This window comes from Seriola aureovittata, chromosome 16 (genome assembly GCF_021018895.1).
Source record: "Seriola aureovittata isolate HTS-2021-v1 ecotype China chromosome 16, ASM2101889v1, whole genome shotgun sequence".
Taxonomy (NCBI): Eukaryota; Metazoa; Chordata; class Actinopteri; order Carangiformes; family Carangidae; genus Seriola; species Seriola aureovittata.
Genome location: NC_079379.1, coordinates 23,658,329 through 23,729,321, shown reverse-complemented (window position 1 = coordinate 23,729,321; position 70,993 = coordinate 23,658,329). Strand labels below are relative to the sequence as shown.

Here is a 70,993-nt window from a genome sequence, read left to right as displayed (position 1 = left end):
GCGCTGTCATCTAAATTAGCAGATACAAATTTGTGCCATTCAGTGTTGACTCATCAGGGAGAGAGGGAGAGGAATGGCAGCTATGACAAACTCTATAATTCATAGGTATCATATTACTTTTCATGGTGGCATTTTCATAAAGCATGTGAGCCAGAGGAAACTCAGCCTGACCAGTACTGACATGTTCACTTTACATTAACGCGTAGCAGTAAAAAGAAAACAAAAAAAAACATTATTGATTTCTTAATGGGTCGTCACGACAGCTGTAACAACGTAATATGAAAAACTGGCAGTCACGCCGTATAAATCAGTAACCTGTGGTTTGTGTTTAAACATCTCTGTGGCGTGTTAAAAAGAAATAACAAACTGAAAAGCAAGGAGTGGATAAGTGCAGGGCTGCTGTGCTGGATATCAGCAGAGTGTACAGGTGTATCGAATAAACCGTCACAGGACAGTTCAGGTGACCCCTGGACCCTCAATTCATTCATTCCAGTGGATCCGTCACAATCACAGGATTAGCTCGCGGTGTGCTCGAAGCAAAAGGTGGTGAACTTTGACATGCAACCAGCTGTTGACTGATTTCTGACGTTTGAGGCAAGAGAGACCAGAGTCCAGTCTAACGGGGAGAAAGCTGTGTCACTGTGACAGAGCACACAGTGACACACATGCACGCTCACATGTACTGAACACTGTTTTTATGAGTTGAAATAAAGACCTTATCCACACATGCATGTTGAGATCCTGAGGCTCGCTGTCGTGCCATCCATCTGCCGCCATCGTTTAATCATGACGACAGGCATGTTCCACTTCCTGCCAATATCCCAATATATAACTTCACACAGCCGTGGAAGAGGAGCGGCGCAACAATCAACAACCCGATCAACTCAGTAGGAAGGATGTGGGTCCCACTGCATGAGTCACCCCAGATACAGACTCTTTTTCTGCACATCTGTGGCCACACAGTCCAGTAACGTATTACTTATACAACTTATTGTGACCAGCCCGAGTTTCCCCTGTGAAATGATCATTCTGTGTAATCGTCAGGACGATGAAACGCTCACTGACACAGATTTAAACACATCTGTGCAGAACTTCTGAGAGAAAAACGCTTTTTTTTGTGTTTCTAGAAAAAGTCTTAGATCTTTAATTTAAACTCAAAAGTGTCGCATTGACATTTTTGTTCGACGTAGACGCACGTCAACTCACACTTCTCATTTCACTCACTTTACATTTTTTTCTGCATCAGCACACAGGAAACGTCTGACTGTTGTCGGTCCGCCTGGTAAATCATCAGGGGTGAACACTAATCCTACAACACGTCACTTACTGTTGGTTCACTGACTTCCGCCGTATCCCTCACTCTCTCTCTCTCTTCCTTTCTTTTTGTGCTCCTGTCTTGTGTTTGCTTTAATGCAGGCGTGGAGGCAGGTACGTGGGAGGTCAGGCCACCAGCTGCTCATCATCATCATCATCATCATCATCATCCTGCTCTGCCATATGTCAATTAGATGGTAATCTGCGTGAGAAATAAAGAAAAAGGAAAAAAACGTTAATTATAATAATCATTGCGCTTCTAGTGATCAAATGGACCGAAGCGGCAGATTGACCATCAACAGAGTGACACACAGCCACGCCACTAGCATTGTTAAAAATAATAATAACTGTGTGTCTGTACCTGTCATCACCTGTGGCTTTGATATGGTGGAAATCTATGGGAAAAGCTTGTGTGTGGAACATGATTTTGCATTATTTTGTCAAACTAAATCAGGATTATTCCCAAATTCATTTTATTTAACCTTTGCTGCATTATTTACATCCATGTAAAGAACATCAAACCACTGGTGGCAATGATCCGAACAAAAAAACAAAAAAAACACCCCTCCTTGGTGGGCTTCCTTTGTGTGCCACAATGTGCCATTATGTGTAAGATAATGCTCTCAAAGAGAGTGTGTGTGTGTGTGTGTGTGTGTGTGTGTGTGTGTGGCAGCAAACAGCAGTGCGTTGCAGTAATGGCAGGGGGCAAGGATCGAGCATAGCTGCAAGCTGTCACACTCCTGACTTAAAGAGGCAGTGCATTAACTCTGCATACACACATAACACACCAGCTATTATACCCACGTCTGGAGGAAATGAAGCATCATTGTCACAGGCACACACACACACACACACACACATCACAGCCCTCAAGTGTTCTCCTTTGTCGAGGAGGGCAACAAAAGACAGTGGGACAACAAGAGGAGGAGATGGCTGCCTCCGAGGGAGGCGGTGAATGAAAGGAGAAGAGATGGAGGGAGGAGAAAGAGAACAGAGGTGGTGGTGGTGGTGTGATGGACAGGTGAAAGCAGGCAGGGAAATGGGGGAGTGTATGAGCAAATGCTGATTTGTATGGCATTTAACCACTGGGCCCATGTCAGTGTTATTGTGTAGGTGGTGGTGTAGGGAATATTAGTGTGCTGCACAAGAGCAGGATATGCATTAGGTCACTTGCATGAAAGCAGCTGACGGCTCTCCAGTAACCTTGTCTTTTTCTTTTTATCTTTTTATCTAGGAATGGCCACTTTACATAAACAGCATTTGTAAAAAAAAAAAAAAGCCAGGGACGCCGTCTGCGCCAGGATTGCCTTCTTTCTTGGATTTATGGCAGCTCAAGGTCATTAACGCGTCCTCGCTCTGACCGAACCCTGTCATTTGTCCTTCACTTTAAAAAAAAAAAAAAAAAAAAAACCTCTCCGCTCAGATCGCCTCTGCATTCACATCACAAATACACCTTCTAACCGCCCGTGCACACACAGCTGTGCGTGTCCATAGACAGGCACGCATCCAAGATACAGCTCGCCACCCACACACCCACCAGAGCTGAGCAGAAGAGGGGCTGCGGATGCCTGATACCTCACCGTGCTCCGGCAGATACCCAGTGGCAGGAAAGTGGCCGAATGCATGTGCAAGGATGGGGGTGGGATTAGAGCTATTTAAAGCTGCATGTGTCTGTCTCTCGAGGCTCGAGCACCAGATACGTTCTCCCCCTCCTTCTCTCTTTTTCCTTTTTTTTTTTTTTTTTTCCACAGAAAGCATCCCATGAACCACTGTGGCTTGGTAAAGCAGGCATGCAGGCCTCTGCTCCTGGGCTCAATCCACTTACGTAACATCGTCATTGGTGGAGAAGGAGCACCATCTGGGCCTAGGGCTACAGTGCTCACTGTCCTCTGAGTGTGTGTGTGTGTGTGTGTGTGTGTGTGTGTGTGTGTATTGTCATGCCTTTGTGAGTTTGTGAAGCTCAGAGGGGAAATAGTATTACTGCTTATCATCTGTTGTCTCAGTCATTAAAGGGTGTTACAAGTTTAAATATGAATCTATCACTGTGTGATATTTTAGTTTTATTTACATGATAGGATTCAACCGTGGAGATGAACAGCGTTTCAAATTAAAGTCCAAATTTGCTGTAAAACGATGGTTTCCAAAGTTGTTTTTGCACAAACTTGTGAATGATAAACATGTCAGAATGATTTGTCCATCTGCCTTTTTTTTTATCAGCCTTTGGGTTTCTCATTTCTATTTCCAATACAGGACTTTTAATGATGTTGCTGTTGCTGCTGGGGGAGCCAGGTCATCAGGCGGGAGATAAGTGATCGGGAGTGGGGTGCCTCAGGGCTCCATCCTTGGCCCATATTTATTTTTCTATTGATGTGTTCCTCCTGGGACATGCCACTGGTAAACACAGTTTCAGGTTTCATATTAAGGCCAGTGATACACAGCTGTGTGCTTCTACTGATCCTGACAGGGCTGATACAGCACAATCATTTCTGACATTTGAAACTGGTAGTATGTGTTTACTTTCAGTATTAGCTGACGTAAAATTTTTACTCTCTCAACACTTAAAAGGGAAATTAATTTTAATGCATCATTTATGACCGCCATTACCACATTTTACAATACAATATTAGTTTTAATTCTATTTATTTTTACATTACACTTGAGGCCTAGGCCAAGAGAGAGGATTTAGACGGTCACCTCAGCATTGACAAAATGCCAAACTAACAGCAGCACTGTAGAGGTGTGTTCACTTTCATTTATCGAATATCACTTAAACAGATGCAAAACAACTAGAATCACCTCGTGGTTGTCTGCCTCCGCCACTCAGACTAGTTTCATTACATCCCTGTTTATCCAGAGTCATATGAAATATTGTGGTTCATCAGCTCAACAGTCCTAGTGAGTGTTTTTGCCAAATTTGAAAACGTTCAGTGAGATATCGTGTCCACGAGAATGGGTAGGACGGACATAGTTTGTCCAATGTATGTATTGTATGTTATGTATGTATGTATGTTATCACTTTGTCTTGTCCTATTACACTTAAATAAAAAATTTTAAAAAAAGGAAGGACGGACATACGACCTTAAAACACTATCCCTCCGGCCCTGACTGTCGCCGGCGAGGAGGAATGAAATGATGGCATGATAACAAGTTCTCTACACTGACCTCTGACCTCTCAATATCCAAACTTGACTGTAGCTGATGTAAGTTCTTCTTGGGGAGAAGAAACTATTTCCACATCCTTCAATATTGCTGAGCTTGAACTGATGTGAGCCATTTCTTTTTCTTCTTTTTTTTTCTGACCATGTCCCTGCTGGGTTTCTACTGGGCTGCAGCTGAAGCCGCAGCAACAAGAGGAAAATATCTTGTCAAAGCCAATACCAAGCAAAATAGGTTTAAGAGAAGAATTCTCCAGGTTGTTTTTCTAGTTTTCCTCAGTTAGCTAAGTCAGTGCTAGCTCGTATTGATTTCAACTACAACGGCTGTGATACATCTCAATTATATTATCAAATTACTGTAATATATGGTGCACTTTACTTTGACAGTGGTTCTCAAACGTTTTCACATCAAGGATCCTGAACTGACACAAATAAGACCACGGAACCTCATCTGATAAGTGTTTCGTTTTTATTTTATTTTATTAAAGAAAGTGTTTGAAACCAATCACCACAAAAGTGATACATTCTGTCTTTACTTGCTTAAGAAACTGTCTTTAGTTAAAGCCTAAGTATATTAATATTCCAGACTGTGGTTCAATGTGATCAGATGCTGAGAGAATTGTATGAATGGGTGATAATGGGTTTTCCATTGGATTGGTGTTCAACGAAAACCTTAAAGATTCATAACCTTTTGTGTGTCACAGATTCTTATTTTGTGCAATGATCCTAAAATTCAATGGAAAAATCCCATCGTCTTTTCTTCGATGCTATCGTCTGGGTTGGCGGTGAAAAATACGCCATCTCTGCAGCTCTCTATTGTGGCTATGAAGGAATGAACAATACTCAGGCAGGCTGTGGCATTCGAACAATGATTGATTGGTATTAAGCAACTGAAAGTGAGCCAAGAAAACATTCCCCACATCATTACAGCAGCAGCAGCAGCAGCAGCAGCAGCAGCCTGGACTGTTGACACGAGGCAGGTTGGGTTCACGCTGTTGACACCTAATTCTGAACCTGCCATCTGCCGCCTCAGCACAAACCCGGATCCATCAGACTCTCTGAAGCTTTTCTGCTCGCCACAGTTTTACAGAGTGGTTATCCGAGTTACCACAGCCTTTCTGTCAGCTCCAACCACTTCTGTCCATTCTCCACTGACCTCTCTCATCAACACAGAGCCGCTGCTCACTGGATGTTTTCTGTTTTTCACACCATCCTGAGCGAAACCTCCCGAGACCGTCGTGCGAGTAAAATCCCAGGAGATCAGCAGCTTCCCCTCCGTCTGGCACCAACAATCACGCCACTGAGATCACGTTTATTTTCCTAATTCTGCTGTAGACGTGAACATTAACTGAAGGTTTTATTCGTTGCGCTGCTGCCACATGATTGGCTGATAATGGCATGAATACACAGGTGTACAGGTGTTCCTAACAAAGTGCTAAACGCATGTGAATTCAAACTGCCAAACAACTGAAACCAAACCAACCAAGAGAGACTTTACAGATGCTAACATTAGCTATGTAGCTAGATATGAACATTTAGCTACAATTAAAGACACATCTCTGAACAAAACAACTGACATGACGATTAGTTGCTACATTTTACGTTTACATTACATTTAATTAAGTTATAATTTACATGAATTATCATTTTTTTCTCTGCAATAAAATCTCTAAACTTACTATTTATTTTGGATTCGGTGGATTTGGTCAGTGAATAAAAATGTTGTTTTCATTAACAGCTTTTCCCAGAATGCTGTGTTTTTGTATATCTACATTCATGACAAATAGCAAAAGAACCCGTCTCCCCGTCTTTTGACTTGTCTGCCTGGTTTTTACCCTCTGAATCAGCCTCTTTTGATGACTGTTGCCGCCTTTTGACCCAGTTTTACAATGTTTTTTTCCTGTTTTTTTAAACCACAGCTGTTCTGCCTCCTGCCTGTGCTTCGGGGGTTACAGCTCCAGTGTTACACACCTGCAAGTTTTCAAGACAAGCGTCATGATTCTTGTCTCATATGCAAATCCACGTAGATCATCAAACAGCGGGGGCCTGTATTTATGAGTTCATCTTCTCATCTGAGACAGCTTAGCCTTTTTTTGGATAACAAACCTCGTCACTGTGTAATGAGAGTAATTGTTCTGAGTGTGAGACTGTGTTGTTTAAAGCTGAGTGTGCTATTGTTGTAGTAACTGAGCTATTCAGGTGGCTGATTGATTATTTTGGCCGCAAGGTTACAGAAGTTTAAGCCTGTGCTTTTTCTACTTGAACAGTCTTATAGGTAACTTGCAGTTGGAGCAAGTCCAACGGTGGGTGGATATGAATCTCTGCTGGTGGAATCAGCAGAACAAAAGATGAGTAACCCTGTTATATATCTAAATATTTGGTTCTTTGAGCACAGAGGTTTAATTTTTTTTTTTTTGCTCCAATTGCTGCAGATGTTTTTTCTTCTGGCATTTATAAATTAAAATATCTGACAGGCTTCTTTACCATAGGAACAGATGTCATGCTCAAACCAACAGTATCACTAAACTTTCCAGAAGATATCTATGTTGAGTAAAACTGCAACTGGTTAAAAAAATCTGTAAATCTCCTCTCTTCACCTTTTTTTTTTGTTTTGGTTTTTTTAAATTTCAATACACTGATAATCAATAAGGTCTATGCAGTGTGGGCCTGTACTCGATCTGCATGAGCTGGTTCCATCTGTCGTTTACTGAGCAGGTCAAGCTGTTCATCTTCCCTTTGCAACTCAGCTGATCTGCTGCTGCAGGTTACAAACAAAAGTGTTTTCACACAAAAGTGTTTTCAGTTCGAATGTGACCTGCTGTATTTTATCAGAGAAGAGTGTGTGTTGTGTTGTGTTGAGCCATGCAGCCCCCCCCCCCCCCCCCCCTCATGTTTCCTCCTGTGCAGAAGGGCCAACAGTAATGACCTCCCTCCGCTCTGCAGAACACCTTCAGCCTGGCCGTGGGCTTAGGCAATCTGTCGCTTGTTTTTGCTGGTGACATCTGATCCCACCGGGACCCGGGATTATTTCTCCTCTCTTTTCCAAGCTCCTCAATTGAACCTCTGTGTTTGTGGATTTCATCGTACGTGGGGGTGTGATGAGCTGAGAGGGACGGGGAGAGGAACACATGTCGTTGTTAAGTGAAAATTACAGTCTGATAAAGATAACGACACTGTGTGTGTGTGTGTGTGTGTGTGTGTGTTTTGTGATGTTGCTGCATACAGTAGCCCAACACCGTTGTTGACTAATGATTTTTTTTTTTATAACAATAAAAGCCTCCTGATTCCTCCACCAACTTCCACCTCCTGATTATGAAACATCTCCCCCGTGGTACTGTAAATAGTGAATTGTGGGTAATGTATTCATTGTACGGCAGTGCTCTAGACCCAAACGCTGCTTCCTCTCAGTCAGCAATCCAGCAACCTGCTTCCTGCAGCAGATTCAAGCCACTGACCTTCTGTGGATCAAGAGCAATTATATCTGATCAGCAACACAAGTGGATACAAGGAGAGAGGGACAGAAGAGCATATTACATCACAATCTATAGATTATGGCTTTAATATAGTATGAAAACAAAAGTGGGTAAAACATCGCCCAACAAGTACGTCATTACAGTATTTTTCGGGTTCACATGGTGGAACGTGATCACTGCATGAAAAATGAAGTCACAAAAAGGTGAAGGTGCAAATCAGGAGGTGAGTTTCCATTAACCTGCTTAATGTGCAATTTGAAATTGCAAACTTAAAAACGAGTAATGGAGTTATTTCAGATTATTCAACAAAGCAATTTTTTCACAAAATTGAAATGGAAACACATTTTATATTTTTTATTTTTGCTCCAGGGAGACAGTTCCTACTGAAAGGCAGACTGCTGGAAATCTATCATCACGTTTAATCGGAATGAAATAGCGAGAGGAGAAATCTCACACACCATTCGTAATTGTGTTTTGTCGACTTTAAAAATAAATAAATAAATAAATAAATCTACAAAACAAGGAAATCTACAAAAAGTGAAGGGTTGTGGAAACTTTCTGAAGCCACTGTATCTGTCTCTAAAATTATGTTTCCCATGTTGCTCTACACACTGCTTTACATCTAAAGACAGCCAAAGGACTCCTGGAGGAGGCGGAAGATGGGGCTTGGATTAAGAAGTGACTGCTAATGGCCCACGGAGAGCCGTCCTGGAGATTACACAGGTTACTCTGCAGCTTCGACTGTTGCCTGACTTCTAGAAATCTCTCTCCACCTGCAGAAGAATATCGAGATGAGATTAAAAAGGAAAGAGAATCCGGTGTTACTTCTGTATCGACGGGAAAAAGACATGGACGTCTCTGATTCCACAACACTGGCACCCTCTCCAAAATCACACACGGGGGGGTGGGGGGGGGGGGGGGGGGGCATTATGTCGGCTTGTTTGGTTCATTGTAAATAAGCATAATAAGGGAGTTTCTTAACTGCAATAAAGCGTGATCTCTTTGCTCAAAAGAAACATCTCTGCTCCTAAATACAGCGCCACTGATCTATTACTTTTCCTATTGTTTGAATGCGTTAGCTTTAACATCACACTAAACACTATTTATAAGTAGAGAGACCAAAAAAAAAAACAAAATTACAAAATTTAAAAACAGAAAGAAAGCAAACGATGAACGGTTATTTAATTATGAATATAATAGGAGTCTAAGAAATGAGACTTTGCTCATGCGAGGCCATGTGAGTGTGTTTCTGCTCTGCTGAGTTCGTGCTGTGTACTTTCCATTTGTTGTTCTGTTCTGATGACACAAGATCTGCAGTAACGTGTCGGAGCTAGAGGAGTAATAGACCAGAGTAATGAGCGTTTTTTACACACAGGCCCAAAGCCTTATCAGCAAGCTGTGTGTGTTCCCAGTTAGTGTGAGACATTTTGTTCTCCAGGGTCACGCTGGGAGAAACAGTTTGTTACTGTCTTGGTAAACAAACAAGGTGGACTCAGAACAGAGATATAAACGCCTGCCAGTGCCGCAGATTAATATTGGCCTTTAATTAAAAATTAAAGATATTTTGCCATCACAGTCAGTGATTTTACTGCTCAGGTGGAGGGGTGGGTTTGGAAATTTTAAGGAAGGAGGGAGAGAGGCCTGTATTAAGTTTGGAAGGAGGGGATATTTATAGAACAAGACTATGTCAAAAACCTGTAGTATACGGCCGGACCGTCAATGTTTGACCTTCAGGACGTAGTTGAAAACGGTTGTGGAACCGCTGTAAACATCATCACGCCCGGTTCTCTCCTCTCTGTGCTCACATATACAGTATTTCAATACAGCTGAATTCACAACAAAGCTGCTCTCATTTACATGTTTGTCTCTCTGTTATCAGACAACAGAGCGAGTTTGAATTACTGACTGAGACGTGGCCCATTAAGACTCACTGTGACTGAGGAGGCAACAGTCTTTTATTAGAAGCCAGCCTTTATTTTTAACTCTAATTGGTCATAGTGGTATTTCAATACAAAACCTCATCAATCAGTCATGTTAAAGTTACTGCATTAGGTGTTAATATAAACTCAGCACTTCCTGTAATCTTTTCAAATTAAAGGCCTTCTAGCGTTTCAGTGGAGAGAAACGCTTTATTTCTTAATGGGGCTTTTATTACTGCACCGAAGTGAGCGGAGTTCCTGGTGTTTCTGTAGTTTACATTGTGGTCAGATCTGCTGGTTTCTCTAGAAGTTAGCGATGACTTCTCTTGCCGTAATGGAGGCGAGGCTCAGTGTATTGGAAGTGCTCCTCCGCTTCCCTGCAGCTTCAGACCACCCAGGAAATCAAGGCAGCTGGGTGACTGCCTGTGACATGAGTAAAGCGCTGAGCCCATGGTTGGCACCCACACACGGTACAGTCATGTAGCATTTGGCTGACCAATGGTGGAAATATGATCACTCAGTCAGTCAGTCGCCATTAAAGGGCTGGCCCTGCTGTTGTGGTGCAGCCAGTGAGTTAGAAGGTGTTAAGTATTGATGGTCTGTATGTTAGACTACATTAGTTTTAGCTAATTTTATCTAATAAGCTGAGTGTATCTTGCACACAGAAATTCCAGTGTGAATGTTTCAGTATGACGATTTTGTTCCAGGACTTGCAAACACAAAAGAGTGAACACTAGAATAGATTACAGCAGCAGCTTAAAGTCAGAAACAGAGAAATCAATGTGGGCAAGAGTTTTTCCCTCACACCTTCCCTTCCTCAAGGCAGCTGTTTGTCATTCATGATTCTCGACTCCATTGAGGTCACTGCTTGGGCCCCTGGGCTCCTTCACAATAACTCCCAGTAACTGCATCATCATCATCATCATCACCATCATCATTATTTCCCCAACCAGGCAGCCAGAAGTAGCACAGATGAGTCAGACGAGCACTCATACTTCTGTTGATACATCGGAGCTGCGTTGTACATCTACACCGGCCTTAATTGCGCTGCGAGGAGTTTTCGGAGCGACCGGCAGATTTCGGTAGGTTGAAACAATTCCTTTATTCATTAGGCTGTATCTCTCTACTGAGTCGAGTTGTATGACAAAAACTCAGGATTGTTCCTGATTAGACTGTGGAGAGCACTCACTGATTTTCCCCTATGGCCTCGCAATCAGTGTAGGATCAGGGTGAAACAGTCCAATTCGGCCCCTAACAACTCCCACATCAGTAAATTGCAACGAAAATCCTCACATCACTGTATCGCTCCTGACACGAGCTATTTTTATGTCTCACTTCTTATGAAAAAAAACCAAAACAAAACAAAAAACCATCAGACATGAGGTGCTCCTCAGTGGGACGCAGTAATAATCTTTTACCCTTCATAGAAATAAATATTTGGTTTGCTTCTCTCACCACAGTATTGCACTGTGTCTAGTATCACACATACAGCATTAAAAACAACAAATCACCAACAAACCCTTCTAAAATTAAACAACAAAATACGTTGACGGTCCAACACATATACTGCAGGTATTTTCTGAATTGACGCCACTATTGAAACGACAAAGTCACCGTTTCAGAAATTAAACTTTTTACCTATTTTGGAGGTGTGGTTAGGTTTAGGTCCAGAAATACAGGGAGAGATCACGGTTTGAGTTAAAATAAATACTTGGTTGAGGTTAGGGGGACCTTTGTCGCCATGGTTACAATAACGACCACTGAGTTGTGGTTATGGAACGACAGCGTCTCCTGTGTTAAAGTCTGATGCTGAAATGACTGATGTCCTTCATTCAAAGACGAGTAATCCCTGTAACATTCTCAGCGTTGTATTAGACTGTCTTATTTTTAGCAAGGTGTTCCTAATAAATTGACAATTGTGTGTAAATACTGTGTACATACACTGTATTTAGGTATTTACTATTTGTATTAGTTGTGTAAACTATGCTGCTCTGGAATTATTGTTAGCTTTGTTTAACGATGATAAAGTCTATAAAGATTTTTTAAAATGAAAAACTATCAAGTGTAACTGGAGACAAAACTTGTTTTTTGTCCACGTGGATCATAAATCATTGAAAGTAGTGAAATGTAAACATTACGGTGCTTTTCATCCAGAGAAACTACAGCTCCCCTGTTTATTCACATGTGTTTACAGGTCAGTCTTGTAGACCATGACGTTCACACACAATCCAGCGTGAAAGTGAAAGTGAAAGAGCCCCGTGCTCATGCGACCGCAGCTGCCTCGTGAGGATGCTGTCACGCTCGTGGCGACTGTTCTGTGTGCGCTCACAGAGCAGAAATGCTCCCTCGCAAGGATGGTTTCCCGCTGGCGGATCTGTCACGAGTTTAAAGTCTAATTAAATGCTATATATATTTATATATATTTATATATATATACCCCCAGTCCCACTAATTCAGTCTCTACACAAAGCTCATGACCATAGATGAAAGTTAGGATGTGAGTCAACCTATAAATTAAGAGCGTCGTCGTCATACTCAGCTCCCTGTTTACCATTACAGTGCAGTACAACCTCCCCATCACACCTTCACCTGTGGACGACATCCAAGGTACCTGAACTCCACCGCTTGGGATCACAGCTCGTTCCAACCTACAGGAGTACCACGGCCTCAGACTCAGAGGTTGATTAGCGACCTCTAAAGCTAAGCAAAGTAGCGAGGATCAACTTCTCTCTAGCTATTGACTCCATTTTACTCTATTTACTGGTGGATTCCAGGTCAGATGAGATACATAATCCCTCCAGCGTATTCCTGCTCTGCCCACTGTGTCTCCTAATCATCCTAAGCAGATGCCTGAACAACCTCCGCAGCTTCTTTCAGAATAAAAGTAACAGCAGTTTCTGCAGCAAGCTCCTTCTGAATGTCCCTAAGAGTGAGTTCAGAACACTGTAAGGAGGAAATGTATTTTTGGTTGACTGCATCTGCAAACTTTTCTGTCACTTGCAAAAGTTCATGACCAGTAAATCGAGAGCTTAATTTTCACCCCCTATAGCTTCCTCTCCACCATGACAGCGTGGTGCTGCGCCCACATTACTGCAGAGTGTGCTACAGGGTGCAAATTGAATGATCGAACAGCATCCGAACCCCCCCCCCACACACACACACACACACACACACACACACACGTTTCTCTCTGACTATTTTTGTAACTTTCTGAAACTGACAGTCCGACAAGCACCTTCACTTCATGCAGTGACCGACCAAGTGTGCAGAGGTGAGAAAAGTAAGAAGGTTTTTGAACTTCTCTTGAGCTTTTCATTCTTTGTCCATTCTTCATCACTTCTTGTGTGTGCAGCCAGGTGTGACACTGAATGCACCGTTACTGTATGAGTCATCTTGTCTCGCCCCTCCGCAGGGCGGGAGGCTTTCTGCTCGGCTTCCAGTGTGTGGTCATCGTTCGGACAGGACTTTATATGAAGGAGTTTTTGTGACAGCATTCAGAACACTCAGTAAGATATGTCCTTTAAAACTGGGAGAGAGAAATAGGTCTTACTACAATACAAATACTACTATTACTTACAAATATATTTTTAAAATGGGGGAAAAATATAAATAAAAGGATCTTATAATTAAAGCTCCATATTTTCTTCTTCTTCTGTGTTTTATTTGAAGCGTTGATCCATTAGAAGATATATTTGTGGTTTTAAGAACCCAAAACCATCTCAGTGTAGTTTTACATCTCCTCTCTCAGGCTTCTCTCTGGAGCTCTAGTAACAACAGGTCGCTGAGCCAATCAGAAGAGAGGAGGCTCTGAGCCTCTCTTCTGATTGGCTCACTGTTTTCTGAGTCATCCAATAAAAATAAAGAAGATTTCAGGTAAAAACACTCAGAGAAACCAAATCCTGCAAGGTTTGGATGGTGGGTCCAGGTGGGCGGGGCTTGGTGACTGCTTTGTTGTGACATCACAAAGTTCCAGAAGTCCTGACGGCTGGTTTTAAGGCTCAGTTTCTGAATACAGGCTGTGTGCATTTCTCTGTGGACTGAGGCTTTGATACTTTCACAGTATTAATATAGAAGCTAGAGCTGATCTATAATCACACTACACATGGACAGAGACCTTTACACTGTATGGGACTTTTAATATTTTTATCTCTGTACCTGAGGTATGTATATATTGTATGATGTATTTTCTGCCATTACTAATTGATATCTTACATAAGCGTGACTCACTATTCTCTAGATATGTACAAGATTTGACATCTCACATAATAAAACTGTTCCATATAATCTAAATATTTTATATAAGACGGGGTTTTTTTCAGGCAAGTAAAAAAAACAGCCGTGACAGTAGATGCTGTGTAAATTTCACCATCCCAAATGTTGTGCTCATGCTGTGTTGCCATAGAAGCCTGATTCAATGTGTAATTGCTAATGGGCTCATTAGTGAGGGGGAGAGATGTGTGGAGGGGACAGGGAAACATCCAATGTTGAGATGAAGCTTCGTTTCATGCAAACTGTGCTCGATGTAGTTAGACGCTCTTTAATGTTTCAAAACAGTCTTTTGTAGATGTAGACAGAAATGAAACAGCTGGTATTTGCATGATGAAGGTGGTGCTGGTTCTTAATGCTCACCAACCAGATTCGAGAATTACTCATGACTACTTTAATACACACACACGTATTATATACTGTATATATATATATATATATATATATGGTTTGGATCTCTCTCAATAAAAATAAACAGCTGGATAGCAACGGATTAACTTTTTAAGCAGCACGTTTATTTCTCTCCACCCCGTATACAGTACAGACAGCAGATCATACATATCAGACACTTCTTAGATGCTAAATTGCTAATGCTAATAATGTGCTGGATATTCAAATAAACAAAGAAACACCAGAGCATCTGCATCACATATGAAATAAAAAAAAAATAAAAATAAAAAAAAAATGAAATACATGCTATCTTACAAGTGCAATTTTTACACATCTTTCATGTATTGTATACATTTGAATTTATGTCTACACATCATTCTTTACTCTGTTTTTGTCAGTTCTTACTGTTTCATCCGTTTGTGTTGTTTTCAAAATATGATCCTGACAGACATTTTAATTATTTTTGAAAGGACATGAGCCACTGCTATTCAGTTATAAAAGCACATTAGCTAGCGGCTAACATTAGCCGCTAGCATGTTAGCGAGATGAATTCTCCTGCATCACTTTCACAAGGCAGGCCGCAATGCATGTCTAGCTTGATTTATGTAGGCATACATTTACTTTTGTGTACTACATATTTTGTGTGCCTCACAACAATTTTGTAGTGCTAATATTTACAGTTGAAAATTCGAACCACAATTACAAAATGGCCGATTCACTATATAGTGGACTGTATACTGAGAGAGTGGATATTCCAAACACGGCCTATGTTTTCTACACACAACAACACTTCCTGTCTCCTAGTCACATGTCGCTAAAGTAACCAATCAGGGGCTAGAAGGACTTAGACTGAGGTGAATATGATAGTGATGGATTCATGTTTTCAAAGATGCAAATGTAAATATATAAACCTGTGAATATGTAAATAATAATTGTGTAAATATACATACGTAAATAGTTAACTGTGTGAACATAAATGTGTAAATAATGAATTGTATAAACACTGTAAAAATGTGAAATGTACAGAATTAATTAACATCTATATAACCTATATAAGCAGTATACCATATATATAGCCTCAGTATCAGTTATTCTCTCCTCAGCTGAGAAAAAAAAAACAACTACCCAGGCGCTCATGGAGCAAACAAAGAGCAGCGTCTGAAGTGCTGCGGATAAACGTGTGGACCCTGTACACATGAGTGTGTTTGCTGTGGATCAGAGGAAAAAGAGAAGAAAAGGTGTGTATGAAAACACATTTCAAGAAGGATTCCTGTTCGTCGAGGACCGTTTCATAGAACCTATAGCTTTCATAACGAGAGGCTACTGCTGGGAAGAAGAGGGAAAGGGAGACAGAGTGAAACACGCTGAAAAACTCCCTGCAGCAAATTAATTTTGACAGAGCATGTTTTTCTTGTTTTATTTACACCATACAGATTCTGTTTGTATTGGGGAAAATATATTATTGTTTATCCTTTCAATCCTATAGTGTTTCAGAATTAAAAACACTGATTTAGTTGTGCTGAGATTTAGTCCAAACAGTTTCATGGCATGACATTTAATTTCCTTTGTAATCAACATTAGCTGTTATATTACTGTAGATGCAGAAAACAAAATAGAGTTAGAGTGCACACAGTTGGCAGCCATGATTGAAATGGGTCATTGGTTAATTACTTGCCATTTTAGATAAACAGAACAAATGCAGTGTAGATTTAGCTACTCAACAGTTTAGCAGGACTAGATGAAAACATCAAATTAAAGGTCACTTACCCAAGAGTCTGATTCTCTGCGTTTATCACGTTTCTAATTGGTTTGATTTCAACACGTTAGCATTTAGTGCAGCAGGTTGTTTCTGCTCCAAGGAATTAAGAACTTTCTCAAGAACTCGGGGTGAAAAAATAAAAATGAGATGTAGAAATAAAACATTTTTATTTGTTTTAGGTCAAGTAAAGAATAAAAACATAAAGAAATTGATAAATGGCTTCGCTGTCGAGGACAGCTTTTCAGTGTTACAAACACAGCTACACTCTTTTCTCTGCTTGTTTTCTTTGTTTTGTCTTTGTTTTTTTGGACACTTTGGGGCAGAACTCCATAACAAGTTAAAAGACACATGAAAACAGATTCCTGTTGTGTAAATGTTATGGAGTATTTTCAGGACTCAAATGCAGACCAGCTCAAATAAAAGACGGTTGGTGCAAAAGTAGTAATTCATTAACAAATTCACCTACAAACAGATGAGTCAGACTCAGTAATTACACACAGGTGAAACCCATCAGGGCGGGGCAGACAATCACAAAGGATGGAAAATGAGACAAAGACAGGAAGTAAAACAACAATGGGCACACGCCTAAAACTTATTTCAAAATAAAACAGGAAATACACCAAAAGTGCAAGCAAAGACTCACCAGAGATCTTCGAGATTTTTACTCTACTTTAATACACATGATGGCTGACAGGTGGAAAACCTTAGAGTCCCGGCAGGCAGGAAACAAAACTCAGGCAGCAAAACCACAGAGAAAAACTTGGACGTAACCTCAGTGGGTTTTGTGACAAACAGTTTTGAAGCTCAGAGTGAGCTTCTTCGCTGTCGCCATCTTGGTAGTGCCTGACTCCGCCCCTAATTCCCAGCGAAACTAAAAATGGGCAACAATAAAAATTTAAAGGAGTTCTATAAAAACAGGAACGACAGCGACTAAATACAAAGGAATGCGAGGGGTAACTGGGAACAGGTGAAACTAATTGGGGCAGGGGCACAGGAGGGCAGAAAGTAAAACACCCAACAGACACATAAGGTTAGTTCTTTCAAAATAAAACAGGAAATAACTAAAAGTGGGAAGTCACAGGCACAGATCATGACATGTTGCTGCTGGAAATCAGGTTGATGAGAGTCAGGGGAGAATTCCCTGTAGGCTCGTTACCAGCAGCAACCGCTTCGACTTTACATGCAGACATTTCATCAGTGCAGCTTAAATTATAAAGACATAGTTTTTAGTTAAATTTTGTACTTTACTGAACATTAGCAAAAAGGATCTGACCCAGCTTCAAATACATATTTTGTCAATTACAAAAACTAATTTGTAGCACATTGCCCACCCCTGTGAAATTAGAAATACTTTTACTTCTACGATATAATTCTTCACTTATATTTTGCAACACATTTTATTTTTTTTACAAATATGACGCACAACAAATTCTATTCCCTATATATTAATCTATATTTCTGAGCTGTCTGAATCTTAATATTTACTGTGGTATCAAACTTCTTGTGGAAACTCTCAGGAAGAAAATGGAAAATATTATTTTGAAAATGTCAATCTGTTATTTGCAACACTTCATCTTGTCCTTTCTGTTCAAAACTCCTTCTGCATTCAGGAAGTCTTTCATTTTATTTCATTTACAGAGTGTTTGGATTAGAGAGTTAATAGCCAGCATGGCTGAGAGTCGCAGCTAAAAGCTGTAATCACAGAAATGGCTTCACAGTGCAGCAGCCTACACATTGATTCACAGGTAATCTCTTGGTACTGCAGTGCAACAAACAACAGCAGCAAGCATTAACACAAAAGATGGAAACTAAATAAAAAACAGTTTTTTTCCAGGTTTCCAGAAGGGGGGGGGGGGGGGGGGGCGCCAGCCGCCAGGATTCAGGCCACATGTCCATCAGCTAAGTTGTGATGATTCATGCTGTTACACCATGCCTATGCATCTATCCCTCTGCTGCTGCACTCCAGCTTTATCTGTCTGTCTTTCCTTTTCCATCCCTCACTGCTATTGTCACACACACACACACACACACACACACACACACTTTTGGATAAACTCTCCTCCCCCTTTATTCTGCGAGGCAAAAAGCTAGAACACAGTATTCTTCACTGCCACCAATCCGTGCCCTCATTTTAAACATATCTCCTGCCTAATTCACACAGTTACGTAACAGACAATTATACAACCAATTCAGCGCGCCCCTCAAAGACTAGCCTCACAAGGGCGCTCCAAGCAGAGGTAAGCAGTGCGCCAGTGATACGGGGAAGAGGAGGAAATGTGTATGTAATTTTAATAAAGAGATGGAATGCTGTTAAGAGCCATCATGGACTAATGATTGGAAATGAATAACAGGGGAAGGAAGGAGCCGGTGTGAAATTGTCAATTAGGATTTTCTTCCTGTGGTGACTAGAAGGAATTCAATAAGCCAGAGGCGATAGCAGACCGCTCCTATATGGAGATCACAGAGGCCTGCGTCTCCCTCCCCGTGTGAGCTGCAGCTCGACAAGCTAAAGGAAAAGCACAGATTATAAGATCAGCTCCAACGACTGCGCCGAGGTGGGTATTAAAGAGGGTATATTTACTACACAGTTAGTGTCACCCACCTCTGCAGCTTTGACTGATGATTTATTTATTTGTAAATCGTATCAAAACTGATTCTTACGGCACTTTCTGATTTTATTTATGACCCGGCGCCGGCGACAGACAGAGCTGGAGACATATCGTTTTCAGCTTGTCCGTCCGTCCGTCCGTCACATTCTCGTGGACGAGATATCTCCGTGACACCATGAGGGGGAATTTCTTCAAATTTACAAACGTTCACATGGACTCAGAGCTGAACCGTGAAATATGATTAGATTTTTAGGGGTCAAAGGTCAAAGTTCATGGTCACAGTGACCTCATGTCCTTGTGATAAGCCTTGTATCAGGAGCACCCAGAGGAATTTCATTACCTCTGAGGTAACGAACACCCACACAAACATTCATTTGGACTCGAGGATGAACCGATTAGAATTTGGTGGTCAAAGGTCAAAGGTCAAGGTCACTGCGACTTCTCAAAACACATTTTTTTTGGCCATAACTCACAAATTCATACGCTAATTATGATACGGTTTAACACAAACGTCTAAAAGGATAAAATGATAAAGATACATTTCATATCCAAATGGTCAAAGGTCGACTTCACTGTGACATCATAATGTTCTGCACCAACACCTGTGGTCGTTAGTCAGCGCTGTAACTCAGGAAGGTTCCTGCAACTGTTGGCCGAGGCGTTAAACAGCATGTAGTGCAGGGATACTCAGTATGTTCCAGTTCATCACTAGGATTTTGTTTTACTAGGTTGTTGTTTTTACACGTGTTTTATGTCTTTTTGTATTTTATTGTTATTGTACCGCACTTCAACAGTGTTGTTTTTAAAAAAAAAAAAAAAAAAAGTGCTTTATAAATAAAAATTGAATTGGACTGGAAAAAATGAGCAAAGTGTGTTGTTAAAGTTTGAGGACTTGTTGCGAGATTGTTTGTCCATCGGCAGCTTCGGTCTGGCCTTTTCCTCTGACCTTTAGAAATTCAGATCCAATAAATAATCACCCATGTTTATATAATTTACAGCTGCTCAGCTGCAACATAACCAGTCCTGAATCACGGCCTGTCCCGCTCCATCTTGAGATTAACTGAGCTCCTCCACTGTTTTCATGCTGATGGCCATGAGCTTCCCACTGCTCACCCACAACACAGCCTGACATTCCTGGGAACATGTGATTTTACCCTCGACTTCCCTTCCTCACCCCCCCCCCCCCCCCCACACATCTACTACCACTACAGCTATTGCCACAGTCACTGCTGCTGTTACCATCAGACTTCTACGACTTAATAGCAGATGAGGTAATAGTGATTTAGCCGGCCTTGTGTGCTTTGTGCCACAGTTTATTGAAGCAGAAATTAAACACAATAACAGCAGGAGGCTGTTCATCCAGGTGGATGTAAGAATAGTTGGATAGGATGGGACAGCCCCCCCTCCCCTCCCCTCACTCCCTCCTCCCTCATTCCCAGTCAAAATGAAACAGCTGTGGTACACCACACCAATCAAATGCTGGCTACCAGACCACAGAAGGTCACCAGGCCAGCTGTTAAAACGAAGCTCTGCCTGTATGAGACATAAGTATATACCAGCAAGGGCGGACTGGTCGTCAGGAGCAGTGGGAGTTTTTCAAAACAGAGACATTAGAAAATGCTGTTACTTGGGCCAGACCTGGGTGGGCGGGGCCGTTTTAATACGATTGCGCTTGTAGGCGCTTAAATTTGGTCCACGTGGCTCTGTCCCACCCCCTCTCCCATCGCTGTTGTCGATGAGGATGACACGGGGGAACATGAGACAGACGGCAGAGATGAGGGTAACAGCAAAAGATCCAGCACAGCCCTCAGAGCCCAGGCAAAGCACCAGTGACATGGTGAGGTTGATGATGATGAAGCTTATTTGACTAGCTGGCTTTTCACCCACATCAGTCCCAAATGAGGAAGCTAACTGTTACGCAAGTATCGTTGAGACATTAATACGACGGCTTCCTTTTTTTTTTTTTTTTTTTTGATCAGCTTAGAGACTAACCACAAGTCAGATCTTTTTTCCAGCTTTAATGAAATAAAAACTACTAAAACGATCTTAGCCCTGTATTTCTCAACCTGACTGTCGTTACCATCAGTTCCAGGGACGGATTTAGGGATTTCAGGGCCCAAAGGCAAACGCTGTGTTGCTTTGTTTTCAACCTTTTTCTAAATGGGAATGTCTCAGTAATGTTCTCTTAAGTAAAACACTACACATTAAAACAAATACTGTGTGTACAGCCACTAGAATTGTATGTACACTATAATTTATTTGTTGAAATCAAGGGTTCAGGTGAGCTGATAGCTTCACTAGAGGACAGCAGGTGTTTCTAGTTTGGAAATGCAGGAATAAAGGTCTCAGAGGACAACAGCTGGTTTAAATGACATGTTTTTGATATCATTGGAGCTTCTCCCTGCAAGATGGTCATGGTCAGGAGCAACAGCATCTGTCACCAAGAAGGACACCAACACAGACCTTTCTCTGGGAAATAGGAATAACCCGACCAAGGACAGTCAGTGTCCCCGTCCTTTGGGTTAGCTCCCCCCCCCTCCCCTCTGTCTCAATCAATAGCACCAGGAGGAGTTTTGATTTAAGGTTCCCAGGATCTGTGCTGCAGGAACAACCCCAGCTGTTCCACTGACACCGCTGAGGCCGGGGCAGAGATGAGTAACGTAATTAACCAATGAATGAAAGGAGGAAGATGGAGAGATCAGTCTGCATAAGGGGGGCGAGGCATGGGGGTACAGTTGCCCACTGATGTTCCCAGATGACAGAGACATATCGCAGCATGTACAAAAGCCCTGCTCCGATGTCAACCTCTCAGCATAATTAAATGAGATAAAAGTCGCAGTGGAGGAGTGAGCCTTAAAGCCCGACGACTGCATCAGCGTTGCGCTGCTCTACAGCGTCGGTTCAAGTTTCTGTGATATAAACATGCTCAGTTACATCTCTGCTGGGGCCGCTCAGCAGCTCCTGCACATGCTGCAGCATTAACAGATGGGGAGTGAGTATGAAACAGAGGAGACGTAAGCGTAGACCGATACAGGCTAGAGTCAGTGCTGATAGATTCTGGCTTAAGTTGTCAAAATTAAAGGAATGTTGCACAACAGAAAATCTTAAAGTTTGCAGCTTTATCCTTCATGATGGACAAATTTACAGCAGTTATAGAGTCAAAACAAATCTTCATCTCTTTGCAATTAAATTGGTTTGTACACTATTTCCTGTTACCGAACAACTGCCATTCTCCATGAAGGAGTCCCAAAACCTTGAAACTTGCAACACGTTTTTAACCTTGTTAACACCCATATCACCTGTAAAAAAGTAAAGATCATAAAAAACGGTAAAATGACTGGCAGCAGCGGCTGCCAAACAAAAAACGTAAAATTAAAGTAAAATGGTCTAGGAGGTGTTCAGAAGGAGGCGGTTCTTGCCGCTCCATTCACTGAAGGCCATCGTCAGACCAGGCCTCTTGAGCTCCGCCCTCACCTCCTCCACTGTAAAGGACTGGAGATTTGACCCCAGTGTGGAGGGAGTTGCAGCTGCAGTGTCAGGTTGTGGAGGAGATGCCGTAGGAGAAGCTGCAGCTGAAGCAGTGGGAGACAGAACAGGTGAGGCTGTGTCACACCTGTTGTAGAACAGGTTGAACTTTGATGATAAAGGATTGTGGCCAAAAACACGACATTTGGTGATCACAGGATATATATAACTGAAACATCAACTGTAATTCTTCCTGTTATAAAATGATAATAAAATTTACTGGAACTAGTCAACATCATCAAAAATTAGAATAATTATAAGCCGGGAGATGATAAAAAATGTTGCTGAAATCACCTTCCAGTAAAAAAAAATAAAAAAAATCCATCTTTCCTTATTTTCCATCTTTAATCCTCTAATAGATCAAAGCAACCTCTTTTGCCTTGAGGCAGGAAGTATTGTAAATCCCACTTTCCTGACCCAACACTTGTTACTCATCTTGATGTACATAAGACGACGTTGTGCCTGAGCCTGAGGTGATCTGTGGCCACGACGGCTCGGCAGCAGCAGAGGCAGTGGAAGCAGATGCTGGAAATTCCTACATCTGCAGCACAACGCTGAATCCTCATTTTTTTGTTGAGAGTCTTTACAGCGCGTCTTTGCAGCGGCGTTGAGCTCTCAGGACCACCGTACTAAATACACCGTTAGCCCATTAAGTGGCTAATGATGTCATGTAATTAATGTTTCCTCACAGCGCTGCTCACAAGCTCCTCTGTCTGGTGCAGACGTCATCGGATAAAATCAATGAGTGTGCTGATGTTTGCACACAGCGCTGCACTCCGCAGTCTCTTGACAGACTCGTGTATGTGACAAAAATGGTGTAAATCCTCCAGTCAAACCCAGACAAATTCCTTTGGTGCAGGAGATGTTTGCTTTGTTGCGCCTGTAGGGCAGGACAAATTATAGCTTTATCATCCTAAAGCCTCTTTGAACCATACACCTCATTACCAAAGTGTAGTGGCAGTTTAACATTTCAGTGTCACGTCTGACTAAGCGCCCCAGTTACTTTGATGCGAGAGTCATGACTGAAATGTTACTACGTCGGACAAAATAAGATTTGAGTGTCACGTCCAACACGTGTGAATTAAATGCTGTCAGAACAACATAAATAAACCACAGCAGCAAGGTTAAATATGCACAATGAGAAATTAAACACACGTCTTGTTCACCTTTTAAAGAGCAATCTATAAACATATATTCAATTATCGTCTCCTTTAATTGTGCAAAGACAATAAAAGACGCTAAAATTACCCTTATGTTTTAAGACCTGCAAAATGTTTCGCCTTGAGAAAGCATGCAAGCGTACTGAGATAGGTGACATGCAATGCTGAATTTATAGCCGGTGTAAACGAAGGAAGTAGAATGTCTTCTCTGCAGTTAATTAGTTGCGAAAAAATACTATGAATGAGGAACAGCAAAGACAGTTGTAGCATTAAAATGCAGAATTTAACTCCTCAACGGCTGCTACCAAAGACAACAAGGTCAGTAACACTTATATTCATTATCCATGATGTATTCACCACTGGTAGTCGAGGAAGATGAGACCCAATCAGGGAGCGACCGCGGGTGTCTACGTCATCGTTTCCAAAGGTCTCCGTTTTTGCCCGTCCAGACTACAACACAACCCCAGAGTCTTCAAACTAAAATGGAGCCAACAGGAATAAACAGCAAAAGACATGCATTTTAAAAGAAAAAGGTAGACGTCTTCATCACTTTCCAACTTATTGGTGTTGTCACTGTTTCCCGTCAGACACCAGTAGCCAGGCATTGAGCACCTTACAACTTAAGAATGTAATAATATCTGGCAGATTTTAAGGGGGAAAAACTAACCCTAAACTGTGCAGATAGTCCATGACAAATTGACCCAAAAATTAATCACAAATTCAAGATGGAAGTCTCCTAAATATGTGCATATTGTTTGAAATACATATCCCTTAAAGTACAATTAATTAAGGCCCTTTTGGGGGTGTGATTTAATTTTTCAAATTAAGAGCTCAAGTGGTAGGGAGATGTTTGTGATATACTAAGCATTTCAGTAAAGAGGGAAATATTTTTAAACCATTAAAACACAGTAATTTATAAAAAGAATAATACAAGAAATATATGTGTAATATGTGAATATGAAGCCATGGTAAGTGAGAAAGCTCTTTTATGATATGAGTGAACGACAGTATCTGGTATCAGCCCATTACGTGAACAAACCTGCTGTATGTACTGGTCTAAATGAAGGTTGAGAACCAGGAAGGAGACAGTGAACACGAGAGAGAGAGAGAGAGAGAGAGAGAGCCATCATCACCATGGTGTAAGACAAAGTAATCTGCCCATCCCCCTTCACAGCTCTACTCCACTCTGCTGTGGGCTCACACTTTCACATGCAAAGGCAGTCCTCAGCACTAAACTGCAAACCCCCACATCATTACTAAAGCTCCAGTAAGACAGATCTAAATTTTTCACGGTGGATGAGTGGGATTAAGCTCACCACGCATGTGAAATGTGATGTATTAGACAGCATGATCAGACTGATCTATGAGTTTGCCAATATAAACTGATACTGGTCAGACTTTTGCTACGAACTGTCATTTTTGCATGTCTGTTTTGTATGGATTAAAGAAACAAGATGCAACATGTTAATTGGTGATCTTTAGAAGTATTGGCAGATGTATTTTGGAGCTTGGGAAAGAGCCAGGCTAACTGTCTCCCCCACTTTGCATCTTTTTGCCAAGACATGGCAACACTAAACACATTCTGACTTCATCTCTGTGGCAATCTTACAGAGAGATTTACATTGATCTCAAGTGAAAAATGTTAAACTATTCCTTAAAAAAAAAAACTAAACTAAAAGATACAGCAGTAGCTCCCCCTAAAACTACAAACATTCGTTTTTACATTTTCATTTATGTTCTGGTTAAGAAAAAAGGAACATTAATTTAGTGAGCTTTGGAGTTGTAGGTATTTTTAAGTTTCCACTTTTCACCACAGCTATTTCACCCTACTTCCAGTCTTTATGCTAAGCTAAGCTAACAACGTCCTTGACTGCTGATACAAAATTTAATGGTGCGTTCCATTTTAACTGGGAAGTTTCAGAGTTCCCAGTTGGAAATTTCAACTGGAGAGCCCCCAGAAGTCCGAAGAACCTCATCAACCATGACCTCAAAATCCAAGATGGCTGCTCCACGCATCAACAGAAATGAAATCTGCACCAGAATAACGATTATTAATTCTTCTGTCATAATTGTGTCTCATTAAATCAGTCGTACACACTGTACTGTCCAACTTCTATTTGTGGACATGTTGCTGCAGGATTCTGATGCGCAAAATACCAGCTGATGCGTTGTTATGAACTGCTAATGCTAACATGCTAACAACAACAAAAACAAGCAAGAAACAACAAGAAGCTTTCAACTTACTCTACTGGAACTTGAGTGCGACATCCGACCCCCATAGTCCTCTAATCTCGCTCTCAGAACAAAAGAAAATGATCAGGTTTAATTTTTTCCTTTAAAGAGCTACTTATCCACTAAAATCCCTGCAATACCCTGGCTGTCATTGTGGCCTTTCAATTTCAGTCTCTCATTGTGGTTAAAACACTGTTGGCAGGGTGACATCATATGTTCCAAATCGCTGTTGGAAAAAAAACAACAACACTGTGGTTAAAGTTTGGTTTGGTTTAGGTTCAAAAACAACTTAGTTAGGTCAAAGGAAAGATCATGGTGTGGGTTAAAATAACTACTTTGTTATGGTTAAAAGAAATCAATGTTGACTGTTGGTAGAAAACAGTAAGAAAACAGTGGTGTCCCATGGCAAAGTCTGAAATTTTATTGACCTGTCCAACAACCCCGGCCTCCTCCCTACGTCTACTTTGTGGCTTTAAAACAACGTCACACTACTTCCCTCTCTGCTCCTGCCGCACTTTCTCATAACATAAACAAATGTCATTTTGGGCACCTGCTGAAATGGTGTTTTTCTTGGGACGACGGTCTTGGTTGTGAGTATGGTCAGTAAAAATGTGTTAGAATCTGTACCAGTGGTCAGTAACTGTATATTTGTCCTTTTGTTCCACCCATCCATCCTCTGCTTTCTCTTATTGAAAAGACAGCAACCAACTCTCCCAAGGTGACGTAACAATATGAAAATTAGAAGGGCACTCAGAGAGCACAGACCTCCGCCAAGGCCACTGTCCAACAACATACACCAGACTTCAGAGAAAAAATATTAAAATTTATAATAAACAATCTGGATCTGCCCCCAAAAATGTATGAGTTCTTAGACAAGATGACAACTGATGTAGCAGCAGCTGAATGACAAACATGGTTTACCATTTGTCCTACATATAGTCTGTTCATGCCCGAACACACCTACACTCTAAACAACCAACAAAATAAGGACCTTTACTTTCTTTGCCCATGAGGATTAATTCCAAAGAAAGACAGCAGTTAATGCATCGAACCATGTGACAATCGGTGAATTGACTAGTTAGTATATCATACTCTTTTTCCACCAACTTTAGCAGGTATAAGCAGCTTTTTTAGCACGGCAACTGCGGGGAGCGATGTGATCACATGCACTTCCAGAGCACACATACAGACGCAGTGGAAAGAGAGAGAGCTGCTAGCCGCCGTGCAAACTGGTAAAACTCAGGGGTTGGTGCTTCTGTAAAAGTGACGGAGCCTCCGTGTGAAGCGCTTCGATCGGTGATTGATTGTTTTTAAAACTTATTTCGGGGCTACAGATTCAGTCTCGGAGGAAAGTGTAGCCGCAATGTTTCTGGTTTAGCAGCTGTGCTGGACAGGTGACAGGTCTACAGTGTGTGTGCTCATTACAGATGTTACAGCAGGAAAAGGGTGGGTTTTATTTTACATTTTTGACCAGCGTAAAGGGGTTTTAGTCACAAATAGACAGCGGTGAATGTCAAGGACTACTACTTTCTGTTGGTGATAAATGACGAGTGTATGCCGTGTATATTATTGTTTCACTCTGGACAGCACGACCCTGGGCTCCTGTGTACGGTTTTATGCTAAGCTAGGCTAAATGCATCCTGACTCTACATATTTAAACAAGAGCGTTTTCTTTACTCCAGTTAAGAAAACAAAGAAGAATATTTCCCAAAATGTTGAGCTATTTCTTTAAACATGTAGAATAAAGCAGAGTCCAGCAGCGTTGAACATTAGCGGACCACAGGTTGCACCAGCAGCGAATGCAAACCGCATGTAAGAGTATATGTTTCCATAAGATGAAGGCAGCGCGGAGAGTTTCATCTCAGGCTGACCTGCCTCTCTGCCTGCTGCTTCTGTTACATCTCTAATAGGAGGAAATGGCTTGTGGTGAGGAGAGGATCCAGCCCTTCTGTGGGAGTTTAATTCAATCACAGCTCCGGTCAAAAATGAATTAAAACTCTCATTAAGCCCCCCTCCTGTGTTCCAGAGACTAAGCCGGCTGCTGAGGCTCACAAGTAGAAATTTGGGTGTTTCACGGAGGTATCAATCATCTCTGCAGTTATCCGTCTGTGAGTCAGCCATCAGTCACTAACTCCATCATTTTGTTATTTTAATTTGCAGTGCTAGCGCTCACCCACACAGTGAACCCAATGAGACCAGTTGCAGATGATCCAAACAGTGAGCTCCGCGGACGCCTTGTTGTTTAATCTGAACGAGTCACAGTTTGACAAAATTGAGAGCGCAGCGCTCCCTGCCTGGACTTCATATCTCACTGAACACAATGAGGATAATACACTGAGATCCACATCACAGGACCATTGACCTTTCCACAGTATACTATAACTAACCACTTTGGACCGTGGCCATTTATTATATGGAGCAGAGCAGCAGAATGTGTTGTTTTGTGCCAGGGAGGGAAGGAGGAACTTGTGTGTTGTAAACCCACCAAAAAAAAACAACATTTCTTTGCCTCCAGCCTCTGTTTCAGGGCCAATTCAGTCTCCCTTTGTTGCTTCTGAGCAGCAGCTTCCATTATCACTAGAGTCACACTGGTACATTGTTCCATCTATTATCAAGACACAATGGCTGTGACACTGGCATTTAACCTTATTCTATTCTTGGACTCATAATAACATATTCTAATTATTTTTTATTGTTTTCCTTAGAAAAGGAAAGGTGTGAACACATTCATTTTCTTCACAGATAAGCTTTCCAAGACTTATGACTCAAAACATTTTGATCCACTGCCACTTGGAAACAAGAAAAGAATGACGCATTGATCTTTAAGTAAAAATAATCTACCCTACAATCTGTAAAGCTAAACCAAACATGGAGTCTTCTTTATCAGCTGTCTAAAGGCCTTTATACATGAAGAAAATACTACTTTCCCCTCTTCTCTTGCTCAACACCAGCCCTCAAACGTGAAACATGAGCTCCCCCTGCTGATTTAAAAATGGAAAGTGTGCTGCCTTCAGGTGCTCATGATAATAAAACAGGGAAAAGTAATATAAGGAATTTGCTGATGACATAGATGCATGTAATAAGTGGTCGAAAGTTACTAAGTATATGTATTAAAGTACTGTAGCTTAGTAGTTTTGAAGTGCTTGTACTTAACTTACATTATCAAATACTGTACAGGCATTTAAACAGTTTATCCAATACACTAAAAAGCAAATACTGTGTCAGTTGACCAGATTTCAAAAGACATATATTTTATATATATAGCTTGTATCACTTGTGTATATATTTTGTTAGTTAAATCTTTACCATTACTAGGATACTTGAATAATATGAATTTGTAATTTTTCTTATTTCAAACTTTGTGCTGACTTAAATTATTCTGATGTTAAAGAAACACATCTTCAAATATTTAGCCACAACTTTATTTATAGTGTTATAAAGACATGTTTCGTATATACAACATCAGTGCATAATACAAGATAATGCCGTTCATTTTATCTTTTAGATGCTATATAGGTTTCTGCTTTAATGACGGCACGCTACTTCAAAATATCAATAAAAACTAACAAAAAAAAAAAAGGATCACGAGGATCATTTTATTTGTGGTTCTCACTGAGAGCAACCAAAATATGCAAAAATCTTTAAAATACCCCCTGACAACTCGAAAATGTCAATATTTCAAGTGATGAACTCGTCAATGTTCGTGGGGAAATGTCCGAGGCGTTCTGAAGGTAGCACAACGTTGTAAGTGTGTAATGAATGATGTACTGCAGCCCCGAGTCGTGGTCCATACACGTGTAGAGCAAATTTGAGGATAGATGGGCTTGTAGGAAAGCACAGTAGCAAAAACTGTTGCTGCTTGGGTCGAAATTTTGTCTCTGACTAAAGATCTTGTGAATTGTTTTTCGTCGTTTATAATTTGTTTTGAAGGGGAGCTCTGGCCGAAGAATATTTTGGTGAGTTGAAATTTGATGCTGTGAAAAGAGAGGCTGTGGACTAGTTAGCAAAAAACCGTGGAGTTACAAGCTAGACACAATAAGTAAGTTGGACTTCCGGTTTAAAATCAAAATTAAATTGAATTGAAAATACACTGAGCTAGAGCGTAGCAGTATAATGATTCATAATAACGACAATAGTTCAGACGATTATATTCCAAACGGTCGTTTTTAACTATGTCGGTACATATGATGCCATTCTCTTCATATAAAAGTTAATAAATAACTATATGCTTTTATTTTGAATTCGATGTTGGCTACTTCTGTCGTTAGCTAGTTTGCTAGCTTGATGCATTTGTTAGAAATGGAGAGCATGTTAGCTACCGTTCGCTATTTAAAGACAGCTTCAGTTAGCAGTGGCAGTTTGTAAAGCAACTTTAAAATCCGTCCGTTTACCACTGCATATCTCAAAGGATGATATGGTTTTACATTTCTGAGAGTAACTACCGCGCATTGATATCACAGCTAACAGTTAGCCTCAAGCTAAATGCGCTATGTTGTCTTTGACTTCGATGACGACGGCAATTTGGACGGGCGGTGCACTCACTTGTCGTATTCTCGCCAAACGGAAGTGGGGATTTCCCACCCGCGCGGCCTGTACCGCGTGAGTTACCGAGCGCTTCAAATGTGCCATGCTCTGTACAGTGTTGTGTTGTGGGAGGAATGAGAACCTTTGTTTCATCTTAGCAAATACTTAGTAAAATTTGGCGACCATCGAGTTTTTGTCGCGTTAATTAACCAGTGATTTTTAGACGGTAATCATTTATTGTGTAATTGGCTTAGTTACCTTGGCAACAACAACTCGTTTTCACGTCGAAGAACAACGACATGGAGGTTTAGCCGTTGTTTGGTTAGTTAAACAGCAAAATTGCCTCTATAAATGTTCTCTACCCCCTCCTAATAATTCCTGTCAAACAGCCAAAAACATATTAGTTAAAAGTCATACAAATTTAAGTATTATATTTTATTCAAAAGTACATTTTCTTTACATACATCCTAAATTCAATATGCCCCCACAGTAAAATGTAATTTAGTACAATTTACTACATTTTCTGTAGCACAAGTTTCTTGTGTTTACCTTAAATAAACTCTACCAAAGATAACATACTTGTTTATCAACACAATGTTTTCCTATAAGTGAATTTAGATCCACTAAATGTACCTTCAGTTCTTTCAGGCAGTAATGATCTACCTCCAAATATCTTGACAACATGATTTTTATTCTTTGAACATGTATAGATCACGTTTTTTTTTTTTTTTTTTTTTTAATCACAAATACATTAAAAGAAAAGTTAAATTTCCCAAAGCACAAAACACTGTGAATTCTGGCTTTTTGCATGAACTGTTTGATTTTAATCATTCAGAGCAACTCAGAGGACAATGATGAAGTACATCCTGGTAACCGGAGGAGTCATCTCAGGCATCGGCAAAGGCATCATTGCAAGCAGTGTGGGCACAATCCTGAAGTCGTGCGGCTTACATGTCACTGCCATCAAGATCGACCCTTACATCAACATAGATGCAGGCACATTTTCACCCTATGAGCATGGTAGGTGAGAGGGAAGGGTCAGTCTTATTTGACACATTCATAATTAAAGGGGCCACGTGTTAAGTATGTCGTCTGATTGTGTCATTCTGTCTCTGTCCAGGTGAAGTGTTCGTGCTGGACGATGGGGGTGAGGTAGACTTGGATCTGGGGAATTACGAACGCTTCCTTGACATCCGGCTGACCAAAGACAACAACCTGACCACGGGCAAGATCTACCAGTCTGTCATCAACAAGGAGAGGAGGGGAGACTACCTGGGCAAAACAGTGCAGGGTAAACAACTGCTGTTTAAGCTCTAATGAGCGTGATACGTTCAAGAGAAATGGTTAACTAAGAATAATGTTGTTTCTTTCATTCCAGTGGTGCCACACATCACAGATGCCATCCAGGAATGGGTTGTGAAACAGGCCGCTGTACCAGTCGATGACGATGACGTAGAGCCTCAAGTTTGTGTAATAGAAGTAAGCTGTGCGGTTCATTTTATCATATCAGAAGGGTTCAGATTTTACGTTCTGTTGTCCAGGGTTATTTCCTCTTTGAAGGTTCCGCCGAAGCTGAGGCTGCTAACATTGTCGCTGATAACATCTGTGTGTGCATGTGTGTGTGTGTGTGTTTGCAGTTAGGAGGCACTGTGGGAGATATAGAGAGTATGCCTTTCATCGAGGCCTTCAGGCAGTTCCAGTTCAAAGTGAAGAGGGAGAACTTCTGCAACATTCACGTCAGTCTGATACCACAGGTAAGAGAGAAGCACCTTCAGGCCGATCAGGTTTTACATTAGGGCAAATATGTCGGCCGCTGTTGGAGAACAACTGACTGTAAATGCAGCCAAATGTGTAATAAACGTATGTCTTCATTTATCCAGAGGATGTATATATGTGATAATATATTCCTCTATAATTAGCATATATGGCAGCATCACTATTTACTCTTTAATTTAAGTAATAATTAGTATTAGTAATCCCCTAGAGTACGGTTTGTCAGATCTAGAACAAAAGTTCTGGTAGCCTGACAACGTGACATTATCATGACAGTTGCTAAAAGGTGATTAAAACACTTCAGTGGGAGGCAGGAAGAAGACAACTTTTCTAAATAAGTTGTCAGGATGAAACAGGAAGTAGATGCTGTAAATGTTGAAACAAAATTCTCGATAAATTGTCGTGGATATCTGCAAATGCATTGTGGGTTTTGTTAGTTTCTTGTGGGTTTTGTTAGTTTCTTGTGTTTTTGTTTACTTGTGTTACACGTTATGTGTCGCAGATGCACAGACAGAAGATTAGCAAGCAGGTTCTTTACAGCCAGTTTAATGTATATGTTGTCTCCGTTGTTGTTGTTGTTGTTGTTGTTGTTGTGTCCAGCCCAGTGCAACAGGAGAGCAGAAGACCAAACCAACACAGAACAGCGTCAGAGAGCTGAGAGGACTGGGTCTGTCCCCTGACCTGGTGAGTCATGAATCACTTACGTAAGAATGTTTAAATATAAAACATGTTTCAACATCGTGGAATTTAGAGCGCTACGCTCCAGATGTGGAAAGCTCATTTTCTGTGGTCGGCCTGATGATGAACATAGTGATACCTTTTTCTTTTCTTTTTTTTTTTAAAGCCTGAATTTAATAAAGGGCTTGAAATGCTCTTTAGGCCACGTGACCTAAATCACAGTGACATCTTGAGGCAGCGAGGTCCGAGTGACATTCAGCAGTGTTGTCATGACGGCAATGTTCTGCTGAAACCTTTCACTCGGAGAGAATAGACTGTGGCCATGAAGGAACAATGCAGAGGGACACTGTGCCATTCATTTTATATTAGCAGCAGTAATGAAAACATTCTCCACACACAACATCACCAGCCTCTAACTTTTGATACACAACATAATAATACTTTTTTTAATAGCAAGCAATAACAAGTTTTCCTCCATAAAATGTTTCCCTCTCTTACCCGGGGCCTCCTCCCCCCATTGGCTGTGTTTTGCTCAGGTTTAGTCAGAGTCCTGCGGACTCATTCTCTTAGGAACCTTAAGTTGAGTAGATTTGTTTTGTGTTTTTCTGTGGGGAAGGAAGCCCGTCGAAACATCTCAAAGATGAGAGAGAAATGGGAGTTTGTCAATCATTTGATCGTTAAATTTCCTTCTCATCTTCGCCAACAGATCATGTGTCGCTGTTCCACCGCTCTGGAAAACTCTGTTAAAGAAAAGATCTCGATGTTCTGCCACGTAGAACCTGAACAGGTACATCGCCGCTGACGCTGACACACTCTGATCGTTTCGCTTCGATGAGCCGCGACTCGCTCGGCAGTTCTCAGCTCACTGACCCGTCTCGTTCCAGGTCATCTGCGTGCAGGACGTGTCGTCCATCTACAGAGTGCCGCTCCTGCTGGAGGACCAGGGTGTGGTGAGCTACCTGAGCAGGAGGCTGAATATGCCCATCGAGGCCCGACCCAGGAAGATGCTGACTAAATGGAAGGAGATGTCCGACAGGTGAGTCGAAGATGAAGATGGTTGAAAACAAACTGCTCCTGCTGTTCTCTTCTGTCCTGCGTGGTTTGATGGTTTTACAGGTCTTGTTTGAAATGGTATACTAACGCACATGTGTTCCTCGCAGGTCGGACAGACTGCTGGAGCACTGCTCTATAGCGCTGGTCGGGAAGTACACCAAGTTCTCAGACTCTTACGCTTCTGTCATCAAAGCACTGGAGCACTCAGCCCTGGCCATTAGTCACAAACTGGAGGTTAAGGTACGAACACGGTGGTCCTGTTCACACCTGGTACTAACATCAGTCTCGGGTGATCTGTTCTCAAGTGGACAGCTCTAAGTTCAGGTGTGGAAGAACCCCTACTCCTTTGCCACAGTCTGATCAGTCCCACCACAGGTTCTGAAAATATTTAACTATTTATAAAAGCTAAAACTTCATTTCATTGTAGAGCTGTGAACGACAACTCCCTCTTTCTCTCGTTGTCTCACGCTGGACACATTTTTGGACAAGGTCCCTTTAGCATCACCCTTTAGCTGCACTTCTCCAGGCTGTGAACTAAACACGGTGGCACCCATGTCCTCTACTGGACATCCGCCACCAGCCTGAGACAACCATTGACCTGAAGCCACATGAGTGTAGACCCGACCCATCTTTGAAGAAGCCCCGTAGGCAGATATGTATGTGTCCACATATGATTGGCCGTTTTGAATTTTCTTCCACCCCCTACATAAGTCATTGAGTGCATCACAGTGACTACACATCATCTGATTAAAGAGGGACAGGTAGAAGCAGGAACCTTGAGATGGAAAAAAACTTTTCTTTATCTTTGACTCTTTAGACCTGCAACCTAAAGCTTATACGTCTCCTCTCCTCAGTATATAGACTCAGCTCATCTGGAGCCAAGCACCCTGCAGGAGGAACCGGTGAAATACCACGAGGCCTGGCAGAAACTCTGCAGTGCTGAGTGAGTCCAGAGGTTTCATTTCTGGAAGTAATAACAACCTGGACTTCAGATTTTTTAAGTTTCATTAACAGCTTTTTTCTTCCTTCTCTTCTCTCCTCAGTGGAATCCTTGTTCCAGGAGGTTTCGGTGTCCGAGGAACTGAAGGAAAGATTCACGCCATCAACTGGGCGAGGAAACAGAAAAAACCTTTCCTAGGTACGGGAGAGCTGCCACTGTGACACTGCAGGATCACACCGTTTTTAACATTATCTTGACTTTCTGTGCAATGCACTTGAGAAAACCAAATCTTTGCTGCGTCGTTCCTGCAGGTGTGTGTCTTGGAATGCAGTTGGCTGTGTGCGAATTTGCCAGAAACATGCTTGGCTGGAAAGGTAAGTCCTCACGTGCATCAACACAATGGGGGAGTATTGTTAGTGTAGTAATAGTTAAAGAAAAGCTCTTTACAGAAAAGGTAAAATCTGAAGATTTGTTGGTTAGAGGGCTGAAATAAAGTCTGTGGTTAACACAAGCTCTAGAGATTTCCATGTTTTATTCTACAACATTAAATACGTCTTTCTTTAATCTTTTACGTCTCTTTAAAAAAGGCCAGTTTCTAACAAGCGGTTAAATGAGACTGCAGAGGTCATCGGGGGTTAGCATATTAAAAAAGTCTGAAAGCCCCAGTGTGATTTTGGACTGTAAGACAGAAACTCTGTGAAATCTTTGTTCATCCGTCCAACAGTGGTCACAGATTGTACTAAGAGACACATCTACTGACAGATTGAAGGCTCCCTGTGCCAGATGCAGAAAAACAGTCTCGTAACATAACCAAGCCTCCTCCATGTTTCTCAGTGGGGGTGGTGTTCTTTTATCTGAAAGCTTCTTTCTTTTTTCTTTTTTTAATTCTGTGAACACAGAGCTGATGTGACTTAGTGAAAAGCTTTCTTTTGTTTCATCTGTCCAACGCGCAGTCTCCCAGAAGCATTGTTGTCTTGTCAACATGCTTTTTTTTAGCAAACTCCAGTTGGGCTTCTTTGTTTTAATTTCTCTTTCTAAAGTTGGTTCTTTCTGCGTCGTCCTCCATAGAGCTCACTGTTATCCAGAAACACTTGTACCTTGATCTTGGATGTCAGCTTGATTTTTGTCTCTTTTTTTTTTCCACCATTTGAACTTTCCTGCTGTTCAGTCTTGTCAGTTTTCCTCTTGTGCCCACATCGTCGGCTACAATCCCACGGTCCTGAAACTCCTTAATAAGATTAGCAGCTGTTGTCACAAGCTGCGCATCACGCTGTGTGGAGACGGTCTTGTAGCTTTTTGCTCAGACGACTCTCCTCTTTTCTGTCTCTTGATCAGTGTGAAGCAGCATCAAACAAACCACTGGTCCGGCTGACCACTTCTCACGGGAACCGATGATCATGTCTTTGTAGAATAAGCAAGAGTTCAGCTGCTTTTCACAGCTTCAGCTTCTTTGTTTTATTCTGTGGAAAACCAAAGACATGCAGATATTCAGAGAGACAGACAAAGAACTTCAGTTGACCACTTCTGTAAAGTTTTGTCTGTTTGTTTTCCCCACATTTTACAAAGGCTACGATGCACTGGGCGCTGTGACTTAGATCTTACTGGAGATGTCACATGACATGTAATGAAACTGTAAAAAAAATCGTTAATAACACAGTGTATAGGGGCCTTAACATCGTGTGTACAGTCTTCTGTCTGTGTCGAGATGCGTTCAGGCACAATCGCTGTAGCGTGACAGTATGAAAGTACACTTTCAGGTCATGTTTACTCACATATTGCAAGTGAAATGTGAGCCGTGGTGCAGCCTGTATGGACAGCCGGAGTGATGATAATAGAAGCTTATTTGCTCTGTCAGACGAGCAAGATGGACGACCGAAAAAGCTCCTCTGTGAACACACAGTGAATTCACACATGTAGGTGCTCAAGAGAAAGAGTGGAAGCGGTGGCTAGTGAATAAATTCTAACATAACTAACTGCACGTCCTTTTCCCTGTTTTGCACTTAGATGCCAACTCAACAGAATTTGATCCAGAATCAAAGCATCCTGTGGTGAGTTCTTTTTTAAATTCAGAAGCCATCTAGTTGTAATTTGACCTGAATTTACTGACGAGTCAAACTCTAATCTTTGCAGGTGATCGATATGCCAGAACACAACCCCGGGCAAATGGGTGGCACAATGAGGTTAGGGAAGAGACGGACCATATTCAAGAGTAATACCAGTGTATTGCGTAAGAAAAACTTTTAATTCTCTTTAAACCAAGCCAGTCTTTGATGCGTTTGTTGCGTCAGCACGGTGCTTTAGACCTCTTCTGTTTTCCAGGCAAACTTTATGGAGACGCAGAGTATGTGGATGAAAGGCACAGACATCGCTTTGAGGTATGTTGACCGCTCAGTTCGTCAGCAGCGTCAGAAACATTGTTTACAGTGGAGTCAGCGTTTTAATTTAATTTTTTATTTCTTGTGCAGGTCAATCCTGAGCTAACGAGTCACTTTGAAGACCAGGGCTTCCGCTTTGTGGGTCAAGATGTGGAAGGGGAAAGAATGGAGGTCATAGAACTGGACGGTATGGAAAATGAAATACTGATTTGTTTGTTATTGTGGATAATAATGTTAACAGTCAGGACTTTTTTAAACAACAACCATCTACATTCACATATGTCATTCTCTATTTCCAGATCATCCATACTTCGTTGGAGTGCAGTACCACCCAGAGTTCACCTCGCGTCCCATAAAGCCATCGCCCCCCTACCTTGGTTTACTGCTGGCCGCTGCCGGGAAGCTGCAGAGCTACTTACAGAAGGGCTGCCGTCTGTCTCCACGGTAAACATGCACCATCAATTCTCCACTCGTATAAACACTACCAGTATGCAGACCTTTCTTTTTTAGTTTTCTTCCTTGAATGCACTTTAATGGCTGCATCTTGTGTTTGACACAGGGACACATACAGCGATCGGAGCGGCAGCAGCACCCCAGACTCCGAGATATCAGAGCTCAAATTGCCTTCTATCTCGAATGAATGACTTGGAGGTACAGAAGACTCAAGTTCGGAGGGCAAATTATACAAAGACAACTGGGGGGGGGGGTCAACTTTTCCTTGAGGGTGAAAAAGGATCCCAGTGCAGTGTAGGGTCACGCTCCAGTGACCTGAAGTGTTACAGGCCTCGCAGCATCTTTTCTGTTTAAATCTGTCAAGTTAATGTAGTGGAGTAGAAAGAATATTTCCCTCTGAAATGCAGGACTGTTGGTATAAAGTAGAATAAAATGGAAATACCTTAAAATTGTACTTAAGTATAATGACTCAGCCTTCAGCTTTTTTTTTTTTTTTAAATGTTCAATTACACAATGTGATAAAACTCCTGAATTCCTGAGTGAAAACAAGGTGACTATTATAGAAGCCAATATCAAAAAGGTCAAAGACTAAACCTCCACAAAGATTATTTACATGAAATAAACTATACTCATGTCAAACTGTATCTCAACTAATCCTTTGTCTCATTGCTCATGACTGAGCATCAGTGTTTGCCAACATGACATCATGACACTATATGTAATGAAATGAAGTGCTAACAGTTAGTCCTCTACAAACTTGTCAGTAAAACTAAAGTCTAACTTCTTTGTTGCAGACGAATCTGGACTTGTTGGGAAGTGGACTACGGCAGGTTTCCTTGTCACTGCAGCACTGACTCCAGGCAGCTGTGAGGCAAGTGTTCAGGGTTTCCAGGCCTGAATCGTGTTGCCTTTACACAAGCTGAATCTGGCTACAGTGAGACTCAGGAATTGACATTTGATGGCATTTTTGTCATGCAGATCCTATACCACTATCAGATCCACCCCCCAGCTGTACTATTGTGGCCTTATTGTAATTAGATACTGTTATATGGAGTGACAACCATTTGCAGCTTCTTTCAAAGTTCCTTTTAATAATGTGAATGTAAGATGGAATATAATAAAGCGGTTCCAGTAATGGTTGACAAGTCATTTTATTACACAGTCATTGATGCAAGTTTTACAACTTGGGTCAAGGATTTGCCATTCATTAGCACCACACTTTACAGTTAGGTCAATCTGAGTGAACACATCTAACTCGGTGTCACCCCGTCTTCTGGATGGCCTGCAGCAGTTCACCCAGACAGGTTAGGATTCCCAGCACTCCTCACCAAGATGCCACTGAACCTGGGAGAAAAGGGGAAACAAATCCACCAGTTAATCACAATTCAAGAGCCTCCTCTAAACACATTAAGTTATGGCTGATCTCAGTCCCATATCCGCAAGCTTCATCCAACAGTCCTCATTATAGTAAGTGGTCATCATAGATCAGATGAACTCAAGCAATATACGACAGAGGCCTTTTACATACCTTTAACAAACCAGGAAGGTTTGAGAGCCCGCACAGCCTGAGGATACCAGACTTTACATCATGGGCCAGAGAGATACCTGGAGGAAACAGATCCTGTTTAGAATCATGACAACATCTGACAGAACATCTGTAGGACAGCTGAGTGGCTGCTGATGGCAAAAAAGGGCCACAACAGTCAAAGACCACCCAATTTTCTTGCATGCACATGGAGAACCTTGGACTACGAACAAGCCCAGGTCCTTAGGATAGCATGCCTCAACTTAGACTTCAGGTCACATTAATACAGTGCAATATTTTGAAATTTACCTTGACATGAGCTGTCCTCATGCAGTAACTTTAGGGTCAGCCATGAGGATCACCTGAAGAGAAGCAGAATTTGGTAAGCATATTTTTTTCAAACTAACACCATTAGAAAACTTTAAAGAAATGTGGCTCAGTAAAATAAATGTCTCAATCAGACCTAGTTTCAGTGAGGGCAAGTTTGTAATCACAGCCAGGACTATTAAAAAATAAATAAAATGTTGCTCAAAGACATTACCTGCATGCAAGTGGTTTCCGTTTGGTCCTTTCACCATCAGCAAAACCCAAAACCTGCAGAAAGATGGTAGTGAAGTATTAGACATTTATCACTTAGTAATTTTGATTATTAATCTTTTAGTTCAGATCAAGTGTCCTTCCCCTAAATGTTGCTTGAGCAGTTATTTTCAAACTGAACAGCGACCGTCGGTGAAAGTCTTCATCTGGGCTTCCTGTTGACCGTTCACTGCTACATAACAGCATGAACGGCTTCGATAGGAGCCTGATATAAAGATACAAACTCCTGAGAACATACCTGCATCGTATGCAGACATCCATGGTTGGAGAGGCTGGACAGAGCTATTAGTGGTTGAACCTGTAAAGAAAAATATATTCACATTTGTTCACATAAGCCAGCTAAAATAGAAGGATCTAGTAAGTCAGGATTTTATAGATTACTTTAAAAATGTTGGTATAGATTGCTAACAGCTACAACAGGAAATACAGTTCACACTCGCATACAATACCATAATTAAACGGTTGACTGTCAGCAGTTATGCACATGCCACATTTTAACATAGAATTGTTTTGATGCAGTTGAAAGTAGCGCCATTTTATATTAAAGTTATGCAAGGCCATCTACTCTGACTGTAGGCCTTACAGTGCACTACAAGTCTGAGATGAAGACGACTTTAAAGTATCGTCTGTTATCAAACATTGTTGAGAAAAAAATATAAGGTTAAACAGACGAGGACGTCTGCAACACAAATTAAAATCTGTATTTTTAAAGATGCATTATGGGTAATAGACTTCTGAAGGAAGTGAAGGACTCAGCCACGTGGCCTACACGCATTAAACCCATCATGTACCGTTAGCACTACTGCTAAACTATGGCCTAGCATTCTTAAGTTTAATTTAAAGACGCGGCAGCGTAATATGATTTAAAGATATTGTACAAAAGTACTTTGGTTTTATTTTCAAGTTAAAGCGTTACCAGACACCGCCCAACTACAGTGGGCTACATGCTAGCATTACTTTCTTAAAAAAGCTAGCACTTTGCATTGCTAAAGCTAGCCAATCACTTACTAAAATTAAATTCCACTCAACGGTCGTAGGTGTTAAAGCTATTCGCAGCAAACCAATACACACATACATGTAACTATTGTGTCAGAAACTTAAAAGTAGTTGAGGCCTTACCGATATCAAATACCGACTTCTTCACCTCATGAAGAACAGGAAAGGGAAGAGAGAGAGAAAGGAGGGTCCCGTTGATTTTATACACGCTAGCGTCGGGCAGCAGCGCGCTGATTGGCCCACAGAGCTCACGCGGACCACTTTGCATGACGGGATATGTATTCATTCAAGTTTTTTTTTTTTTTTATGACCGCTTGTTGTCTTTTAGCTTTATTGTCACTTAGACACATTGATACCGACGCGAACTGAGATTTTACGTTACACTAAAATGTGAAGTTATTATATATCGTGTATAAAGAGAGAAATACTAAGTTAAAACGAGACTATAGCTGGAAATGAAGTTACTTCAGAACCACGGACAGCAACCTGCTTCCAACCGGCGCGTGGTGTCCAGATAACAACAGTGAAGGGTGCTGCGTTCAAAAACAGTTGCGAAATACTGCTCTTACGTGTTGATATTTCAAGCTGACTCACAGAATTTCACACAATATAGACAAAAGACGTTGGAAGTTAATGCTGAAATTCCAACTACAAAAGCAGCTGATTTATTATGACTTAGTTAGAGTTTATTAAAAAAAACCCTGAATACTCTTGTGCCTTAAAACCCAGCTTATCTCTGACCGTTTCATAAGATACAATTGCCTCATTCACCACTACCAGGTCTGTAGTTGTAATATCGCGTAGTGGAGCATAGGTAAATCTATCACATGATTGCTGCGGTCGCTCTGTGCTCCGCGTCTCTTCCTGAGCGAAAGGCAGCAGCAGCAGCAGCAGCAGCAGCAGCAGGAGCCGCAGCGGCAGCCCGGGTTTCATGTAAACACGCCGCGCTCAGGGCTTTGTTTCACATACACATTCACACACATACACACACACACACATACACACACTCACTCACTCATACATACATACACACACACCGCTGGTATCCCCCTTCTAGTCATGCCATGGATATTTTGTGGCAATACCAGTTCAGGATCATTTTACTCGGGGATTCGACCGTGGGGAAGTCGTCGTTGCTGAAGCGCTTCACGGATGGTATTTACAGTGATGTGGCGGATCCGACTGTCGGGGTAGATTTTTACGCCCGCTCGCTTGATATCGAGCCCGGGGTGAAAATAAAGCTTCAGCTCTGGGACACCGCTGGCCAGGAACGATTCAGGTACGAAAGAGAAAGAAATTAAGCTTAAATGATTTTTGTTTTTTTGTTTTTTTTTTTCACCTTAAAACTGAATATAACGACCAGTTTTCGTCGAGATTTCTTGTTAAATAATGGAGAGGCCTTGATTCGCTGTCGCGTTTTTTTTTTTTAAAAAGCCGTTTAAATGAAATGAAGGCCATTTCCTCTCTCATTGTGATGTAATGAAGCCAGTGTGGACAGTGGAGAAAAGGGTCAGGAGACGATTATACAGGCCTCGATCTTATGATGCCATGGCCTATATATGAAAACAGTGCAAATCGAGGCGCATCATTGCATTCATTAACGGATGATGGGCAGCCTCCTCATATTTAGGCCCCGGGTTGATTTCCTTCAGATATCACGGTCTCCAAGGGCAACACAGAAGATGAAAACTCTATATCCAAATCTAGTTTTGCATCCAACTGCCCTGTTGCTTATTCTGTTTCATGTGTCCCTGCTGTCATGGACAATTTGCTTTAAAGCGCTCCTCTGTCTGGAGAAGCAGCTCTGCTCTTAGATCTGCTTTCTCTTTTGAAGCTCAGGCTTCAGAGGGTGTTTTCCTTCAGGCTTCACCTCTCTTCTGTCTCAGTGGGTCTTGGCTCTGATAAGTGTTTGTCAGATAAACCAACAGGTTTTTTTTTTAGCTACCTTGTGCATGTGCAGCCTGTATGTGGGTAAATAGGTTGTCCCAGATGGGTAACTTCCTCCTCTGGGGCCTCAAAAGATCCTGTGTTTACTGTGTGGTTTGTGGTAATGCGATCAATTCAGGCCCAGTAGGGAAACGCAAAGCCACTAAATATGAACCACCAAATCACTCTATAACTGGACTGATGACGACGCGAAGGCAGCTCCTGTGTTTTTACTTAATTTTGAGGCGCTTTCTTGTAAAGGAGCCCTCATGTAAAAACCTAGTTTTAATACCTTTTTATATATTTCAGTTGATATTGTGCATCCATGGAGCATATTCTTAAATACATCAGTGTTAAGTAAAATCAGACACACCTACCCCTCTGCAGTGGGGTATTACAGGACAGGACTGGCTGGTGAAACAGAATGAAGCTGCTATTTGAAGTCTGAAGAGTGCGCTGTAGTTAAAGGCAACAGAATACAGTCACAGTGCCCACAGAGAGCGAGAGGGCTCCGGGTCAATCAGCGGCCTGCAGCTCATTTTGTGAACTGTAATTTGACTCTGGATTTGCATCTCGTAATGGGATGACAGTCTGTGAATTAATTTAATTGGAATCTAAAGAACTACATTACGTTTCAATATGAAATGTAAAACTTTAATGAGAAAAAAACGGTGGAAAATCGAATGATTTATCCTAGTTGTGGGATTTTAAGTCTCTTTTCATGCCAGCGTGAGGAGAATATGGATCTTGTCAAAGCTGTAGTTCGAGACATGGACTTGATTAACACAAAGTTGAGGACTTGAGACTTGACTTGGACCTGTTCTCTGTGAAACCTGACCCACTTCAGTCCAGAAGCGAAAACATTCAAGTCTCAAGTTTTGACCTGGTAAAATCCCAGAAATAAAAGTAAAACGGACAAATGCAAATATCGAATTGCTGTTCACTTTTACTTGACTTGTTCTTTATCTTGACTGACCAAAGTCTTGACTTGAGTTCTGCCTTTACGAGACTTGAGACTTGACCCAGACTTGTCTTGATTGACTTGAGGCTTGACCTGGACCTTTGACTTGGACCAAAGCGCATAGACCAGCTATGGATCTTATAATGGAGGATTCTGGCATGTGGGGACAAAGTTAAGGTTTTTGTCAAAGATGATTTTGCTGTCACTGACTAACATGTCACCTGTCTGTCCACCAGGTCCATCACGACATCATATTACCGCAACTCGGTGGGCGGGCTGCTAGTTTTTGATCTCACCAATCGCAAAACCTTTGACCATGTGAGGGAGTGGCACAAGGAGGTGAGTGAGCACATCCTGCCTCACCACATGGTCTACATCCTCATCGGCCACAAGAGCGACCTCAACAAGGACCGCAAGGTGACCCGGGACGAGGCGGAGCAGCTGGCGGCAGATCTGGGCATCCGCTACGTGGAGACGTCGGCCAAGTGCAACAGCAACGTGGACCGGGCCTTTGAGCTGCTGACCAGAGACATCTATGAGCTGATGAAGATGGGGGAGATCGTCACCCGCGACGGCTGGGATGGCGTGAAGAGCGGTCTCACTGCCAAGGTCCTCTACCCCACCGAGGACGAAGAGGAGCTAGCCACCGCGTCTGCCGAAAAAGGCTGCCACTGCTAACTGAGAACTCTGTGTCCACACACTGTCCTGTCTCACTAAGAGCTTGCCTCGTCTCACAGCTGTCCATTAGAAAACAAGTCACTCAGGCTCAGCACCCTGTGATATCATCACCCATCACTCCTTCACCTTTGTGCTTCGTGCCCTCTCTGTGTGTGGGACAGCTGGGATTGTTTTCCAACAGGGGGCTTGTGTACATCCTGATGTGTGTCTTATAAACAAGTTGTATCTCTAAATCCATACGGTGTAGCATGAGCCAAGCTGTTTTTTGGCCTTGTTAGGTTCGGAAACCGCAGACAGCATGCAGAGGTGATCAGGTCTTGGGACTGAGAGTGTAGCCAATAGTCCTTTTTCAGGTACAGGTGTTCAAGGTACAGGTAAATCCATGGACTGTGGCATACCGTGGTCTGGCATCACTCTCATTTCATACGGCACTGTTGTGGGTTTATAACTGTCAAAGTTTGTGCAATGCTTTGCCTGCAATCCTGTGTGACTGTAATATTGTAAATAATAGTGAACTCTATAGAAATGAAAGCTAAAAGGTCACTAAAAGCTATTTAAATGATAGTGTGAACAGACACAGTGCACTCTACAATAAGTGTCACCATTTGAAATCAATGTGCTCCTCCTGCTACTGTAAGCTGTACGTGCACTTACGCCAAACTGACTTCAATCTTTGATCATTCTGTGAATACATGAGTAATGTTTTTGTAAAAAAAAAAAAAAGAAGAAGATAGAGAATACTTCTAGTTAAGGTGTATACATAAAGATAGGATACTGTAACTATGGTAAGTCCAATTTAGGTTTGTATTATACTGTAGCATCAACAGGAGCAAGACATCAAGTAGAGATTCATCTCTCAGTCATCAGACCTTTAATTATGCCGTCAGCAATAGTAAAGATGTGTTTGATTAGAAACAAAAAGGAGTTTGAGTTTCACCTGCAGCTTAGGCAAACAGCTACTTCCTTCATTCGAAGCTCAATGCACAAAAATAATATTACATTCAGGCCTGAGGATGTGTTGCTTAGTTTATGTTTCATTCCAGAAGTATCAGTGAGTAGGAAATGTTGGTTTAAGTCTGGAGGAAAGTCGTCTGGCTTCCAAGCGGAAAACCCGGAGCAAGATTTGTCAAAACCTGAGGATGCCACATTAACATGGCACTGCAAAAGCTAACGCAGCAGTCCAGCAAACCACGTGAAACCCTGACACCCGGTTTGGGTTTTGACAGTTCCCCCTTTCAGCCTGCTCGACAGGGCCTTAAAATAATTGTTCTACATTTTGGGAAATTCTTTTTCTTTCTAAAAGTTAGATGAGAAAATTTAATGTTAGTGTAATGTCTGTGTGTTAAGTAGGGAACTAGATCAAGGAGGCAATTAGCCTAGCTTAGCCTAAAGTAGGTGTAAACAGCTAGCCTTGCTCTCTCCAGCCACTTCTGAGTGATATCACCATGTGTGGTAAATTTGTTAAGACATTAAGACGCCTGTGCTCACCAACTGCATCTTGCATCCTGCTAGTCAGAGATGTACCGAGTCAGGCTAGCTATTTTCCCCCTGCCTCTTCATGCTAAGCTAGGCTAGTCGCCCCCTGGCTCTAGCTCTGTACTTAATGCACAGACAAGGTTTCTATCTTATCGGCTAACCCTCAGACCCAAAGTATAGAACTATTTCTTTAAAGTGCTTGTTCTTAATCATGGAAATCTGACAGAAGTGATCACTTACAGTAGATCAGCTGACTTTCAAGGAGCAGGATTTTCATCAACCTAAATACTCAAGTGTAAAGCTGTTGTTTAAGTTGCTGAAATTCTTTTCTCAACTAAGTAACGTTGACATACCATTGACAAAACTTTAGCAGCTGTAATTGGAGCCTGTGACGGTCAGCTTGCCGTTCTTAGCAGTAAGATGTATTTATGATGAATGCATGTCTGTGCACATGACTTACACCGCACATGGTGGCAGTAACTACCTTTAACACAGAGGATCATGTACGCTTTCAAGTCTCCAGAGTCTTTTGACTTGCAGAGCCCATTAATCTGTTGTTTACCAGCCCGGAGGGTAAAATAGACGACAGTACACTTACCCTGGGAGCTCACCTCTCCTCGCACCAGTCACTCAATCACCTTTCACCAGCATCTCATGACAAACAAACAAAAAAAAAAAAAACCTGTTCACATACACGTGTAAACAGCAAGAGATTATGCATTGTGCAGTTTTTACTTTGCATTCATGTGATCGAGCTTACCTACATTTTTTCTATGAGTTGATAAATGCTGGATCTAGTAAACATACTGTACGGTATGTGGTTGCAGCTTAGTATTCGGTAAGGAATGTATTGTAAAACATTTGCACCAACCCCTTTATTTTTTACTTTTCTGTACAGAATCAAACTGTATTCTCTCTGGAAACCACCACATGTTATAGCCAGGTTTAAGTACAGTGTATTATATACGGTATAAATGTTTTTTTGTTCGTTGACAATCAGACTTTAACATTTCATGTTCATGGTGAAGGTGAGGACTTCATCACAGGGGTGCTATGCCTTGCAATCGAGTTTAAACGTCCATCCGAAATCACCGTTTGACAGCCAGTCTGACTGTGTTTAATACAACTACCTTCCTCACTTTTGTCTCTCATGTAAACAGGGTTAAATTGTATGATATTGTTTGAATGTGTATGTGAAGAGCAAACTGTTCTCCTATGAGCATGAGTACCATTCGTGAGCACTGCACTGAACAGTGTGGAACTGGCAGCCTCAGAGTGTTGAAAGCACGGGTTAAATTTAAAGGACAATACTGAAAGACAAGAAGAAAAATTTTGAATTTTTGAAGGACTCATTATCTGTGCTTATTTCTCATCGGCTGGTAGCAGACGCCTCTATATCCACCAATGGTAAACAGTTAAAAATCTAGACTACATCTGCAGCTCCATTTGTAACCTTACAAACTACATAACAGTGACCATTGTGAGTAATGATGATGATGATTATGATGATGATGGTGGCCAGAACCAATCTTCAGTCCACATCCAGCCTCTCTCTTACTGAAATCTAAAAAGGAGTAGCTCAACATATCTGGAAATATGCTTATTCCCTTTCATTTTTAAGAGTCAGATGAGGTTTGACACCACTATCTTAAATCATATTGATATCAATCTTCTTATCTCACTCAGAGAGACTGTGAATATGATTAAAATCCTCCCGAAATGCTGAACTGTGCCGTTAATAATATTGTGTTATCCACTGGAATGATAAACCAGCCCTGCACTGATAGGGCTTCAGTACCAGAAAACATCAGCAGCTGTGAGGCCTGCAGGATGGTACATAGCAAAAACCTGTACAGCTTCTGAGCCCCATGGTCACATTTCACAGCTTTATCGAATAAATGTTATTTATTTTATATATTCTGTAGAAGGGATTCGCTTATTTGATGTGATTTTATTGATTGGTTAAAAAAAATAAATAGATGTCCAATGAATAAAGTTTGGCCTGGTTGTTTTTTTTTTTATTTTAACAAGGGTTTGGTGCCCTCGTCTGGCAGGGGGAGAATAATCATGACCTAGATTGGTTATTTTGTTTTTGATTTATTTATGGCGACCATGCCACCCTCCGTCCGAAGAGTTACATTAGTTCAGTTCAGTGACATTAGTACATTAGTTGATTTAGCAGCTGATAGTGATTGTTGCTACAGTCCAGTGGGAAAAACAGTAGATAGTCTGTTTTAGCTGCAAGCTGTAGTTTGGCATAGAGATTAAAAGTGTTTTATATGTGACAGTGTAGACTATATGAACACAACAGACTCATGTCAGGTTTCAGTAACGACATTTTAATATAACATGAGATTTGTGTTTCCAAGTTCAGGAGTTTGTGTCTTCAGAATGCCTATTGGAAAATATAAATTATATATTATATTATATTATATTATATTTACTACACACAAATTACATATGGTCAATGCTGAATGCCAATTCTGACAGAGATCTCTAAATTTGACAAAAAATATAAAATTCAATTCAAATATTAGAGTAATGTAGTATTTGTCACCACACAATTATTTCCTCACAAGGTGGAGAAGGATTTTTAACAGCATTTAAAAAGCATGAAATACAAATTATATAAACTGATCAAATTTAAAAGCAGCCAAGTCTACAGAAATCTGTTTTTTCAAGGTGCTGGTGGATTTCCCCACATCACGTGAAGGCATCACTAGATGGTAGCCGTACAGCAACAAATGAGAGCCAACATAATGTTACTGCCCCGCCTTTTCCTACCCATCATGCTCTTCGGCAGTGAAACCCACGCATCCATCTGTTCTCAAATGTTGTTTTTAATTGCAAATACGTAAATATTTCTAATAACAACTGTCAGTGTATGTTGCGATTATACAATACACCATAAAAACGCATCTACCCAGATGTAATTTTTCAGGTCATGCACCTCTGAGTGAGGTACGTGCCACCTGTGGTTATTCCATGAGATGTTCAAGTGTAACGTTAAAAAGGGCTTCTGCTGTGATTTGCACAGGAGGAGTAGTGGTTACTATTCCTCTTGCGGAATCGCCATCAAGAGATTTCGGAAGCACAATTTTTAAATCAGGGGCTGCTAGTGGTCACATGCCCTGGCGCCCCGTCTCATTATGTATAAAAATAATACAATTAAAACAAAGGTGAAAGTGTCACCTCGAATCCTAAATTTGTCGCATCTGGTCGACAGGCAATTCTTATTAATCTACAGGTGATCAATGTCTATCTCGATATACATGAGTCATTATAACTGAGGGAGCGATGTTGTTATTGTGTGTTGAAACTAAAAATCAATAACGAAAGCCAATTTGGACAGAAACCTTAAAGTTGGACTCGTTTTATGATGGGGACCAACCCTCACTGATGTTTGAGTGTATAATGACACTGCTCGACGCTTCAGAATTCAAAATATATTCAAATATTATACAATGCCAATGTTTCACGAATAAAACCACTGATCGGGACATTAAAAAACATCCATACAATCTACGAGATGTAACTTAATAAATAAGGTGTATAATAACAGAAGGTGTCATTAAATGTGGAATGCTCTCTACTCTTATATTATACATATAACTAACGAAGTTACTGTAGTCGCAGTGAGTTGCAGTTGAATTTTTGTCCGGGTTTACAAGAGCGTGAAAATAAAAGCGAGCGCAGTTCAGCAGGAAGTCAAGCTATATGAGCGAAGTGCGCATGTGCAGCAGCTCTCCACAATCTAGGGATGTGTTTCTCTTCATAAAACGGTAAGGACAAGCCTATTTCTATCTGTGTGATTTTAAATATACTTCGCGGTAAAATACCAACCGCTCTAACGAAACAAACGGTTGTATTCGCCGGGGGTTTCGGGTATATTGCGGAGGGGGTTCAGCTAGCCAGGCTCGTACAGAATGGAGGGGCAACGCCGTCGCCGTGCCGTTGTTTGCTGTACGTGCCGCCGCACAGGGAGACGTCATTTTGAGGGGGAGCGGAGAGTTAAAATGCAGAGTTACGAAGGGACGTACGGTTCATAGACAAGCGGCACGTAACCGTCACACTGTAAATGCAAAGCTTTACCCGTCTCGGACAGTATAGTTCACAATATTGTCCAGTTCCCACACATCAAGTTACGCCCTTGCGTTAGCCATAATGGCTACCGCCGATCTGAGCTGTGTGGATCTCAACAGCGAAAAATCAGTCAGCAGCCCCGCCGCGGCCGTCACAGCCCACCCAACTTTGGAAATAGAAGTCTTTTATCTGCATCAAAAAAGGATGAATTTAGCACTAGTGTACCTGTGAGTGGTCTACTAACCACATATCGGATACCATCCCCCAAAATCACCCCCAAACTGCGGTTTCAACTCCCCAGTGCGCGGGGAAACCCACTACGCTACCGTTACATCTTGCTCCAAATTTGACAGTTTGACAAGCGGGGGTGCATCGGCAGTAATGCACCGATAACCTGAACACGGAGTACGTCAGTTTACCAGTCACTGCGGTGTTGTGGAAAAATGAATTTCTTATTGTGCACATTCACGAAACCGTTAATTTAAAAATGTAGTTTCATATTAAGCTAGTTAATATTGCTCTCATTAGTTCACAGACAAAAAATAATTTTTGTTTTCTGAAATATGATTTTTTTTTTTTTTTTTTTTTTTTTTTTTTTTTTTTAAATGTATTTTAATTAGTGGATATAATGTCGTGGTATGCTAGCTTGATATTGCTGAAATAAAATTTAACCTTTTGTTTCAAAAGTTGTTATTTATGTTTATCTGCCAAGAAGACGTCAATGTAAAAATGGCGCATTTCTTTATGAAGTTTGGTTAAGGTGGAACATTTAGCTAACTACCAAGTCTGAGAGCAATATGTTGGTTTAAAAGTTCAGTTTACTCCGCAATGTTAGCTAGCTAAAGTTAAGCTAATCTAAAGATAGGCTTTTAAAACTACATTTAAACATCAAGTTCTTAGTGCAGTGTGTTTCCCAACCGCTAGAGGCGCTTAATTGTGCCTGATTGGTGTTATTTTTAATTTTGAAAGTAACTTTGACTGAAAAAAGGTCTTTTATATGTTAAAAAAAAAAAAAAAAATAATAATAATTCAATTTGCTTTTGCTTCTTCTTCGCACCACAACAAAACTGAGGTTTGCTATCATTTTTCATATTGTGTTCTTTTTCTCTTCCTCCACCTTCAGATGAACAAACTCCTGGGTAGCTGTTCTGTGAAAGCAGGCCCTCTTTGAGTCTTACTGTGAGTGTGATGGCGACCACCGACGAGGTCACGGTGTCCATGGGGGAGGTGGTAATGGTAAAGACTGATGGAGAGGGTGACCCCGATGACCCTAATAAGACTCAGGTCATCCTCCAGCTCCAACCAATCACCACAGGGTATGTACTGAAGCAAGCTGTCACATATGGTGTAGGTTAGGATGTGGACTGGAATTAAAGTTGAGTTCATTACAAAAAAATTTAAGGTAGCAAACGCCTACAGTAATGCCAGATGATTAGCCACTATTAGGTTTTAATAGAGGCTAATCATCTTCGACAAAGACTACTACTCCAAAGTAAGTACTTACTATAGATACAACATAGATATCATCCTATCTGCAGATAGACAACATCCTTTAATATCTAAAAAAATAGTAAAAATGCCATATGTTTTTCTTTTCAGAGATGAATCTGCTGAAACAGATGCAGCTGTCATGGCCGTTGAAGCACATCCAGGTAAGACATTATCAGAAAGATGTTTGGACATCTGGTAAGATTCAGTGATTCAAACATTTTGCAGATTACGTGACAAAAAAAAAAACATTTTAAATGTTGCGTATCTTCTCTTTCTTTTAGAACAAACTGAGGGAGATGACGTAGAGATCGGCTGTCCCATAACATGCGGCGACAGTAAAGCTGTGTTGCTGGTGAAGAAATTTGTGTGCCCGGGAATCAATGTGAAATGCGTGAAGGTTGGTATTCATTATGGTTTTTAAGTCCACATTGACTCAAAATGACAACCTTTCACTTCTGGTCTTCAAAGGCTCGTCAATATGCAAATATATTTTGAGTGAAAACATGTCACAGGAGACATAAACTGTATTATTAAAACCCTAAAAAACACTTCACAAAAAATGTACAAATGGCTGTTATTAAGCATCACTGTACATTGCTAGATGGCATTGAGGCCGCTGAACAGTCAATCACCCAGCAGGAAATAAACACGTTCTGCTGACATGTGTCCAAGAATAACTGCATTGAACCACCTGTTTATTTTGTCTCACTTTAAACTTGGAAGCTTCATATAGGTCTGTGCTGATTACAGCTATAAGTGGGCATGTGCAATGGCTGCCTGGGTTGATTCTGTCATGAATAATTAAATAAGATGAATGTTCTGTTTTATGCTTGAAAGAATTTTTAGGTTTTTCTTGCCGACATAGTGCTATGATATAGTGCTATCATAGCTGCTCTAGCTGAACCTGTAATGAGCATCGAAGGACATTAAGTGTTGACTTAACAGAGCAACAAGGCTCACAAAAGAAATACGAACAAGTGGTGCAAGAGGAGGCAGGCTGCTCTCAGCATCGTAAAAGACAAAGTACATTAGGCTGTAAAACAGAAGTATGAACTAAATCAATCCATCAATCCACAGCAAACAGTTTGCACAGCTTTGTTTTGTTTTTTTTTTTTTGCAAGACAGAAGACAAAGCATTGACTGGAGAACAAAGGGGAAACAAAACTGTAAATATAGGACGGGCCAATTACGAAGAGTCTAGCCAGGAAACAAGAAAGCAAAGTGATATTTGTTGTCAGGTCTATGTTGATGTGTGTGTGCTCGCCTGCCAGTGCACCACATTATAAGGTGGATGGGAGAGAGGAAGAGAGAAAGGGAGAAAAGGTGTTGGTGAAGTGAAGTGAAAAAGATGGATAAAAGAAACATGAGAGAGTCATGTTTCCCCCAGACCCTTATAGGAAAGGGCTGGTCCACTGTGGGTTGACCCCTACAGTCGCTGTCGTAGTGTGCACTTCTGCACTAAATAATATCACCTCAACATAAACACTGTCTGGGCATGATGCATGACGGCTGTGGCTTTAAAATACCAATGTATTGATATTATTGTTTTAAATTAAAGGCCAGTATTAACAAACCAATAGATACCAGACTTATAATAATACACTATATCGTTTTGCTTTGGTCCTTTAACCAACACTCTCTCCACCAGTATGAAGACCAGCTGATAAGCCCCAAACAGTTTGTGCACATCTCTGGGAAAGCCACTCTGAAAGACTGGAAGAGAGCCATCAGGATGGGTGGAGTCATGCTAAGGTGAGGGCACTTACATTTGGATTAGTGAGCCAAAAGCCAAAGGTATTTCTGTATCTGCGTGATGGTTGTTTGCTCTACACATTATGATTAGTCATCATCGCTGTCTGCAATGCTCTGCAGACTCCTGCATATGTATTGCTGCTAAGTGCTGACATAACAAACAAAGATGTGACTGTGTGTAAATACTGGAGAATTCAACCACACACAAAACAACAAATAAAACAAACAATTATTAAAATCACACTAAATCAATAAAGCAGAAAAAAAACAAAACAACCCAAATACAGAAAATAGTTAAAATAACTAAAATAACTCTACGTGTAAAACAATAAACAATAATAAGTTAGAATGAAAACTGAATCAGGATTGTCAGAAATTCACATTAACAAGAAGAAAGTGAAGACGAAGGTGCAGAAACCAGTAACATCTAGGTGACATTTATCAAACTAGAATGGCTCTCAGCGGCGCGCACACCTCCATCAAGGCCAAACAATCCCACACATGTCGAGCTCTTATGATAGAGAAATTAAAGGAATAAGGAAGTAGTCTGAGACATCAGCAATATATAATTCATATAGGCGTCTCCTTTTTTTTTCTCCCAGACTCCCTCCAGAAATCGAGCTGTTTTTCTGACGTGTTGAGTCAGGGAAACTTATACTACGACACTGAAATGCTGTGTACAACTAATTAATTATTCATGCCATCTTGTGAATTTGGCATGTAAATATAAAACAAGTTCTTTCTTTTCTTCATGTAAGAACAACTCAAAAACTGCAGTTTCTTGGCATCCATCATCAGCTGGTCCTGGTGTCGTACCGCAGTAATGATGCTACACGGGGAGTGGCGGATTTAAATAAGACACTACTTTATATGTATCTGTGTCTAATAAATCTATGATGTGTCCCAGACAGGATGGATTCAGATAACTAAGCATTCGTTTTGCCGTATCTCTTTTCACACATGTTTCTTGCATTAGAGTCAACCACATAGATCTGAATCCAAACCGCTGGCCTGGTCTGTGCGGCTCTGATAACATGACACTTGGTCGCTTCTTGAGGAGTCAGTCCTGCTGTTTTTTTTAAAGCTTTAAACATGTTGATATCCTGACATATTATATATGACATATGAATGTCCTTTACTGAAATGATTTCAATATCTTACTTTAAAGTTGTTCCATTTGCGTCCTCATACAGTCATGGGGTTTATTTTTCCATATAATCTTAATTGACTTGAGTTCTGTCCAATCACTGGCAAGAGTTGTTGTCCCTACCTTTTTTCCGTGATGTGAAACGTTGTGTTTTCTGTTGAGCTGTTGTTTTTGTGGAATGTTATTTTGCATCATCGAGCAGCTTTAAACACAAATATTGCATTCAGCCACTGCTCTGCTTTCATTGTGGGATGCTTGTATCATATGGGCTTTTTTTTTTAACCTGCTCAGATTTTATTCTTACCACCCAGGCTGTTTGTGTGGGCAAGTCCTGCGTGAATCAGCTGTTCCACCTCACACAGTACACCGGCAGCACATGCCCAAAAATACATGTATATCAAAACGATAAGAGACAGGTCTGACTTTAATAAATGATGTAAACTTTTGTGTCAGTCTTTGTTTTTAGCGAGGACAAAATAAATCATATTTTAAATATCTATAACTGATAACACAACTTAAATATAGAACCAGCAAATTTAGCCTCAAATCAATATGTTCCTTTTGTTTCTTCCTGTTTCTATTTTCTTCCTGTTTGATACCGTTCTTAATTTCTGCTTTCTAGAAAAATGATGGATTCAGGTCAGCTTGACTTCTACCAGCACAGCACGCTGTGTACCAACACGTGTCGCAGCACCAAGTTTGACCTTCTCATCAACAACACACGCTTCCCTCCGGATGGCAGCAGGCTTAACACGCCCACGTCCTCTCAAGGTGAGAACATGCCATAGTCATGACGATGCCAGTTTCTGAAAAAACTGATATCGACCACTAGGATCGTGCATTATTTAGATTTTTGTGATTTCTGATTTTGCCCCATCAGTCTCGTTTCAGATTTTATAAACCGTATGAAAAGGAAAACAAAAGCAACAATTATTATTATAACAGCCTGTCTCAAATAATCAAGTGTATTGTGATTATTCATGACAAAAAGGGAAAATAATGACAAAAATAAAGTTATATGTTGGCTCTTTTACACTTCATGTTCTTTTTGATTACACTTTGCTGTATTATTATTATTGTAAACAGTATTTAAGTGCATTAATGTAAGTGACAATAACCGATAAGTTGCATTACAGTGGAGGACACAGGAACCACCTGACGACAAGCTGTTTGTTTCCAGATTCACGCAAATAACAAATACATTTGAAATTGTATTTGAATTGTGTGTCACTAAGAAGCTTTTTATGTTTTGTTTTTTTTATTGGTTACACAAATAACCCGATCTCTAAGATCTTTATCTATACCAAACTGTTACTGTCCTCACCTAGAGTTAATATATTAACATATAGGGTTAGCTTACAGAATTAGCGGTCCAGGTTGAGTCCAGTTGCCGCCCTGAATTGTTGTTTCAGTCTGCCTCTGGTGCTCTCCTATATGATTGCAGCTCAGGTGGTTCTGGGTAATGGCGGTGCGGTGGGCGAGGACAGACCAGACGTTCTGAGCGGGAAGATGGACTGGGGCACGATCACACTGGAGTCTGCAGACAAGAAGGAACACAATGAGATCTCAGGTCCACCGCACATCATTCGTCTCACAATAATGATAATATGTTGAGGAGATCATACATGAATAAACACAGAGCTCGCCAGTGACTCGGTCTTCTTCTTCTTTCGGCCACAGAGGACACGCTGAACTTCTGGAAGGGTATTGCGGATGTGGGTTTGCTGGGTGAAGTGGTGACCAACATCAGCACTGAGCTGCTGGAGCTGCTGAACAGCGTGCAGCAGCTCAGGGATCTGGCTGCCATACAGGACACAGGTACACAATAACACTAATGTACACTGGCTGCTGGGAACTGCATCTTCATGACAGAGACTATGCAGAACTTAAAGGTGCATAAACGAACGGAAAGAAAGAACAAATTCAGCTGCTGGCGGAAGCTGAAGGATGACAAACCAACAGCAGAGGGCTCTGAAAGGCTGCTGTTGGTTTCTATAAGACTGAATACCTAATTATTCATTGTGTACAACAGCTGAATTTGTTCTTCCTTTCTGACTGACAAAGTGACCCTTTGATTGATTGCCGCACTGATCCCAGATTCCTGTCTGGTAGAGGTGGCGGTGCTCAGTAACCTCGCCCAGGTGTTTGGCCTGCTCGACTCGGTCAAGAAGATCCTGGAGAGGAGGAGGCAGCAGACGGATCCCAGCCAGGAGCAGGTCCTCAGCACACTCACCAGTGAGTACATCCTCCATTTAGCCCACTGGATTTGTTGTCAGGTTTGTTTTTCACTATAGAAACGTGAACACTGATGTCTGATTGTTACTTGACTTAACATCAATTATTCTAGCTACAACAAAATGCAGCCAGGGGGTGAATTTCAGATCAAATCCCACGTGGCGTCAGTGTTTTCCTCTTCTTCCCTGATCATTTATTTACTTGTTCAATTACAGAAACTTAAGATATGAACAGATTCATCCACACCTGTATGTGTGAACTGTGCAAAGCATCTGAAGGTAGACAACGCATCAAATAACAGCTGAGTGAGTTGTCTAGTTTAAACTTCGTCATGGATAGGGATGGAAATTGATCAGACTTTATTGATACCAAAGCCATTATTTATCAGTCCGATTCTTTATCGATTTCCTTAAAGATTCTTGATGAATTTCCCAAGTGAAAAAAGTAAATCTACACAGGTTTTTGTCACACCTGCCTCTGCTTCGGCTATACAGTGTAAACCTGACTGTTTACATGAAGCCTGTAGACTGTGGCTGCAGCTTAGTTGTATTTCACTCGGGACTTTTGTCAGGTACAAAGTCACAGAACAGTAAACGAGACACAGACGGAGACACACTGTCCAAAAAAAAAAAAAAAAATCTGCAGTCAAATGTTTACAAATGCAAATATCTTACAGTTGTTCCTGTTGTTTTGAGAGAAACTCTAGTTCCAATATCTTAATTGTTGCTAATAAGTCGTATTAAATGTGACGATGATGCATCACTGTGTGACACTGTGACCGGAAATCACTTGGAAAAGGTATGAAACATTTACATGGTGATGAACCACAACTTATGGCGTGTTAATGAGTCGGTATAAATAAAAAAACAACCAATATGTATGCATATTATATATTTTGAATGAAAACAAAGGATCAAATGTAAATAAAATGCTGCCTATATAACTTGACTTGACCTGAGTATTACCACTGCATTATTACTTCTTAATAAAAGGATTCATATCAGCGCATATCGGAGAATATATGCGACGATACCAATATAAATCGGTCGGGCTGTACTGGAGATCGGACTTGACATTTGGCGGTTTAAGCAGCTTCTCACCATCTCTGCTGAATGTTGATTTCACACATCAGTATTAGGCTGTGTAAAATCTAATGTGAAATACTTGTGAATCCAGTGTTTGCTCGGTCTTCATGTTCAGTCGTGTGTCATGTTGTTTGCTCTGTGCAGACCTGGAGGTGCAGCTGGAGGAACAGAGGAAGCAGCAGCAGGTTCGAGCTCTTCTCTCCTGCCCGCAGCCTCCCAAAAACAAAACTCCCACCAAGCGCCAGACCAAGCGGCCTCGCCTCCAGAGGCCCGCCTCCACCACCACCCTCCTGACCTCCCCCATCAGCCAGCAGGCCACCCTGCAACCCCAGCAGTTCACCGTTCTTTCGCCCATCTCGCTGTCCTCTGTGGGTCAGCCGTTCACTGTGGCAGGCCTGCCCATCGCCTCCCTCGCCCAGTCCTCCAACACGGTCACCCTGCTTCCCGCCGGCTCGCAGCTCTTCACCCGCTACATGGTGACCGGAGACGGAAAGGCGGACACCATCACCTTGCACCCGTCCTCGGGCCTCACACTGCTGGGCACCACGGCTATGCAGGACTCCAGCCAGCTGGGCACGATGGTGAGCCCCGTAGAGCTGGTGCACCTGAGCCAGCAGACCGGCAGCACAGAGGTGGTGCCCATCGAAGGCCAGGTGGTGGACGGCACCATGCTGGTGCAGCAGGAGATGATGCAGGGCGAGGTGGACACTGGCCAGGATCACACGGTCATCGAGATCAACCCGGCTCCGGTGGAGCAGGCGGTGGGGGTGATGGAGCTGCAGCTGACCGGTGAGCCAGGCAGAGACGGGGCCGCCATGGTTGTCCAGGGCGGGATGGAGGTGACAATGGCCGCGGAGGGGGAGGAGACGCAGTGCCAAATGCAGGAGGGGCAGACTGAAGGGGTTCAGGGGCTGCAGCTGGACGCCAGTGGACAGTTGTCAGGTGTACAGATAGTAGTGATAGAAGAAAATACTCAGGAAGAAAACAAGGTGAAATGAGACACACCTCCTATTTTATCCCACAAAGCAGGTATGAACTTGTACTGAGCTATCACAGACTTGTGAAACTGTAAATACACCACATTTCCAAATCCACAGATTGACTTGGCCTAAGACCAAGCAACATTAGGGTAGCCATTTTCCTTTTTTTGGCGCGCGTGTGTGTGTGAGTGCGTGTGTGCGTGCGTGTGTGTGTGTGTGTGTGTGTGTGTGTGTGTGTGTGTACATGCTCCTCTTAACTTCTTGTTGATTTTTATTGAAACAAAGAGGCATCACAAATGTACCCTCCTGTTTGTTTTGTATTTGAAGGATAGTTCCAGCTCGTTACAGCTCGGCTCTTATTCTCCTGGTTCTGGCCATCGTTTGCGTCAGCAGTATTAACCCTGCACTGACCCAGTTAAGTGCTGAGATCTGACGATGCAGACGTCAATTAGAGGAAGTCAGAGACAGGTTGCAAACAAACCCTCAAGTGAACCAAACCTATTTAATTGAAGATGGGAATTATTATTACACAAACTATCACAGTTTAGAGACTGACTTTGCGGCACGCTGAACTTCCTGTGTTTGACTTAACAGCTTTAAAGTACAGGGACTTTTATTTTTACCTCCAAATAAAGTGCTTAACATCAGATGTGTCCGAACCCCCGGACGGTGGACCAGCACCGGGCCTTCCAGCATTCTTTGCGGGGCTTTGAGGAAACAATATGTTTGGCAAAAAAAAAAAAAACCTGAATGATGATTACATAACAATGAACTGGTTTTGATCTAAAGTTTTTCAGCAGCACAGAAGGTCATCAGTCTTCACCTACTTCGATCTGCTCGGCCTGTGGGTGCCGTGTTCATGTTGCTCTTGGAAAGCAACCGCGAGCTAACGAGCGTTTGAGGAGGAGTCGGAGAGAGCTGGACAGAAGGTGAATGAGATAAAAGGTCCAAAGTGTGTGTTTTTCTATCCAGATATTAAACGCACTGTACTTAGTGGGGAATCAGCCGTGCGTTGAACAGCGCAGAGGGCTGACTTGGAGGAGGAGGGGGAGAGGGAGGAGGGGGAGGGGGTTCAGAAAGCAACAGATTGCATTTAAAGGCTTATCAGATGGTGAAAGACTGCACCACAGTTTATAACACTCACAGACAGGACTTTACGACTCTTGAAAGTTTTCAAGATCGAACCAGGGCATTCGCATTACAAAGTAAAGTAAGTCCTCAGTGGAAGCATCTCACAGACGAGCTCGATCTAATCAATGATTTCTTTTCTTTTTTTTTTTTTTAAACTCAGGGCTGAAATAATCCTGAACTCTGCCTTAGAGTGAAATTTTTAATTTGGTCATGATATCAGTCCTTAAATCTGTCAATATGAAATTGTTCTGTTTGGGACTCTTGGTTTAGATAATAGGCTCAACGCTTTTGCTTGTTTACAACCCGTGTTATCATCTCACCACTCGTAGTTCTTTCCTTATCAGACTTAGCTGTAAACATGTTTTGTTCCCAGATCTCAGTAATTAACATTGGTTGGTGCATTACTGATAAAAAAAATAAATAAAAAAGAAACGATGACCGGAGCTGAGAGAACGAGACCAAAACAGAATTATCCTTTAAGCCTCCATGAACAACCTGAAAAGAATTCACTGTAACTGTAAAGTCTCCGTGCAGGGCTTCGATGGTGCTGATGATTCATCAGTTCACATCCTCTTACACTGACTCAGGAGCAGCAGGCTGCAACTTCTCAGCCTGCTCCGCTGATGATCAGACTCATTACCAGTTACAGTGTTGGGGGTCACTTAAGGCTGGGAATAATTGCACTGTCTGTTGTGTCGTAGTGTCGCATCCAAGCTGTATTGTTTTTGCACTGTGTGACGTCCGTTTAGGACGACGGGAAGATGTTTGCATCGACGCCTGCTCTCTAAACATTTCTTTACAGTTTGGCCATACTGTTGGGTATGCCACCTTTTCCTCTGTGCATAGTTAAACGGCAACAGACTGAATTCCTCTCATTGGACTGTCAGCGGTTTCTTTACTGCTTGGTTTCACTCACAAAATTCTTTTTCCTTCATTGTGAACATCTATTGCTTTTTCTCAGTATCATAGGTAGTGTGAGCTACTGGACTGATTGTTTAAGTCGATATATAAAAGAACATATATATATACTTAATGTCTAATGTGGTATGCCTGTATTTTACACTTGTACAAAGTAGTGTCATATTTATTAGTTTTCCATCTGGCCTCTCTCTCTCTCTCTCTCTAAGGTGCAAACCTGGATGAATTTATGCTCTTGGCTTTAGCTCACATCAACAAAGACTTGTTCAAGACTTGTGCATTTCCAATAATTTAATTTAACAAATGAGGGTATTTGCATACTGACTTTGTAATGTGTTTTAATATCAGATTAAAACTGAAAAGAAAAGAAAAAAAGTGTGAGTGGTTGTGTCCGTTTTCTGCCACCAGAGTGCGCTGTGTGCTCGCCCCACTACGGCCTGAAACCGGAGACGAGGGTCACAGCCACAGCTGCATTAATAGATGCTGTAATCTCTCCGACTTCTCCATGTGTCAGGTTTATTGCAGTACGCGGTGTAATCTGCACCGTCATGGGTGCTGTCCGTGATGGGCAGGCCTCTCTGGAGGCTGAGCCGTGCTGACAAGGCACCGGGGCTCTCTGGTTATTACAGTCCACTCTTCTTGTAGCCCCTAACACTCCCAGACACTGTATTAGGGAAAGGGCATGAGGATTTGGGTTATACAAGCACAAAAACAGACACACACACACACACAAACAAACTGCAAGGCTGAAAAAGACACTGACATGAACTGGTTTTAGGTGTGTGTGTGTTTGTGAAGTACAAAAGGGAAACATCCTGACATCAGCAGCTGAATGTGGAGCTGCTGGGGGGCCAAGTGAGGGCTAAAAGGTTGAGAGACTGAACAGAAAGGGTCATTGTGAGGTGCAGGAGGAGAGGATATGCTGTCCGGGTAAATTACAGAGATGCTCCATAGGCTACAGGTTGGGTTTCCTCACATGTGCACAGGACAATGAAAACGGGAGCAGAACGAGCATCGGTTACATGTTGGGGAAAGTCTCTGGAGAGGTTGAGAGGCTGTTAGAAGAGGGGCCAACGCAGCTGGCATTTAGTCAGTAACGCCTCGGCTGTAGCAGGTTTAGCTGAGAATAGATGCAGGAGCGTGACATCTCTAGTCAGTGTATCTTACACACAGAACGGCTTCGTGCTCTATCTATAGCATCAGAGGAGGAAAACAGGCCCATAAAAATAAAAATAAAAAAACTCAAAACATATGGTTGATTTAAAAATGAGGTGACAGACAGTGACAGAACATGTCCTGTGTAAGGGAAGGGTTTCAGTCGGTTTTTAAATCATGTCCTTTTAAATTATGCAGGGTCTTATATAATAAGCCAGTATTTATTCTATACATGTCGACTTCTATCCTGCCGGTGAACTGGGACCACTGCTGCAGTCATTACCCAGGCCCCTGACTGAGAGTTATGCATAGTTTCTTAAAACTAGTACCAACATGTTTTGTAAATGGACATTAGTCTCAATAATAACAAGAACTTGGTGTCAACTCCAAAAACTATATACATGTAAAAAAAAAAAAAAAAAAAAGGAAGCCTCTGAAACAGGATTTAAAATACCAGAGAATAGTCACTCAACTAAGAAATTAATTACTCCACAACAATTTTGATAATTGACTAATCAATTAGACAAAAAGCAAAATGGAATTTTTTACGTGGGCTTTTGGATTATTACAGAAAATAAACTATGAGAAACAAACGTTTATGATACTGTCACGTTTTGTTCAATAGACTAATCTTCACAAATGAACACTGCTTTACTTTATGAGCCTTTTGAAGCCTCAATACAATCACCAGAAGTAAAAAGCAAATGTTAGGCTGTGAACGAACTACACCACGGTCGCGTGATTTCAACGTCACCACCCCTAAACTTCCAACCTCTAACTTCTAGTTTGATTTAGCTCTTACCGCTTCTACAAAAGCCTTTTCTCTTACAAAGTTCGTAGCTGTTTGTAAAAGTATAAACACAACGAGGCCGTAAAGGTGAACCGGTGAGTTGATCGGTTTTCATGTCCGACGTGATGACGTTTGACGTCCCTGACAACCTCTATAGCCTCATTTAGCCACCTGTTAGCAACCGGTATTTTTTTTAAAGAGACTTTAAAGCTTAAAGAAATCACAACTGGAGTATTTACTGATGTATTTTAATGTCGTAGAATAAAACGTAAAAATATCTTGAGCTTATTTAACCTGCAGACCTTAAATCAAAAACCCATAGACTTGATGAGGGAGGGAACAGGAAGTGCTCAAATGCTAATGCTAATGCTTCAGGACTCACTCCTGCGGAGCAAGTTTTATTACCTTACAAATTTGTTATGGCTAATGTGTTAGCAAACTGTTGTCTATCTACACACATACAATAAATCTTGTTGTTAGCACAAAAAATACACTGAAGTGGACTGGGAGGAATTATGCTGTAGTTAAGTAATTGACACTGTTGACATGTTAACAAACAATTTCCTTTGATTTTGCCCTTTGTTCAATAGCATTTTTAGACATGGAGCACACACATTTAGTTCATTTTTATACTGTCAACACCTAAGTTCTGATCATTAAATTGAATTCATATAGTTTTCTTTCCTTTTTTTTTAGTTACTTTACCATAGGAAACAGGAACTGTGGACTGTAACCCAGGCTACACCTTTCTTAAGAGTCTGAAGTACCAATTACAGAGCAGCATTGATGGCTGTAGCTGCTGCCAACAGATTTTATAGACCATCTTCACCCCTGCGTTTGGTCCCTGTAGTGTAAAGTTTAATGATGTAACATTACATGATTTCTGGGAAACAAAACCTCTTCACATTTATAAAAAAAAACCAATATATTTATAGACAGCAATTCCTCTCGGGGTTGCCAGATCACAAGGTTACGGCTGTAGCACACACAGTGAGGCAGGTGTCACAGGTATTTGAAGAGTAAAAAACCTTTGCCACCGTCAAGTAAAAACAAAAAAATCTCAAGTCTGAAGCCCCGCTAGTGGCCTCAAGAGGATGCAGTGTTCCTTACCTTATGTTCAAAAATGAAAATAAAGTCATTGTGTAGGTTTTGCTTTTCTCGCAGCTTTACCCGTCGGGGGTATAGATGTCAGTTTTGACCATTATTTCAGTCAGTCATGATAATGTTCTACTCATCCAAGATTTGGGGACAGAGAGTGCAAATGTACAGCCTTCGACCAAATAAATTATATCAGATTATATAAACAACTTAATATGGAAGTAAAACTGAAAATGAACGTCCCTTATTCCACAGAAGTTGACAATTTCAGCACTTACTTTGGTGAGTACAATGATATTTTAAATGATATCTACAATGGCCAATTTTAGAAATATTAGAAAGTAAAGCAGAACTATCCTTTAGGTTTTGGCAGCAAAAGAAAGCCCATGCAAAGTCATGGAAACAGTTCATCTGCTGGGGATTATGAATGTGCTCGATGAGGGTGGTAATAAAGTAAAGGTCCCCTTTATTCCCATTCTGATATTCATTGAGAATGAGTACACATTTTGGCTTGGTTTAAAATCCAACCACATGAGGATTCTTCCTCTGGGAACCATTAATATCTGTCAAATGATAAGTCTGGCCATATGTTTTTGAGATAAAGTGAGTTGTCATGGACTAAATTGTTGTTTAAGGAGTCTCAAGTGGCGCATAACAAGGACAAATAGACGCTATTATCATCAAGAAGAACTGAACTTAACTAGACGAAGCCAGTAGATGTTAAGTATTTATCTTTGAATCAAACAGGTGAATACACTTACACAGTGCCTGAATAACATTATCTCCCTAACACCATGATTATACAGAGAACAGCACTTTGTAAAACAGACCAAACAACGGCTTCAACACAATCCAACGACGTCTGCATCGGCCAATCACAAATGTCTAAGTGCACATTCCTGGCATATTACCCTATAACATGAGTTGTAAAATCCATCATAGTACTATAATCCACTTTGCACTGTTTCTGCATCTGATAAGCCTAAAAGCTCGTGCATCTGTTACTCAAACTGGAATTCCTGGATCGTATTTCATTGTCTCATAGAGAATCGGAGCGTTTCTGTGAAGTGATTCTATCAAATAAAGGCATAAAATGGCCAAAAGAATAACTTAAAACTTAAACTTAAGTTAAAAACTTATCAAAAACTCTCTTCTAAACTTTCTATAGATTTCAATTGTCTCTGTGCTGCTGTCATTACAGACTTGTCTGAGCCAACCACGACCCTGCGACTCACCCATGGTCTCTTCCAAGGCTGGATTGTTAGTTATTAGCGTCGCTAGAAATATCAGTGGGACTCTTTTTTATCTCTGGAACAAAATCGTGAAGTCAAAGTTTTGTTTCAGGCTCTCTCTTGGTACCTGAAACAACACCCCCCACCACCACCTGCTCTGCAGCCCCTTTGCTTTTCTCAATGCAGCTGTTTTCAGTCTGAAGGCCTGGTAGTAATTATTATTATTCAATGCCCTATACAAACTACCAAATCTGACACATAAAAAGACCAAAGTAAAAACAAAAACACTAAAGAAAATAAGTGATACTTTTAAATAAAATGCTAATATCCATTTGAAAAGAGACGTACAGTATCAGTCTGAAACTACTAAAACTACTGACACAAGAAGCTGAGCTGTTAATCCAAGCTACTGTATCACCCCAAACACTCCACTCCGTCTTGCTTGAAGGGATTTCTGGCTCTGAGGACCGCTGTGTTTACAGCACACAGAAAGAGGATTGTGGACCTTGTCTGATTTTTATTATTTTTTTCTACAACTGGGGCTGTGAGGGTAACTAATAAAACTCTGGCAGCGTGTGCCACCATGTGCCACCCCATCTTCTCCCCCTGCCAGCCATGTTGGCGTGCACGTCGCAACAGAAGGTGCAACTTCCCTTCTCCCAGACCCTGACAGGCAGACTTGGATGAGGAGGGGCCCCGTGAGCGATGATGGGAGCCCGGCTGACGGACAGAGGTGTTAACCCCGTCGTCGGGCAGGGGGAGATAGCACCGTTCTTGTTTACACACGCTGAGGCCAGATTGTCACCTTGTCTGTCACGGAAACATCCTATCTGCCTCCTCTTATCTCGCTGCGAGACAGCCAGCTTCTCAGTAGGAGAGACCTGCTGCAGCTTCACATCACCATAAATCATTTCCCTCAGCCATGCCATTGTTGCCTTTCATGTTATTTTTCCCTTCACTCCCCCAGATACTATATACTCCTCCTCTGTCCTCAAATAACATCCGCTCACACAGAAAAATCTCTCCAGCTGTAGCTGACAATGACCCTGTGCCCTCATATGGCCATGAGCCACAAAGTGTATACATATCCATAAACACTGCATCTTCAGATGAAAACTTAGAGGGAGAGGGCGATCACTCACAGCACCTTTAAAACCACAAATATATCTTCTCATGGATATTCAAAACTTCAAATAAGTGGGGGCCTTTTAAATCTTAATTAATTAATTGTTGAATCAGCAAAGTGGTTGCTGAACGTTTAACTTCCCTTTTAACACGAGCAGTTATTTGTTAGCCTCAGTGTGATTCAGAAATACACTGGGCAGGTTCAAATGAATTAAAAATAAAGCTCAGCACAGCAGGAAGGAGTAAATGAATCACACTGTATAAGAAGAGTTTAAAGAGCCTGGGGATATGAGGAGGCAGCGTGATTGTGCTGTTGTGGTGATGGACAGTATTCTGGATATAAATTTCAAGGACTGAGGGGGCGAGAGCAGCAGAGAGAGGAGAAGAGAAGAGTCCCAGGAGTTAAACATTCTCACAAATTGATGACTTCTATTGTAGGAAGCATAAGTGGAGAAAAATTGATGAGCAGGGAGGATGAAGATTTTGAAAAGAGCCGAGGCTAGTCTGCCTCTTATTCTCTCGTTAAAACGCAGGAGATAAAATGTTATCAACCCCAGAGTGGCACTTCAGCATTTAAAATTAAATAAGACAAATTTGTGTGTGCCATAGTTTCAGAAAGATAAGACGGTAGCACAAGATAGAGAGCAGAGGACGAGGAGACTTTGTAACATGGAGGTGCAGTTAAAGCTCTACTGTTGTGGCCAGTTAGAGTCTGAGAACATCTATTTCTGTATGCGTGAGTGCACATCGGTGTGCATGTGTGTATTTTTTGTGCACATATGGTTTTTTTTTGTGTTTCACAAGTCCTGCTTAGTCACAATGAAACTGCACGGGAATGCAACACGCTCGTTAATGACAGCAGGTGTTATTCAGGCTGTAACTAAAAGAAAAAAGCTTGAACACATGAAGAAAGTGAGTCTTGTCAAACGACTAAACCTCAGCTAAAAATCAATTTTATATCTTTTTCCAAAACATCAAGTGAAACTTTATTGATTCTTGCTGTGGAGAGTGGGACACTGAAATGGCAAATAGTTCAGAGTACAGTAGTGAAAAGCGATGAGGACACCACACAGTGCATTCAGACCCTTTCACTTTTTCACATTTTATGTTGCAGCTTTCGGGTAAAATCGTTTCCCAAAATGACAAAGCAAAAACAGAACGTTAGACATTTTTGCACATTTATTAAAAGGGAAAAACTGAAATATATTGTCATAAGTATTCAGACCCTTTACTCAGCGCTTAGTTGAAGAACCTTTGGCAGCGATTACAGCCGCCAGTCTTCTTGGGTACGACGCCACAAGCTTTGCTCACCTGGATCAGGGGATTTTCTGCCATTCTTCTCTGCTGATCCTCTCAAGCTCCGTCAGGTCGGATGGGGGCCGTCGGTCATTTTCAGGTCTCTCCAGAGACGTTCGATTGGGCTCAAGGCGGGGTTCTGGATGGGCCACTCGAGGACATTTATAGAGTCGTCCCTGAGCCACTCCTGTATTGTCTGGACTGTGTCCTGTTGGACACAAAAAACAGCCCCACAGCATGATGGTTTCTTCCAGACATGACGCTCAGAACTAGGGTCGCCACCTTTAACGTGAAGAAATAAGAGGTTCCCAGATTTTACTTGACAATACATTAGTCACAGCACTTCACAGGACATGACGTGTACGAAGATACGGGACAAATAGCATCCTGTATTGATTCAATACAGTACGCAGCCTTTTATTTTCAAATGTGGGACGATCCCGTATTATACAGGACGGGTGGCAACCCCTTATAGGAACGGAGCTCAAACAGTTCAGTCTTGGTTTCATCGGACTAGAGAATCTTGTTTCTCACAGTCTGAGAGTCCAAAGCAGCTTTCAGGTGTTTTTTTACTGAGGAGAGGATTCTGTCCAGCCACTCTTCTTTAAAGTGGTCGACTGACTGACTGACTGACTGACCGACCGACTGACTGACAAAGCCACTGCTATAGTTGTTCTCCTAATATGGAGGTATTAGGAGTAAAGCACTTTAAAGTTGTGCTAATACCTCATCCAGATATATCATATTACACCTTTAAGCTTTAATTAGCTCGTCTGTTTCGGATTCTATCTTAACACGTCTTAACACAGTTAAACCACCAGCTGTCAGTAACAACAACAACGTTCTCCCAGGATGGATTCAGACTGACCACGAGACCGTTTTTTTGCAGGTCTGTGTTTATTTTTGCCACAATGATACCGACTGTAGATGTTAGCTTGTTAGCTTGCTAAACTACAACGTGCATACGTTCTCACGGACGCAACGTTTGTGAGACAGCTCAGTCTGTGATCTCAAAACTCACCAGGAGCCCCGGTTCTTTTTGTAATTTTGATCCAGACATTTCTCCTTTTTTCTCCTTTTATCTCTGCATGTACATGAATTGAAGTCACAAAGCCTCAGAAATGAAACGATTAGTAAAAGGTCAGAGATTGTTTTTCTCCTTTTTGTCTGATATCAAGTGAAAAAAAAAAAAAAAAAAGCAAGAGGAATGGTTTTACTGACGGGATTTTTCTTTACCTCATAATTCTCTCCTCATCTATGTTTTCATTAACTCCCACAGACTTTTCTACCATGTCACCTCCAAAGCAGGCCAGGTGCATCTGTCAAAGCCTGATCGAAGCAAGTGTCAGTCATTTGACGGAGGCGAGAGGTGTGAAATGATGTGCCGTTTCAAGTGGAAAAGATACGATTTACCGCCTGACGCCCTGACGTGACTTGTGATGTTTGATCATGATGAGTGCAGATCATAAAGTGGGGCTGTGGTTAAAAAAAAAAATATCCAATCTGCACTAATTTAGTGGAAGTTTGGAGGTTGGTATTGTCAATGCGATACCCTCCTCTCACACGGGATGTGACAGATCAAAACTGCTCGATTTCTCCTGAACAGCAGTAATTGGAAGTTCCTACCAGGGAAAGCTTGACTCACCAGCCATGGTTTGACTGATTCAACACCATGCAGCTACCAACTGCTGCTTTCAAAGTCACAGCTCAGTCTTTTCCAAACTATTAAAAATAAAACACATGTACTAGTTGGGAGTAGCTGATGTCAAATAAGAGCTGCCCACACAGCCACCAGATTTTCCAACATTACTTTCTGATGATTATACGGTTTATTTTCACCAAGCAAACCCACGCAGAGCAAACCAGTACAGTGATGTTACTGGTTAAAATAGACTATTTGTAAGTTACAGATCTTCAGCCATCTTTATCTCTATAATACAAGAGGTTATAATACATCCTCTGAGCAGTGCTACGTCTTCAGGATTGGATTGCCTAACATTAGCTTTTTACTTTGGGCGATGGTATTTAGGCTTCAAAAATCATAAAAGTGGTGTTCATTAGTGAAGATTATTTTACTGAACGGAACTTGGTGAATATCATAAACTTTTGTTTGTCACAGAGTTTATTTTCTTCAGCAATCCAAAAGCCCATGTAAAAAATCCCTTTAGTTTTTTTGTCAAGGGAACCAGGGTGATGCTAACAGCACTCGCTGGTTAGCATGCTAACTTCAATAGAAGAAAAGACCTGATAGAGACAAGAGTTAACATTGTTGTTGCCCTCCACCTCTGGAGACAGCTGTCGGTGAGCAAAGGAATGAAGTTTGATGCTGAACTTGCAACGTTTCTTCTAGACTTGTAAGTAAACAGCTGTTAATGCTAACGTTGGCTGTGTAGCAGTAGCAAAAATTCCAAATAGCTTCTTTAAACCTCTGCAATTAAATGTTTCTGGTGCTTTTGAGCAGACAGACTAACATTTTTAAAACGTTGATATCTCAAATGCACAGAGCATTATTTGGCTAAAGTTTTTGCTCTGAGGAATGACTGAAAGCATATTTGACTTACAGTCACGAGTTGATCCGCACTCATGACTGGAGTTTGACTTTTCGAAATATAAAGACTCTCAATGTCTGATCTGTTTTAGAGGGAGGGTGAAACCGACCTGTTGTTCAGGAACTATTGATTATGAACGTCCTTGTGAATGCAAGGACAGGGAAGGTAGACGGTAACAACAATAAAGCAATTTTGAAAGAAAAAAAAGAAAAACATGTTGTAGATCTGCTAGACCGTGCTCCCCTCTAACTCTACATTGTTTTCTGTCTCGTCGGATTCTCACTGCAGCGTACAAGTAAAATTTGCGTTGCCAGTTCCGGTCAGACCGTGCCCTCTTTCATCAGACAGGGTGCAACTGCCACTGCGTCTGCCACCCTCCCACCGCCTAGTGAGGGGTTAACTCGCCATCTAAAGTGGTTGACCAGCTAGCCCTGCGAGTATACTCACTATGTCACCAAGACTTTCATGAAGGCATGCAGAACCACCCTCTCATGTAGCTACACCAACTCCAGTCTCATTATAAAGCCAAATACAGTGGGTTGAACTTGTGAGGAAATTACACAATTATATACTGTACAGCGAGTCTAGATAACTTATTTTGGCCAAAACCAGAACATAAAGCCTAGATGTTTTTTCTTTGTTTGTTTTAAATCTCCCTCTCCCTGCTTGGACAGTAATGATGAGGGGCTTTATTAACTTTCCTCATCTTGCGAATTAAGGGACTTTAGGGACCATGGGCTTATGTGAAGGGATGATTACAAGGGGATGTTTACCTACTGGCAATTTGGATTTGGCATTTGCTGGCATACAAATATTTTCATTCTGTTTTATCATCTTATGATATTGTTTAAAAAATCTTTTTTAATTTGTTCACCTTAAAATATAAAAAAGGTAGTTTTCACTGAAATATGTAATGGTAATAAATAATACGTTTGAATAGATAATAGTGGTGTTAAGACTATAACCCTTTCCTGTTATTTCCACATGTTGATTATGTAAGCCGAATGTGTTGGGGGAAATAAAAAGGACAGAATAAGCTGTTAAGCTGTGGGTAATATAAAAAGACAAATGCAAATACATTGCTACTATATAGAAATACCTTCACCACATACACACTATCTTATACACACACACACACACACACACTATCACAAGGGACTGATATTTTT

The 70,993-nt window shown here is 41.4% G+C and overlaps 3 protein-coding genes, 1 long non-coding RNA gene and 4 other non-coding genes across 13 annotated transcripts; 4 read left to right on the top strand and 4 right to left on the bottom strand.

The window, feature by feature from the left end:
• The first annotated feature begins 29,565 nt into the window (after positions 1–29,565).
• Positions 29,566–38,733, top strand: ctps1a (CTP synthase 1a). Of its 3 annotated transcripts, none has more exons than XM_056398892.1 (19): positions 29,566–29,758; positions 31,162–31,346; positions 31,447–31,617; positions 31,705–31,805; positions 31,964–32,080; positions 32,700–32,783; positions 33,484–33,564; positions 33,662–33,813; positions 33,938–34,070; positions 34,685–34,773; positions 34,874–34,968; positions 35,082–35,144; positions 36,775–36,818; positions 36,901–36,997; positions 37,090–37,145; positions 37,236–37,332; positions 37,445–37,589; positions 37,705–37,796; positions 38,393–38,733. In XM_056398892.1, exons 2-18 carry the CDS (start codon positions 31,178–31,180, stop codon positions 37,787–37,789), a joined length of 1,779 nt encoding a protein of 592 aa, XP_056254867.1. In that variant the 5' UTR covers positions 29,566–29,758; positions 31,162–31,177; the 3' UTR covers positions 37,790–37,796; positions 38,393–38,733. The 3 variants fall into 3 exon arrangements, with proteins under 3 accessions (XP_056254867.1, XP_056254866.1, XP_056254868.1); XM_056398891.1 differs by lacking the exon at positions 29,566–29,758 and adding an exon at positions 30,080–30,401; XM_056398893.1 differs by lacking the exon at positions 29,566–29,758 and adding an exon at positions 30,437–30,647.
• On the bottom strand, positions 38,731–41,189 carry LOC130183464 (uncharacterized). Its single transcript, XR_008829835.1, has 6 exons — positions 40,840–41,189; positions 39,959–40,018; positions 39,665–39,717; positions 39,433–39,485; positions 39,127–39,203; positions 38,731–38,942 (listed from the first exon to the last, which is right to left on the bottom strand). It is a non-coding gene; the product is annotated as an uncharacterized LOC130183464 (long non-coding RNA).
• LOC130184442 (small nucleolar RNA SNORD99) lies at positions 39,015–39,088 on the bottom strand. The gene has a single exon (XR_008830009.1). It is a non-coding gene; the product is annotated as a small nucleolar RNA SNORD99 (small nucleolar RNA).
• LOC130184435 (small nucleolar RNA SNORA44) lies at positions 39,252–39,382 on the bottom strand. The gene has a single exon (XR_008830002.1). It is a non-coding gene; the product is annotated as a small nucleolar RNA SNORA44 (small nucleolar RNA).
• LOC130184426 (small nucleolar RNA SNORA16B/SNORA16A family) lies at positions 39,793–39,929 on the bottom strand. The gene has a single exon (XR_008829993.1). It is a non-coding gene; the product is annotated as a small nucleolar RNA SNORA16B/SNORA16A family (small nucleolar RNA).
• Positions 41,190–41,472: 283 nt separating the features above from the next.
• rab42a (RAB42, member RAS oncogene family a) lies at positions 41,473–47,752 on the top strand. Its single transcript, XM_056398894.1, has 2 exons — positions 41,473–41,995; positions 43,840–47,752. Exons 1-2 carry the CDS (start codon positions 41,544–41,546, stop codon positions 44,279–44,281), a joined length of 894 nt encoding a protein of 297 aa, XP_056254869.1. The 5' UTR covers positions 41,473–41,543; the 3' UTR covers positions 44,282–47,752.
• Positions 47,753–48,765: 1,013 nt separating this feature from the next.
• On the top strand, positions 48,766–48,899 carry LOC130184440 (U11 spliceosomal RNA). Its single transcript, XR_008830007.1, has one exon. It is a non-coding gene; the product is annotated as a U11 spliceosomal RNA (small nuclear RNA).
• A 48-nt stretch (positions 48,900–48,947) lies between these two features.
• Positions 48,948–60,954, top strand: gmeb1 (glucocorticoid modulatory element binding protein 1). 4 transcript variants are annotated; one of them, XM_056399918.1, is made up of 10 exons: positions 48,948–49,004; positions 50,964–51,156; positions 51,440–51,492; positions 51,613–51,728; positions 52,980–53,083; positions 54,853–55,001; positions 55,675–55,800; positions 55,911–56,048; positions 56,328–56,465; positions 57,695–60,954. In XM_056399918.1, the coding sequence occupies exons 2-10, from the start codon at positions 51,029–51,031 to the stop codon at positions 58,546–58,548; spliced, it is 1,806 nt and encodes a 601-aa protein (XP_056255893.1). In that variant the 5' UTR covers positions 48,948–49,004; positions 50,964–51,028; the 3' UTR covers positions 58,549–60,954. The 4 variants fall into 4 exon arrangements, with proteins under 4 accessions (XP_056255893.1, XP_056255894.1, XP_056255891.1 ...); XM_056399919.1 differs by lacking the exon at positions 48,948–49,004 and adding an exon at positions 49,440–49,539 and having other exon boundaries at positions 56,343–56,465; XM_056399916.1 differs by lacking the exon at positions 48,948–49,004 and adding an exon at positions 49,440–49,539.
• Positions 60,955–70,993: the final 10,039 nt, after the last annotated feature.

Excerpts from the sequence above, each read along its gene's own strand:
- rab42a (XM_056398894.1), top strand. The coding sequence starts at position 41,544 with ATGATTGCTGCGGTCGCTCTGTGCTCCGCGTCTCTTCCTGAGCGAAAG. Across the intron at positions 41,996-43,839 it reads GCTGGCCAGGAACGATTCAG|GTCCATCACGACATCATATT; the intron begins GTACGAAAGAGA and ends TCTGTCCACCAG.
- gmeb1 (XM_056399918.1), top strand. The coding sequence starts at position 51,029 with ATGGCGACCACCGACGAGGTCACGGTGTCCATGGGGGAGGTGGTAATG. Across the intron at positions 51,729-52,979 it reads TCAATGTGAAATGCGTGAAG|TATGAAGACCAGCTGATAAG; the intron begins GTTGGTATTCAT and ends TCTCTCCACCAG. Across the intron at positions 55,002-55,674 it reads CACGCCCACGTCCTCTCAAG|CTCAGGTGGTTCTGGGTAAT; the intron begins GTGAGAACATGC and ends ATATGATTGCAG.
- ctps1a (XM_056398891.1), top strand. The coding sequence starts at position 30,292 with ATGTTGTCTTTGACTTCGATGACGACGGCAATTTGGACGGGCGGTGCA. Across the intron at positions 31,806-31,963 it reads CTCAAGTTTGTGTAATAGAA|TTAGGAGGCACTGTGGGAGA; the intron begins GTAAGCTGTGCG and ends GTGTGTTTGCAG. Across the intron at positions 34,071-34,684 it reads GTCACAAACTGGAGGTTAAG|TATATAGACTCAGCTCATCT; the intron begins GTACGAACACGG and ends TCCTCTCCTCAG.